Genomic DNA, 72089 nt, shown 5'->3' with positions numbered 1-72089 from the left:
CTCGACAATTTGGTAAGTCAATAGTACATAACTTTAAATAAGGTTGAAAATCCTATTTTACATAGGATGTAGTAAAAATAATGGCAGTGTACACTCTTAGAAGTAAGAATAATAAAACCTATTGTGTGGTAAAGACCCACGAAAGTGTCCATTGAAGCTCGATCTCTAACTCTTAACTCCAATCTCTATCTATTTTTATCTGTTAATTACTACAAAAATTACTTCTACCACTTTACTTCAATAAACAATAACCAATCTAAGTTATTGCTTCAAAACTCGGAGAAGGAATAAAAGTCACCTTCAATAATTTACGACACATAAGATTCACAAGCTTTCGTATATTATTAATAATAATAAAAATCGTTCTTAATATAATTTTCCTTTTCTATTTCTATCGTCATAATTTAACGGAAAGCTTAGTATTCCTTCACTTTTATAACTTTCTTTATGTTTATATAAGAAACAATATTGCTATGTATATCTTATTTAAAATTTAAAAAATATTCATTATTTTTACTATTAATTACATCTATTTATTTTAATATTTTATATACTTGTTACAAACAAGAGAAATGATAGTGAGAGTTATATTAACCATTTAAAAAAAATATAAATTAATATATTGATTTTATTTATTTATTTTTATTTGGGATAAAATGTAGTTTTAGTCTTAATATTTAAAAAAAAATCATTTTTAGTCAATTAATTTAGTATTCTTAGTTGTGATGAATTTACTTTTAAAAATAGTCCACATTATGACTTATTGACAAGGATACCATATAAAAATAGTGTTGATATACAATATTGATATCAATATGATTTGATTATTTTAGTCTACTATCTAATATGTAAATAGTATACTAGCAATAGTATAAAAAAGTTTATATATGTTATTTAATTATGAACTCTTTTTTTATCAGCAATTATGAACTTTGTGTGCATAATTTGTTGATTTATATAATAATTGTCTTAAAAATTATATCAATAATGATTTTTTATTTGTTGATAACGTGTTTTTCTTTTACATTTAATGTGTGTTTTAATTTATAACTTGTATATTGATAAAAATAATTGAAAACAGTAGTATAAAAAAATCTTATAATTATCGAAGAGAAAATAAACTTATAAGAAACTTGTTTATGTTTCTTCATATCTTAAATAAATTGTATATTAACACATTAATTACAACTTAATTTAAAAATATATAAAAATTCATAAAAAACGTTAATAAAAAGTTAATATAGGTAAGAACTATAACTTATATTTCGTATGTGATTTCAATTTTACTATTTAATTATATTAACAATTTATTTATATTTTAATAATCATGTTTCACATTAAAGTGTATGCACAAATCAACTGAAGTTTTAGATATATTTAGATTTTGATTAATATTAATTAGTTTGATTTTCTTAAAAGGAAAATACAATAGAATTTGGATCAACTCAATCATTTAACTTTTGTTTGGACGGAGTAGTTAATTATATTAATAAAGAAAACGCATGAAAAATGAAAAGACGAGAAGGGATAAAAAAGAGAAAGTCGTATTTTTTAATGAAATTAAAGAAGTTGATAAATAGTCTTATTAATCATAATCGTATAACTATAAAATTTATAAATTATATAATAATAAGATTTATTTAATACAAATGTATTTTTTTTTTAAAATGCTGTATAAGTTGAGGTTTATTTAGGTTAAGTTTGAATCTTTCGCATAGATTTCATTATTATTTTATAATTTGGGATAACAAAATTAATAAACCATAACTTATAAAAAGGACTAAACTCTAAATATTATAACTAGAAAACCTAAAAATTAAATCAAGATATTTTTAGTTTATGTATTTTTAGGTGGATAAGGTGATTAGGTAAAAATAAATATGTATTTATTTTTCATTTACATGATCGAACTGAATCCTAAATTAAAAGATTTTGTGTTGATAAAAAAATGAGAAATAAGTAATAGTAAGAAATAAAAGAAGTGATGGTTCTTAAAAAGGATAAAAGAAAAAATGGTGGGGGTGGAACCTGAGTTCTACTAAAGTTACGAAGATGTGTGTTAAAGCAGAATAAAATTCTTTGAGTGATGCAGCAAAATGAGAAGAACCAATTCCATTTTGTTGTGTTGGGTTGAGAAGGTTTAAAGAACCTTAAACAATTGACTCTGTCTCTTTCGGCTATCTTGGATGGAGAGATAAGTATCAATGTTTTTGGAATCCACTGCACCACCCACTACCTTCTCAACTTTTCTTTACCATAAAACCACTCAACTTCCAATTAACTACTTCCATATATATATATATATATATATATATATATTGTCTTATATACATCATTCTTTAGTTTAAACCTTAGGCAAAATATATGTTTGTAGCAGTCGTAGGTGTAGCAACAAAATTAGGAAGAGAATTAATAAAAAATTTGAAAGCACTGTAGAGACCAATCTCTCTTTGGCCTGGACATTCATTCTAACAGATACAGATTTTACAATAAATACTTTGGTACAATATTCATTCATTTTTGGTTGTCAGGTATAGAGGGAAGGACCCTAAGTTTTACTACTTTCTTTATTCACTCTTACCTTTTCTACTTATTAAAAACTAGCGAACACATGCGCTATGTCCGAGTGAATCAGTATTTTTTTATTTTTATTTTTACTATTATTATTATATATATATATATAAATATAAATTTATGTGTTACTGTGTTTCAAGGAATTTGAGAAATGAGAGAGATAAAATAAAAGAGAAAAAATTAAAAAATTGTTTTACATTCAAAATTACTTTTGATAACTAGTTTAAATAGAAGAATCAATCTTTTCGCTTGAAATGTCAGTTAAGTGACACCACAAATAAAATAAAATTAACGAATCTCTCAATTTTCTTGCTAGTTAGTTAAGTGATAACAAATAAAATAAAATAAAATATTAAAATTAAAAAAGTACTTATTTCATAAAGAAGAATATCAGTTTAAAATAGAAAAGTAACAAATTTCTCTACTATCCTACCAGATAGTGACAACAAATAAAATAAAATTTTAAAATTAAAAAACTATTTTATTAACTTCTAAAAATATAAAATGTATAACCAAAATAAACTAATAAAACAAAATATTAAGAAAAATAAAATAGAAAAATAATTTAAAGTAATTAAAAGGATTAAAAAAATAAAAAACAATTTAAAGTAGTTAAAATGGAGAATCCTTTATATAGGTATAAATAATTCAAACTAAAATTCTATATATAGACTTAATTTTACTTATTTTAAATTTTAAAATATTTAAAAAAATATATAATTAACAATGTTTGAATCTCTATTAAAGGATACAATACTAGAGTTACACAAGGATCATAATATTAATTGGGTGTCTTTTTTAATCTAATTATAAGTTATTTCTCTTTATAGAAGGGAATAACCTTTATTTTATTTTATCTTTGTGTGTTATGATTCTAGTATTTAATATTGATTATTTCCTTCTTTAGTTAAACCTATAATGAGTGTACTACTTGTATATATTAGACCATTTGTTTTGATTTGAATAATAAGAAAGAAGAGATATTCATTCTCATATCCTTTGTCTTCAGTTTACTCTTTTGTTCATCTCTGTTCCCTTTTGTTCATCTCTGTTCTATTTTGTAATATGGTATCAGAGCTCTGATCATCAGAGCTCTGCTTGCTACATTTATTCATGGGTGAGGTTGATGATCCCTCACAAGATCTTAGTTCACCTTACCATGTTAGTTCATCAGATAATCCTTCCTTTCTTATTGTCCCTATTATTCTTGAGGGACCAAATTATCATCATTGGTCTCGTTCGTTTCAAATTAGCCTAATTTCAAAGAACAAAATAGGTTTCATTGATGGAACTATACAAGCTCCCAATCGTACCAAATCATTGTTTCCAACATGGCAGAGAGCCAATATGTTGGTTGTTTCGTGGATTCTCAATCCATCGCGTAGAGCATCATCTGTATGAACAATGCCTTTGACATATTGAATGATTTAAAGGAAAGGTTCTCACAAGGAGATATGATTCGTATTTCTGATATCCAGGAGATGATTTCTTCTTTTTAAACAAGGTGAGTTGACTGTTACAAACTATTTCACTCAGTTAAAAATTCTTTGGGATGAACTTGATCTTTTCCGCCCGCTATCCGCTTCTTCATGTGCCTCTAAATGCAATACTCTTGTGAATGTTTCTAAATATAAAACACAAGACCTGATTATCAAATTTCTAAGGGGGCTAAATGATAATTATTCGACTGTGAGAACTCAAATTTTATTGATGGACCCTTTGCCATCCTTGAATAAAGTTTGCTCTCTTGTTACACAACAAGAGAGGCAAATATTTGGTGATCAATCCAAGGCAATGATTGCTACTAGCAAAGGAGGTTATAAAAACAATGCATGCTACAACCTATGGCAGAGGTGCTGGATACGGAAGAGGAAGCAATGGAAGAGGATATACTTCCAAAATTTGTAGTCATTGTGGAAGGACAGGGCATACCATTGATACATGCTATAAAAAGCATGGCTTTCCACCTCATTTCAAGTTCAAAAATCAGAATCATGATCAGAGTCATACTAATGCAGTTTTTCAGAATACAAATTTCAATAATAATGAGCAGAATCATGAAGGTTCAAAGTCAGAAGTGGAGTCTCAACAAATTGGTCTTACTCCTGACCAGTATCAAACATTGTTAGCTCTTTTACAACAGACCAAATCCAGTGGCAATGCTTCTAATCAAGTCTCTATTATTCCCTCCAATCCCTCCAATCAAACATGTAATAATTTTATTTCTTCTTTTTAGTTCTTGGATTATTGATAGTGGTGCTACTGATCACATTTGTTCATCTTTAACTTATTTCACTTCATATCATCAAATTGATCCTATTTATGTCAAATTACCAAATGGAAATCAAGTCATTGCCAATTATTCTGGAAGTGTTTTTCTCAATCAAAATCATGTCATAGACAATGTTTTGTACATTCCTTGCTTCAATTTTAATCTTCTTTCCGTAGCAAAATTGATTGATAAACTATCTTGTATTCTTACCTTTGACTCTAATGGTTGTCACATTCATGACAAAATAACAATGAAGATGATTGGAATCGCTAAGACGCAAGATAGACTTTATATACTCAGGATCCCATCTTACCAGAAATTTCAAATTAAACCCCTTGAATGTACACACACCATCAATACTGTTAATGTCAGTGCTAGTGATCTAGAAACCCTTTGGCATTTTCGATTGTGTCATATTTCAAATAAATGTATTGATGTTATCAAGAATAAATTTTCCTTTGTTAAATATAACAAATCTTTTGTTTGTGATGTTTGTCATTTTGCAAAGCAAAAAAGACTTTCTTTTCCCATTAGTACATCTAAATCAAAAAAAATGTTTTGATTTGATTCATGTAGATGTTTGGGGACCATACTCAATACCATCAATTCATGGTCATAAATATTTTTTGACCATAGTTGATGACTATTCGAGGTACACATGGATTTTTCTTTTGAAACAAAAATCTGAAGTTGTTAAGGTTTTGGAAAATTTTGTTATTTTTGTTCAAACACAGTTTGAGACAACAATAAAAATAATAAGAAGTGATAATGGAACTGAATTTTCCATGACTAATTTTTTTGTCAGTAAAGGAATAATACATCAAACATCATGTGTCTATACTCCACAACAAAATAGTATAGTTGAAAGGAAACATGGTCATTTATTAGATGTAGCAAGAGCTCTTATGATACAATCTCATTTACCCAATATTTATTGGTCATATTCTGTGATACATGTTGCGCATATTATAAACATGCTTCCCACACCTGTTTTAAACTATTCTTCTCCTCATGAAATGCTTTTCAAAACTGATGCAAATTTTAATGGATTAAAGGTGTTTGGTTCTTTATGTTATGCTAGCACCTTGTCAACAAATAGAAGAAAACTTGATCCAAGAGCATCAAAATGTGTTTTTATTGGTTTTCAACGGGGGACAAAAGGATATATTTTGTTGAATATTCAATCAAGAGAAATTTTTGTGTCTAGGGATGTTGTCTTTTATGAACATGTTTTTCCATACCAAAGGGTTCAAGATACTAGCAATGAAACTAACAATCCTGACGTTAATGATCAAATTTTGTTTGTTGAAGATCAATTTGTCTTAAGTTAGCCATCACAAGCCATTCTTGCACCTTGTGATAATACACCTTGTGATAATGTAATGTTGAAAATAGCAGTGATAATAATTGTGAGTCACAAATTGAGGTTTCAGAAGAAGATTATTCCCATATAGACCAAAACCTCAATGAAAATCATGATATAGAACAAAGTTCTGAATTAGATCCATCTGTCCGAATGAGCACAAGAATAAAAAAATCACCTGAGTATTTAAAGGATTATCATTGTAATCTTAATGTTTCCAGTACATCTTCAAGCGTTAAATATCCTTTGAATTTTGTTTTGTCTTATAACAATTTATCACCTTCTTACAAATCTTTTGTTATGTCTCTTTCTTCACATGTTGAGCCAAACACTTATTCTGAAGCTGTGAAACATGACTATTGGAGAAAAGCTATACAATGTGAGATATCTGCTTTAGAGTCAAATCAAACTTGGGAGACTGCTCTTCTGCCTCAGAACAAAGCTGCCATAGGTTGCAAATGGGTATTCAAAATAAAATATAAGGCTGATGGAACAATTGAAAGGTATAAAGCAAGGTTAGTGGCAAAGGGATATACACAAACATAAGGCATTGACTACCTCGATACTTTCTCTCCAGTAGCAAAGATGACCACCATAAGATACATTGCAGCATATCCAGTATTTCACGAGCGTACAAAACATATAGAAATAGATTGTCACGTGGTCAGAGAAAAATTAAAGAAGGGTCTCATCCATTTGCTTCCCATTTCCACCACAAAGCAACTGGCTGATATTTATACCAAAGCTTTAAGTCCTCAATCTTTTAAGAATATTTGTTCCAAGCTGGGTCTCATCAATATTTGCTCTCCAGCTTGTGGTGGGGTATTAAAGGATACAGATACAAGAGTTACAGAAGGATCATAATATTAATTGGGTATCTTTTCTAATTATCAGTTATTTCTCTTTATATAAGGAATAACCTTTATTTTATCTTTGTGTGATATGATTCTAGTATTTAATATTGATTATTTTCTTCTTTAGTTAAACCCTAGAATGAGTGTACTACTTGTATATATTCAGACCATTTGTTTTGATTTGAATAATAAGAAAGAAGAGATATTCATTCTCATATCCTTTGTCTTCAGTTTACTCTTTTGTTCCATTTTGTTCTATCTCTGTTCTATTTTGTAATAATCTCTTCCTTCATTAGTTATTGGTATGACGTTAAAACTTTCAAAAAATATACAAAATACTGAAAATAAGATATTTTTGTATTTTTTCTTTATTTTTTAAATATGAAAATAATGAAAAAAAAATTATGATTAAAAGTGACTTAGTTATCATGCCTATTTACCACATATATAATAATTCATAATAGAAAATAATGTGGTTATCATAAATTATCCTAAAAAATAGCATAAAAGAGATAAAAAAAATCCATAAAATATAATATAATTCGATTTAAGTTTTAATAAACTTCAATATATATTTACGACAAGATTGATTATCAAATAAAGATTATTACTTCAAGTTTTTTTTTAAGTGAAAGATCATTCCATGATAATTAAACACCCTCTCAATTGACAATTATAGGTTCTTATTTATACAAATATAGTTATCCTAACTAATTTCAATAAAAATGTGCATAATAACAAAAGACACATAGATAATGCTTCATGTTTCTTAGCTGAATTGTCAAAAATAACCACAACAAATGTGACTTACTAGGTGCAATTGAGAACTAGATGCAATATTGACACTAAATACCCCTAACATATTTGAACAAATTTTACATCAATCATCAAACTTTCATATGCATCCATTTATTACATCTCCATATAATAACTTCATTCATATTACATACACACATAACTTCATACATATTACATACACACAGCCACATAATATAAATTAAATTTCAACAACAATATCTAATAGAAAACAAATATATTTCGCTTGAATAAAAAACTCTCACTTAAATACTTATATTTACCAAATAGAAAAAGTTCATCACTTAAGCTATGAACTCACTGTTTAAGTAATACTTTATATCACTTCAATGTTAAAGATAATAACTTTAACTCGACAACTTCCTCAAATGAATATCCAACGTTTAAATGTTCAACTTCTAATGAAAAGAGAATCAATGTTGTATCCCATTGTTTGAACAACCAACCATTGCTTGAGTGAAATGATTATGAAGCCACAAAAATTTCATAATTTACTTCAAAATTATAATTATTTATTGATTGAGTGATTTTTTTTTATTGATTGAGTGATATGATTTATAAAGAGAAAAAAATTATCACCTAAAAAAACTTACTTCAAATGACAACTTAAATGATTAACATTATCAATTTTTAGCATTAATTGAGCAACCAACTTAACAAACAGATGAAAATAATAATAATAGTTTTTTTATCAGAAAATAATAATAATAATAATAATAATAATAATAATAATAATAATAATAATAATAATAATAATAGTAACAACAAGATAAATGTTGCACCAATAAAAAAAAACACCAATTTTAATACCTCTAATTTTAACCATCAAACTCAATTTGTTTTCTACTTAAAATGAAACTAGGATAAACCAAGTGGTTTCATCTTCAACAAATATAGTATTTCAAATTTGTAGAGTATTAATTCAACTTCGCAATGTTTAACCAATTTCATACATATTTGAATCAAAGTGATTTAACATAGGTAAGTTATTAGTTCCCTCACTTCGAAGTAGTTTGCATTTTAAGGAAAAAAACTGTAACATTTACAAGCTTTCCAACTTAGGTAGAAAAAACTCCAAAAATTAAGTTTATACCGTCAATATCTACGTTTGTTAAGATCACCTAAATATTATTATCCTTAGTTGACTTAGCTGAAGGGAATATAAAAATCACATAAAAAAAACAAAATAAATTATAGAGAAACAAAAAATTTGCCTAAATCAAAATTTTGATCGATATATTTTTATCTATTTTTCGTTAGATCGTTAACTATGTAATCATAAAAAGGACAACTGATTAGAACCATAACCCAGAGTCTAAGCTTTAAAAAGACATAATTGATAAGAATGGAAACTAAATGATTTTAAATTTATTTATAAATATTTTCAAAATATATTTTTATTATTTATTTAATTTAAACTATATCTTTCAACCTCAACTAAACCGAATTTTAATGTTCCAAAAAAAATAAAATATCTTAGTTTAAAATGTTATTTGTAAAATTAATTATATTAATTAATATTTATATAAGGCGAGACCGATCAATTTGAATACCTTCAAATTTTAATTTTAAAAAATAATACACTTATTTTCATACCTATTTTCATACGACTTATAATACATGGTTGAATTGACTCTCTTTAATGTGTTTACGACTTATAATACATGGTTGAATTGACTCTCTTTAATGTGTTTGATACTATTTTGGTTGAATTGAATGTTAAGATCTTGTAGGAATTTTGTTTTTTATAATTTTGAAGGACTTGATGTATTTGATCAATTCAAATACCTTAAAATTTTAATTTTTAAAAATAATACACTTATTTGCATACCTATTTTTATACGGCTTACAATACATGGTTGAATTGACTCTCTTTAATGTATTTGATGTTATTTTAGTTGAATTGAATGTTAAGATCTTGTAAGAGTTTTGTTTCTTATAATTTTGAAGGACTTGATGCATGTATGAATTATTGGAAAAACTAATTTAAAATAATTCAATTGTTTAACAAGTTTTTTTTATAGTTAATGAGATTTTACATTTATATTTATGATCTATTAAAAATACTTTCATTATGCGGGTTTATTCATATGTCTCTATTCTATCAGCCTATTTTATGAGTCTGGATTGTCATCTCTATATAAAACTATATAAAATGAAAATATATTTTTATTTTTGACAGCTGATAAAAAAAAATTGATAAAAGAATGAAAAGTCTCCTTCATATACATGTTATTGTGCATATATTAGGTCATTGAAAATTCGTTATCATTATAATAAATGTATTTAATGTTGAATGTTAAAGTATTCAATGCTAAAGATTTTCAGCTCGTAAGAAAGTTGCGTGTATAAAATAAACATGTATCCAGAAAAGTGTAATATTTTACATATTAGAATTATTAAATGTGTTTAAACGAACCTATATTTTTAATATATCGTTGTATTGTAATAATTTTTTTAAATCTGTTGATTCTATATTGTATTTATTTCTTAAGAAGGATATTATTATATATTTTTTACTTATTTACATCTCAATTTCGGCTTTACAATGCATTTAATAAGTCGTTTTATTGGTTACATTATCTAGACTCAATTTTTTTTTAAATAAAAGCTTTCATGTTAGGCATCACTATGTCACTTAAGATCTCAGCTAGGTTGACACCTCAAGTAACAATAATCATTTACCATCACATGAAAAAAATATTATTAAACAAAAGAAAAAAAGAAAGAAAATACAAAAATACGGGGGACTAGACCAAAACCCATATGTTAACAAAAACGATACATAGGTAGACTATACCTATTCATAAAGAATTCTAAGAACAGACAAGGTGTAAGCCTATTATACCAAAGAAAAGATTCTCTATGAAAAAATCCTAAATTAGCCAACTTATCAGCACACGCATTTCCTTCACGAAAAATATGAGTAACCGTAAACCTAATTTTCCCACAGTAATTAAGACAAACATTCTATCAATTATGAAGCATCCAAGGAACATTTGTCCTAGCAGTAAACGCAACACAAACCAAAGCAGAATCACATTCCAGCCAGACATTAGTAAGCCCATCTAGGCTCAATTTACTATTTAGCACCATTTACACTTTTATTTCCTAATCTAACACCATTTTGTTTTTATTTTTCTATCTAGCACTCTTTTGTTTTTATTTCCCTATCTAGCACCATTTCAAAAATAAATAAATAAATAATAAATTATTATTTTTTTGATAATTTTAATTTTGAATGCATTAAAAAATATATATTTTTAATGTTTAAAATAGTTAGAAATATAATTAATGAATAAAGAAATGAGTTTTTACAAAATAAAAATAAAAAAGTAATAAATTTAAAATGTTTAGTTTAATTTTTTTTTAAGAATGAAGAAAATAAAAAATTAAACCCTACAACAACATAAAAGTTGAATCTATAAACATAGTATTTATTTTTATTATTATTAATGATGTAATCATGTTAATTTCAAGTAAAAATTACATGACATAATTATAAAAAAACAAAGTCAATTAGTATTAATTAATAGTGGACACACAAATAATATTGAAGTATTTACCTTAAATGCAAAATCCAAAAAAAAAAAACTAATGCAAATGTTATCCTTAATTCTTAAAAATGAGAAGAAAAAAAAATGCAAAAAAAAATAAGTCTAGAAAATAAAAACAACAACAATAAAAAAGAAAAACAGAAATAAATAAAGAATGGCAGAAAAAAAATAATAACTAAAAACATAAAAGATAAAATAAAGGCAAAACAAAATAAGATAAAGATAAAAGATATAAAAAAAAAATCAAATAAGATAAATATAAGAGATATAAGATCATACTAAATAAATATATGTTGATCATAAAAAGAAAAATAAATGAAAGATGGTCATTCATTTAATATTTTCTTCAATGGTACATTAAATAGTTTGTACGAAATGAAACATAATTAATGATGAGAAGTGCATAATCCAGAAATGTTGGAACAAGTTCTTTATGTGTGTCCTAGTGTTTGACAATATGAATATTTTTTTGTTCGATTATGTTGTTCTCTTATGTCCATATCAGTCCCTATTCAACTTTGTTTTTTTATAATTATGTGCTGTATTTTTTACTTGAAATTAACATGATTACATCATCAATAATAATAAAAATAAATACTAATTTATGTTTATAGATTCAACTTTTATATTGTTGTAGAGTTTAATTTTTTATTTTTTTCATTCTTAAAAAAATAATTTTTAAACTAAACATTTTAAATTTATTATTATTATTTTTTTATTTTGTAAAAACTCATTTATTTATTCATTAATTATATTTCTAACTATTTTAAACATTAAAAATATTTTTTTTAATGCATTCAAAATTAATTATTTTTTTTTAATTTTTAATTTATTTTTGAAATGATGCTAGATAGAAAAATTAAAAATAAAAGAGTGTTATATAGAGAAATAAAAAAAATGTTATATAGAGAAATAAAAACAAAAAGATGTTATAGGTAAATAAAAGTGAAAATAATGTAGATAAAAAATTAATACTATGTAATGTGGTTGGAAGTATAAACAGATTTCAACAGGGTTATAGAAGAATGTAAGAAAGAGTTAACTGCTATGTAGTACTAAAACACGACATATAGGAAATGGAATATAAATTTATATATTAAAATTATGAATTATATAAATTGATAATAAATATTTATATGTATTAATATGTTTTAATTTTTTTAATGAAAAAATATTTTTTTTATGATTGTCGATTAAAAATGTTTATTTTTTATTTTTATAATTATAATAAAAATTTATATAATAATATTTATTTTAAAAATTGTGTTAGATACATGAGAATCCTAAAGAAGTGCGATAGCTTGAAACGTTAATTGTAGTATGATTGAAAAGAATGGATGCGAAAGAGCGTAATTAAGAGGGGTGTTTAAGAATAAAAGCGAGTTAAGAAATAGGAAGGGACCCACTAGAAATAAAAGCTCCCACACCTCTCTTCTTCTTCTCTGCGATAGTGTTCCTGTTTGCATGTGACCTCACTGACACTCTCTACTTTCACTGTCGGCGCTTTCAACGCACACATACCCTTCCTCTTCCCTCCAAACTTTGCTTTCAACTCTCACCCCGTGAATCCGCATTATAAATAACATCCATCTTTGACGGTTAACCACCATCGCACACTACAATGGCATTTTCCACTCCCAACCTTTTTCCACCTCTTCTGCTCCTTCTTCTCTCTCTCTCCGTTAATTCTGGCACCGCTCACGATTACCAGGACGCATTGTCCAAGGCAATCCTCTTCTTCGAGGGGCAACGATCCGGATTCTTGCCGCAGGACCAGAGAATGCAGTGGCGCGCCAATTCGGGTCTCGGCGACGGCTGGACCTACAACCTCGACCTCACCGGCGGCTACTACGACGCCGGCGACAACGTCAAGTTCGGGTTTCCGATGGCCTTCACCACCACAATGCTCTCCTGGAGTGTTATCGAATTTGGAGACATGATGCCTCCCAACGAGCACAGAAACGCGCTGGTGGCAATCCGTTGGGCTACCGATTATTTGCTCAAAACCGTTTCTCAGCCCAACCGCATTTTCGTTCAGGTAACTAACTAAATCAACAACTCACATAACCAACATTACTCTTCACTTCATTTCCCCCAACATTTTATGCCAATGGCTGTTTCGTAAATTCTCCTACCTCATAATGGGTCCATGGATCACGGGCTCAAGTTATGAATGGATGCCCTTTCCATCTCCTTGTTTTTACATATATTTTACTTACTTCATATAATCCATATTTTATTTTAGCAAGTGTCAGTTTTTGTTATTTCTTGCTACACTAGCTTGAATGGTAAATCAATGACCTCTTCAAATTTACATTTCTCTTAATTTATTGAATAATATATGTATAATAAAACTTACATGAGAAAAATATTTTTATTTCTATCTGCTTATTTCAGTTGATTCTGTAATCATGGACGATGGCTTGGCTTTTTGTTTTGTTTGTTTACTTATAATCGAAGAATGAATCAAATCTACCACCCGCTATGGTCCTCTGAAGTGGAAAAAACTATTTTACTATAAATTTTTTGAATAGTTAGTTTTCTATTTTAACAGTTATGAATACACCGCGTCTCTAGATAAAATTAGTAAAGTTCAGCACTACGATTCAAAATGTGTTGTTTTCATCATACATAAAAGACATTGTTTTACATGAAGTAAAATTTATGTTGATTTTTCGTAATCTAATGGTGTGTTTGGGTGGGTGTGGGTGAAGTTAATGTAAGAACTTTTCGTGGTGTCTGTATCGTTTTTATTTTCTCACGTAGAATACGCGAGTGTAGGTGGCATAAAATGAAATTGAATAACTAAAATTAAAAAGTAGGTGTATTATTTTCTAATTATTTGTTTGTCTTTTTGGTGATGCACGAGTGGACCGTTTTTCGAAGTCCGTGAGTTTCACGGCTTACGGCTTATCAACTGTCCTCTACTGATTTCATAACGCCAAATTTAATTTATTTATTAATTTTCCCCCGAAAGAATATGCATTACCAACGCGCCAAGGATGGCAGTGTGTTCAATTCCCTGTGAATTTAACGAGTAACTAAAATTAAAGAATAACTAATGATAATTAACAATGTATGAATGTATGGTGTAGGTGGGTGATCCAATCTCTGACCACAGCTGTTGGGAAAGACCCGAGGACATGGACACAAGCAGGACTGTGTATGCTGTTGATGCACCGAACCCAGCTTCAGATGTGGCTGGTGAAACTGCTGCGGCACTGGCTGCTTCATCCATGGCTTTTCGTTCATCGGATCCTGCTTATTCAGAGACTTTGCTACGAAATGCTGTCAAGGCTTTTCAACTTGCAGATAACTATAGGGGTGCCTACAGTGACAATGCTAATGTTAGGGATGGTGTCTGCCCATATTATTGTGACTTCGATGGATATCAGGTAATTAATTCACTTGTGACTTTCAACAGGGGATTGCCTTTTCCTTTTAGATGCAATGAACCATAATAATAGTATTGTTTGCAAGTTTCAGTCCACGAGACATTGAAAAGGATTAATGGACAATTCACATATATTTATCTACACAGCACTGGCAAAAATATCGAGACAAATAAATACGATGCCATCCTGCAAAATTCAACAATTTCATGTTCATTCATGGGTCTTAGCGTTAGGGGAAAAACTATACTAACTTAAAAACTAAAATCTGTTTAAACTTTATTTAATAACAAAATTACTTGTTTGCTTTGATCTAATTTATTCGCATAACATGGGTCACGAGAATCTTTGGGACGACCTCAAAGGGACATGTGACCAATTTTTAGCCAGCATCAAACTATATTGGACAAATATTATACCATTTGTAAGCAATATGTACTATGTAATTACTATATATATGTATGTGTTTGATAGAATTGACATTGTGACAATTTGAGTGATTGGAATCACTTGGATTTTGACATGTCAGTTGTGATTTACTTAACACGAACAGGACGAATTGCTATGGGGAGCCGCATGGCTAAGGAGGGCCACTGAAGACGACAATTTCCTGAACTACATTCAAAGCAATGGCAAAACGCTAGGTGCTGAAGAAAATATAAATGAGTTCGGTTGGGACAACAAGCATGCTGGCCTTAATGTTCTTGTCTCCAAGGTTAGTCAGTCTCCCATTTACCCTTGCAATGAATACAATCAGTCTTTGAATGACACAAGTTATAAATTGTGACAAGTACTCGTATATATACCATTCACATAATTCTCTCATGCAAATAGTTAAAGGGGCTATGCATATATCTCTTCACTAACAAAACTTCCCATTTTTAGGAAGTTCTAGAAGGCAAGGTGTTATCTCTTGATTCCTACAAGACTTCGGCAGAGAGCTTTCTGTGCACACTGATACCCGAAACTTCAAGCTCACATATAGAGTACACTCCCGGTGGACTCATATACAGGCCAGGGGGTAGCAACTTGCAGCATGCAACTTCAATTGCTTTCCTTGAATTGGTTTACGCTAATTACCTATCACGCACTTCACAAACCATCAATTGTGGGAACATCTATGTTAATGCACAAACACTTCGCCAGCGTGCTAAGAAGCAAGTTGATTACATTTTGGGTGATAACCCAATGGGTATGTCGTACATGGTTGGCTATGGCAACAAATATCCACAGCGTATTCACCATCGTGGCTCCTCTTTACCCTCCATCAAGGACCATCCTCAAGTCATTGCCTGCAAAGAAGGCTCAATCTACTTCAACTCGTCCAATCCTAATCCTAATGTTCTCGTGGGAGCCATTGTGGGAGGACCCGGAGAAGATGATTTGTATGGGGATGATAGGGCTGATTTTAGGAAGTCCGAACCAACCACATACATTAATGCACCATTTGTTGGGATTTTAGCATACTTTGTTGCTAATCCCAATCCTTGATTGGGTACATATCCAACTTACTTACCTTTTGTAAATAAAAAAAATATATACAGAAAAGATGTCTCTCATCTTGAGAAAAAAGAGTGAAGAGGCTTGCTTTGTGTTGGATACATAGGAGGAATGTTACACAATTTCAAGTCCCAGAAGGTGTTCGTGACTTTTTCACTGGGAAGGATGAAGAGCAACAAGCTCAATTACTACAACGTGTTTTTTTTTCTTATTTCTTGCTTTTGCCAAGAAATATGAGTGATATTGTCATACTGTGGATTTTTCTTTCTTTTCTTTTTTTTCTCAGCACATCACAGTGTATGGGTTTATGATTCCTGATCATGATTATTTGGAAAATCATGTGTCTGCTGCATTTACAGTGATGCGTGACTTGATTTTTGATTGACTTATATTTCTTTTTTGGGGGTAGATATCCCAATTAATTACAGTAGATACATTTATACCAATAATTACTTTTAATATAATATTTAAGATATATAAATGGGATCATAATTTTTATCATAAATTATTCGATTATAAAATCTATTTATATTTTATAATAATTATTTAATGTTTTAATAAAAAAATTTATAAATAGGTGATATTCTTCCCAAACTACAAGCAAAACCATATATTATTATTATCTTATACTTCAAATATTCTTACTACTCAGAAACCCTTAATAAAAACCTCTCCACTAAAAATCATAATAAGAGGCTAAATTCGAGGACTTTCATACCTTCACGGTCAACTTAATGGGACCAACTTCCCAAAAATAGAAATGACCAAATTTAAAGAAGTACAATAATGAAAATAAATTTGGAGAAGTACAATGAAAATGGAAGACGTGATGAGAACCAACACCAAGTTTGATAAAAACAATTACAGAGATTAAAAATATATTTTAAAAAACTATAAATACATTAAATATGGTTGCAGGTCTAAAACAAGAGTTTGAAGCGTGGACATGACCAAGAATGAAGTCCAATATTTTATATTTAGGGTCGTATATTCATATATATGTATTTAGATTTAGAAAATAACTTTTAGGATATATAATTTGGAATATATTAATGTATTTTAGATTGTGGATGGTAAAATTTGGTAATATATTTTGGAATGTATATTTTGAAATATATTTTTGAATTAAAAATACATATTTCCAAATATACAATTGGAATGTATTAACATATTTTCAAATGTTTATTTTAGATTGTATTTTCATACATTCTGAATCTATAATCAAAGATATAATTTATTTTTAAATATATATTTTTAAATATTTTTTTAATTTTGAAAATACATTTCAGCATGTGTTAATATATTAGAAATATGTTCTAAAATGCATAATTCAAGAATATATACTTTTGAAAAATAAAATTGAAAATTTAATTTATGTATAGGATTAAAGAATACAATACTCATAATAAATTAGTGATATTATCCAAGTATCAGTTTGAGTCATTTATGTATTTGGGAAAATAAAGGAGTAAAGTTAGATTGTTTTAGTGGGCCTATCTTACCTCAAAGGAAGTATTTGACGGACTTTTTTTAACAGTGATATTGATAATCAATAATAGTTATATGAGCCATCGCTTACTTAATTATTATTATTACGTTAGTACAAAAACGTTGTTAAGTGAAAAAAACAAGTTCTGAATTTATTATTTATGATTTTGGTATGGAGAGAAAAAAAAACCGAAGAAGCACCTTGGACCATGAAAGAAGGGAGGGGCATAGCACGAACTTCTAAGCTTTCTCAGCGCCACACAGCTCTTTCTTGTATTCTTGTCTTCTTCAAAACTTTATGACAAATTAGGATGGATCCTCTGTAGCACATCCATAACTCCCTACTCAAGAAACGTCTTCTTCCAAGATGAAAAGCCTTGAAATGGAGGCGTTCAGTTTAATGGAAATGTTTGGTTACCAGTGATTGAAAAGTTCCCTTTCTTATTTAACATTTTTATAATTACTGGTAAACAAAAAAGAAGAAGAAGAAGAGGTGGTGTCATTGAATGTGCACCAATGCATAGGAAGAGGACAAGATGAGAAAAGAAAACATGCATTTGAACCACGAAGGGGGTGCAATGTGAGCAGAGATTATCATCCACGTGTCAAGCCTCAGGTGAAAGAAAGAAGAGTTGGAGAGTTATTAAAGCAGAGAGAGGGATTGCATGTGTGGTAGAAAGGTTGGTAGTGGCTGAGATAAGATTGTAGCATACATTCAACAATGGCCTCTGCTTCTGCCACTCTTCTCAACTCATCTTCTGTTCTTGAAAAGTGCGAATGGGTCAAAGCACAGACCCTTCGCCACCCTACACTATCTGTTCTCAGATGCAACCCCGCTTCAGCATCACCTCTCACCATCAGAGCTTCTTCCTATGCCGATGAGCTCGTCAAAACCGCGGTATATTACATACTACCTTACCAGCTTCTAACTTGTTATTGGTAGTGAGTAATGTAATGGTTTCATCGATGATGTGATGTAGAAAACAGTGGCCTCACCGGGGCGTGGTATTTTGGCCATGGATGAGTCAAATGCAACCTGCGGGAAGCGTTTGGCATCAATTGGGTTAGAGAACACTGAAGCTAACCGCCAGGCATACCGTACACTACTTGTCACAGCACCTGATCTCGGCCATTACATCTCTGGTGCCATTCTCTTCGAAGAAACTCTCTACCAATCCACACTTGATGGAAGGAAGATCGTAGACGTACTTCTTCAACAGAGAATTGTTCCCGGTATTAAGGTCGATAAGGTAACAAACATATCATCCCAATGCTATACTTTTCTCTGCCTTGTTATCAACGTTGTTTGTAGTTGAGATGTGCTGAAATTTTCGCACTCAACTACAACAAAAACACAACATTTTCCAAGCTATTTTTTAAAATAATTTGGTCCCTTCAACTGTGAACATCAGACACCCAATTTATTACAATATGTATATAAATTTTGTACCCTATACCTAGTAAAATCTTTCTCTGTTTTAATGATGGAAAGTGAGCTTTGGTGGCTGCGTGTGTATGAATGTTAATATATAAGGTGGTTTCATGAACTGTAAACTAGGGTCTGGTGCCGCTGGCTGGTTCCAACGATGAGTCGTGGTGCCAAGGTCTGGATGGTCTTGCGTCTCGCTCAGCTGCATACTACCAGCAAGGTGCTCGTTTTGCCAAATGGTGAGTGTCTATCCACCAATGCTTGCTTCCCACAAACATCAATGTATCGTCTCGTCCATAACTATTTTCACATTCACCAAACTTGAACTTGTGTTGAATCTTTTACATTATAGGCGTACAGTTGTGAGCATCCCCAATGGCCCCTCGGCTTTGGCAGTCAAGGAAGCTGCCTGGGGTCTAGCTCGCTATGCTGCCATTTCACAGGTAAGAAACAGAATCATTCAAATATCATTAGCGAGCTATACTATTTCAGTAGCTTTTGGTATACATCTACTTAGAATAACAGCTCTAATGCTTAAAGGGGTTATTGAATTATTTATTATGTAATGCAATGATTTAGGAGAACGGGTTGGTCCCAATTGTGGAGCCAGAGATCTTGCTTGATGGTGAGCATGGCATTGACAGGACATTCGAAGTAGCACAAAAGGTGTGGGCTGAGGTTTTCTTCTACCTTGCTGAGAACAATGTCCTGTTCGAGGGTATTCTCCTCAAGCCTAGCATGGTTACTCCAGGAGCTGAGTCCAAGGATAAGGCCACTCCTCAGCAAGTTTCTGACTACACCCTCAAGCTCCTTCACAGGAGAATCCCACCTGCAGTCCCTGGAATCATGGTAAGTGCTTAAAAAAGGCACTCTTCCAACCTCCATGAATGTTTATGTTATGTCACTGCAAACCTCACCTCATTAAGTCAGTTTTATAGGATTGAGTTAGACTTAAAGTACACTTCGTAATATGGTATCAGAGGAGTCATTTCGAGTTTATCATAGCGAGTGTTTGTGTTAGGTCTATAGTGCCATCTGCTATTGGCCGCTATCGGATCACCCATAATATATAGTCTCATGCACGAGTTGGTAGTCTCGGCGTGAGGGGTGTGTTGAAGATCACACATTAACTATAGATTATAGTTTTTTATAATATATAAGTGGGTGCAATCCTCACCTCATTGAGCCGGTTTTATAGGATTAAGTTAGGTTTAAAGTTCATTCGTAACGGTGACTCAAAACAAAAAGTTGTGTTGCCTTGAATTGTGCAGTTTTTGTCCGGTGGACAGTCTGAGGTTGAAGCAACCTTGAACTTGAATGCGATGAACCAGTCTCCAAATCCATGGCACGTGTCCTTCTCCTATGCCAGAGCCCTTCAAAACACCTGCTTGAAGACATGGGAAGGGCGGCCAGAGAACGTGAAAGCAGCACAAGACGCGCTTCTTTTCCGTGCCAAGTCCAACTCTCTCGCTCAGCTTGGAAAGTACACTGGAGAGGGTGAATCTGAGGAAGCCACAGAGGGGATGTTCGTCAAAGGCTACTCCTACTAAGATGTTGTCTGCACTCAATTCAATCCATGTGATACACATGTTCCAGTAACCCAAGGTGTTTGTTGGAGGATGGAACATTAATCTCTCTAAACTGTGCTGTAGTTTTTATGGTCTTGGACACTATTTTTATTCATAATCATTACTTGAACCTTTTCAACTTAATGAATGAACTTCTTGCCGACTAAACTCGAATCTTGTACTTCAACCCGTATATGTAGAACAAGAGTTTTCTTTCTCCAACTCTGTAGCTTCTTCTTGCAACTTTGTTGAAAAGTCACATTTACTCTTAATCAAACTAAAATTAAGCCTGACTCTATCACCCTCCATTATTTTGACAATATTTTAAATTCTTACAGTTAAAAAGTTATTTCTAAATCTAAATCACATTCCAATTATATTTTAAAGTAATTTTTAAAATTAGAAAATGAATTTTGAATTTTGAATTTTATAATTTAAAAATTATTTATGAATTTAGAAATCAATTTTTTTTATTGTGAATTCTATAATATAATTTGAAAATATTTTCAAATTTATAAAGTGGATTCAAAATTGTAGAATTTGATTTCAATTATACAATTTAAATATTATTTTTAAATTAAAAAATAACTTTTGAATTATAAAATTCAGAATTATTTTTAAATTCTACAATTTAAATGTCATTTTATATTCTAAATTTTATTATTCCAGAACGGATCCTACATTTTGGAAAAAAAAAACAAACGCTGTAGCTCACCTTCTCACCACAAAACCAACAACACAAACCACCATGATTTACTGCAAACAACTCTTATAGTGTGTTTGGATTGGGAAGAAATTAAGATTTGAGAGAGTGAATTTTGAGTCATTTGAGATAAAAGTGAGATTGTTTGGATTGGGATAGATTAGAGTAAATTTGTGAAGAAAGTTTATTGAATTTTGCGAGTGATGTGATAGTTGTGTGAAAATTTTTAAATTTTTAAAAGGTGTAAAATGTATATTATAAATTAATTTTATTTTTATTATTATTTATTTTTATCATTATTAATTATTATTTTTAATTATATTTATTATTTCATAAATTAATTATTAATATTTTTATTTTAATTATCATTTTATATATTTATTAATATTTTAATTATTATTATTATTATTATTATTATTTATATTATGTGAAGAAAGAACCTGATTCGTGAGTTCAAAAGCACATTCTTTGCAATTCTTGGCATATATGTAAAAAAAAGAACATTAATACAATTCTGTCTCAATTTTTATATTTTTTTATTTCTTGATTCGTGTGTTTTTAGTACATTCTTTCGCCTTCTAAAATTTCGTTGTTAGATACAAACAAACCATTAATGAAACTATCAAATACTACAACCTTCCTTGTAAAACACCACTAACCATATTCACCTTCAACAAACCTAAAAATATTTGAAGAATAGTACTTTTGGAATTACCTTAATTATGAAGGTGTAGAAAGAAATTATACTCTTGACCAATAATCTTCGAGCGAAATTAAACTCGGTAACCCAAACACAACTTAAAAAAAAAAATTATTAAATGTGCTACAAGATTGACTTGAACATAATTGAGAAAAAAATCACACAATTAAAAAAAACAAAATTAAAAACATCTTTGTAACACAACTTAAAAAAAAATCAAATCACATTTCGTGCGCACGACTATGAAATAAAAAAAATATTGATATGAAGTGATTATTTCATTTTAAAGTAATTTTTGCAAACAAAATTTATCCAATTGTATAATCTCTTAAAAATTTACTCATATGTGGAAATTACGGTAGTTATATAAAAGAAACTGAATCAGAAGGGATCAATGTACCCCTCTTATGTACTGTACTAGATTTTTAACTCGGGCACTGCTCAATTGGTATAGATTTTGGAAAAAATAAGTAATAACTAATCATAAACATTTATGTTAAAAAATATTCATCATAAAAGTTCAGTAACTTGATTATAAATGATGAATAAAAATGCAGGTTTCGACACAGAAAAAAATTTGGGTGAAGAAAACATTAAATCATGCTACCACGCAGGTTTATCATATAATTCTATTGCTTTTAAATATTGTAAAAAATTTCAGTGTAAACAACATTTTTTGTCCTGTTTGTTACATTTTCATCTTCACCAAGAATAAGAATTTTTAATCTTTTTTTCGTTGTAATTCTAGAAATAGCAACATACAACTGTCCATGAGTGAAAACTAGACGTGGAAGATATAAACCAACTTTGCTCAATGATTGACCTTGACTTTTATTGATTGTCATTGCAAAACATAAAGCTACTGAAAATTGTCTTCTCTAGAATTTAAATGGTATACCGGTATCTAAAGGAATCAATTTCCTGTAGATCTAACTGCAACAGACAATGTTCTCCACATGAAAGTTTTGCCAGTTCCACCATAACCATATAAAAAGAAGAAACCACTTTTTTCATAAACAACTGATGAAATGATCTCTTCATAAACATTTAATTGCTCAATAGTGAGACATTTCAACAATGACAAATACTCTCTTTCCATTTCATCTTTGTTATAGTTAAGTTCATCCATAATAAACTTATTTTGAAACAAACATGAAACAAAAGGACCAAGTTGAGGCAAACAAACAAACTCTTGTAATGAGCGCCCATTAATAACTCTTGTATTTTTAATAGGCAAAGATCATGTAGTTGCTTCTCCTCGAACTGAAGACCAAACATTATTTTTCAAAATATGCATCACTTTCATAATTTATAATGAAAATATGTAATTAATTATAGCATTTTAGAAATTCAATAACTACCAACCGTAAGTCTTTTCTTTTTTGGTATAAGATTTCGTCTAACATTAATTTCCAAGAAGCTTTCCAAACCACTTTCAGTTTGGACATTATGTTAATGAACAATAATGAAACAAACAGTCGCCTGAGTTCATGACTAGAAGCTAATTCACTTGCTTCTTTTATTGCATTAATGAATTCTTTGTCATCTTTCAATACTTCTAGTGCATAGCAAGCTTCTTCATATGTATTGAATGTTTGCTTGTTTACTGTCCTTATGCTAGCATAGTCAACACAACCCTTCTGAATATTCAACAATATCCTCATGTAATAATGTTCTCCACATCCAGGTGGTACATGGGTTAGTCTACCAATGTTGTAACCTTGCATCCTCAGTTTCCATTGTCTCTGTTGAGCAATCCATACAAACTTGCTTGAAAATTCAGCATATGTCAAGTTCCTTTCATCAACATATTTTTTGTTTACCTCAAACCAAGCTAGAAACATGGTCTACATAGATTCATTATTTTGCAACAATTCATGAAGATTATCATCATCTTTAAAAAAAATTGGTTGTTTCTTTGGCAAATGAAATGATAACCTTTGTACAGCTGGCCATCTATGATGTATATCAAAACCAAAAGTTCGCCAAACAGCTTGACCAATCATAATAATCCTTGATTTTGTGAACATTCGTTTTTTCTCTATCTTTTGTAGTACCATTGCTAATTTTCACCGTAGCCCTATGAAGACCTTTATTGACATATTTGAAAAGATATTTGATAGAATTTGACTTATTGCAATATTATGTATTCACATGTGCTTCATACCTCATAAGAAGATGGGGACTATATGGAACAACATTTTTGTTATCCATTTGGATACCATTTTTTTCCACAAAAAATCCAGTATTGCGACGTTTATATATTGGATATCCATCTTCATCAATAGTAGTTACAATTGTAAACTTTTTCGCAAAGAATTTTGAACATTTACCTTGTTTCATGCATGATGAATTCAATTTAGCGACTCCACATGGTCCATGTATCATGTAACTTGTAACAACTTTGAACAATTTCGGATACAGATTTGGGTGAGGTAATTCAGCAGATATGACATTGTCAATGTCTGTTGCATTATGCATCTTGTTTGATCCATCCAACCATAATAGTATACAAGCATGTGGTAAACCTCTTTTTTGAAATTCTATGGTGTACATGCCTGAAACAAAGGAAGAGAATGTGCCAAATTAATTATGGGAGTTTCATACTGTTAACACTTAACTATAAATATATAATGTAATGACCTACAATTGTTTGACCAAAAAAGTTATTCTTCTTGAAATTTGTCGTCATTTCATCAAGTTTGACTTTGAAGACTCTGCAAACAATATCAAGTCTATCTGACCTAAATCCTTTTGGACCAAGAACATCACGAACTTCAGGCCAATTGACATTGCATGTTATTGTTATGAACAAATCAGGATAACTAAATCTTTTACAAATGGCCATAGCATCTTGACAATTGTTGAACATGTAACGCATTCCACCAGTAAAAGATGAAGGCAAAACAATCCTTCTACCAACACAAGAAGGACCAGTTTCTCACCTATTAATTGCTTCTTGTAGGCCATTCAAAATTTCAGACCGAATTAATTTCTGATTTGACCTGATGAAAGACAAACGTTGTGCTTCAATCATGGTATAACAATCCACCACAAATTGTTGAAACAACCTACGTGCATAAACAGATGAACAGTGAATAGAATGAGATGAACGGATAAACACAAAACAACATAAGAAAATGAAAGTAAAAACAAAAAACAAAAAAACATATAGTAGATGAAAGGAAAAATGAAAGTTTGTGCTACGAAACCCAGACACAGGAAAAAAATAGATAGCAAATGAAAGGAAAAATGAAACCTTGTGGTACGAAACCAAGACACAGAGAACACAAGAAAACAAAAACGAATAAACATTTGCAGAAAAAAAAAACAACAGAAGAAAACCCAACAAATAGAAGAAAACGAAAGAAAAAACGAAAAAAAAGGCAAAAAATGGAAGTGAAATGCAAAATTAAAACTCAATATAAAACCTAGACACCGAGAAAAAAAATGAACAAGAGAATAAAACGAAGAAGAAAACGAAAACGAAAAGAAGAAGAACAGAAAGAAGATAACGATAGCCATATCAAACCCAGGAAACCCTAATTTTTGCAGGAAGAAAATGAGTACATTGGGCATGTGTGGATTGCTTCACTCTGAGCCAACTTGAATGCATATGACTGCACGACACATGTCCAACTTTTCTCTGAAAGGCTAATTGCATGACACGTGTCCAAATTTCAGTTTTAAGTAAAATTGAATTTTGAATTTTTTTTTGTAAAAAAACGTGAGTGCAACACGTGGCCAAACTTTTTGGTTGTGCTACCTAAAAATGTTTTAGATTTAGATATACAAAATTCAAATTTTTTTTAAATATAAGCTGCAACTTAGGCAAATTAATATCTTGTATTTAATTTTTCATTTCTTTTAAACAAATCAATTTAATCAGTCATTTGTTTCCAAATTTTTGAAACATATCATCGAATTAGTAAACATAAATGCTTTATTTCACAATCTTTCATGTCGCTGATATCATACAAGGCACAAAGGAAGGAAGTTGTACATGTAAGGACTGTACGATTGATGTCATGTCTCGGTCCCCATTACTGGGTCGATCAAGATCGTTGTCCACATCAATGGACTGATCGAACAAACCCAATTACGCTCAAGCAGAATTAATCAAGCTAACCCATGATTAAGAACTACGTAATGCATTCTTAAACGGCCCAATAAAGAAAGTCCATACCTTTTTTTAAACATTTTCACACTTGGAGCAAAATCGCAAAAGTGGAAGCACAGATTAATGCAGTGGTACGAAACCCAGCACCGAGCAAAGAAGAAAACGAAAATGAACACATACCACAGAAGAAAACGTAAAAAGGAAAAAAAAAATTGAGCAAAAAAGTGTTATGAAACCCAACAACAAGTAAAGAAGAAAATGAAGAAACTTTTGTACAAAAAAATAAAATAAGAAAAAACAGTGAACAAAATGAGATGAACAGATGAACAAAAAAAAACAGAAGAAAACGAAAGTAAAAACAAAAAAAAAAAACATATAGCAGATGAAAGGAAAAAATGAAAGCTTGTGCTACGAAACCTAGACACAGAAAAAAAACAGATAGCAAATGAAAGGAAAAATGAAACCTTGTTGTACGAAACCAAGACACAAAGAACACAAGAAAACAAAAACGAATAAACATTTGCAGAAAATATTAAAATAAACCAAAACAACAGAAGAAAACAAAAAAGAAAACCCAAAAAGACAAAAGAAAAAGAAAAAAAAAGCAAAAAATGGAAGATGAAACGCAAAAATCAAACTCAATCTAAAACCCAGACAACGAGAAAAAAACGAACAACAGAATAAAATGAAGAAGAAAACGAAAAGAAGAAGAAAAAAAAGAAGATAGCGGCAACCATAAGCAAAACGAAAAAATAAAAGAGGAAGAGAAAGAAGATAGCGACAGTCATAGCAAACCCAGGAAACCCTAATTTTTGCAGGAAGTAGAAGTTGAATACATTCGGCCTGTGTGGGCCGTTTCACTCTGGGCCAGCTTGAATGCATGACCACATGATAATTCATAATTTCAGTAATATTTCATATTAAAATATAACCACTTATGAGGATTTATTGCTAATTTACATATAAAATAATCCCTAATTTATGATTTTATACCATTTTACATTTTTATGAGCTTTATTGGAATAAAAGCATTTTATTCCCAAATTTGGTGTTAATTGCAGATTTCTATGGAAGATTGAAGATTTGGAATAAAAGAGAATAATTTGAGCTAAAAAGATAAAGTCGGAAAGTCCCAGAATGAAAAAAGATGCAAAAAAAGATTGGACCTTTTTTATGTTTTATCATTTAGCCCATTAGCACGACACATGAAGCAACCTAACCCTAGAAAACTAGGATAAATAGAGGGTTAAAGGCTCAACCCTAGTGTGCCAGATTGAGAGGAGAACACCATAGAGTGAATTGTAACCCAATTGGGAGAATGAAATGTGCTAGAAGTATGCGTGACTAATTCTACCCTTTGGGATTGAGAATAATCTGCTCAAACTCTTATGTATTGAGGTGATATTTTATATATTAATATTCGATTCTTGATTGATTATTGGTATTGTTGTTTTACTTTTAACTTTCCGTGACAAATTGAGAATCTTAAATCTGACCGAGAGGTATTTTTAGGGTTCAGACCTAAACATCAATACATAGCATATTTGAGTGCTAGAGATAGACTTGAAATGTTAATTGCCATTAACGTTTGAGTGTGATTTCTAAGTTGTTTTTATAAGTATGCGAGAGATCGATATTTAGGAAAAATTCTTAAGAATTTTATATGCGAGGGATCGATATAAATGAATTTTCTACAGACATCAATTTCAATCAAAGAACTTAATATTAGCATGTTAATAAAAAATACATGAGAGCGAAAAAGATGAAACCTAATCCCTATTTTTCCAATTGAAGCAACTAATTCTTTGTTTGTTTTCTTATTGATCAGTGTCAACATCATCACTTGAAACTCTTTTTATTGTTCTGTTGTTATATTTAGTTAATATTGTACTCGATAATTCACTGTTCCTTGTGGGATCGATATCCGTCCTTAGGGACAATTATTACTTCTGACAAACGCGATGCACTTGCCGTAAAAAGTCATCACCACACGACACGTGTCCAACTTTTTCTCTGAAAGGCTAATTGCATGTCACGTGTCCAACTTTTTCTCTAAAAGGCTAATTGCATGACACGTGTCCAAATTTCTATTTTAAGTAAAATTGAATTTTGAATTGTTTTTTGCAAAAAAACGTGAGTGCAACACGTGGCAAAATTTTCTGGTTGTGCTACCTAGAAATGTTTTAGATTTAGATATACAAAAATTCAATTTTTTTTTAAATATAAGTTGCAACTTAGGCAAATTAATATCTTGCATTTAATTTTTCATTTCTTTTAAACAAATCAATTTAATTAGTCATTTGTTTCCAAATTTTTGAAACTTAACATCGAATTAGTAAACATAAATGCTTTATTTCAGAATCTTTCATGTCGCTAATATCATACTAGGCACCAAAGAAGGAAGTTGTACCAATAAGGACCGTACAACTGATGTCATGTCTCGGTCCCCATTATTGGGTCGACCGAGTGATCCACATCAATGGACTGACCAAACCAACCCAATTACGCTCAAGCAGGATTATCAAGCTAACCCGCAATTAAGAACTAAGTAATGCATTTTTAAACGACTCAATAAAGAAAGTCCACCAAAGGTAATATAAATAACACACATTTCAAGGTTCAGGTACATCATCATCTATAGTGCTCTGACAACTGAGCGTCGAACACCTTCACTGACTTAACGTCAAAGTGCCTTCTGCAGGTACTCTCCGAGTCTGGACTACGAAAGTGAGACGAGTGAGGAAGAGCTAGGTGCTTGCGAGGAAGGAAGCTGAACTACGATCTGACCGATCGAAGGTAAATGAAGAATTATCTCAATAGTTCTTTAAGCTCCAACCCCAATTGAGAACATAAGCAAAATAAAACAAATGTACCAATTAATTTATCTATTAATTATTTGATAATGGCCCAAAATAAAATACAGTTACTTGATTTACGCAATAACACATGCAATGGAATGAAAGTGGACCTTTTCAAATTCTCTTCGGATTAAGTCTTACTTTATCATCTTAGACCTTGACAATTTTGCATGTGGTGCAGAAAAGAATGTTAATTATGGATTCATCAACAAGCTACACCCATACTTAATTAGTAATTAAACTTCCTCCTCATTTAATCTCTTCAAACACCTTAACTGCAACAGGTAGATACAAGGTCAATTTCTTTTTGTTATTGTCCCAACCAAATGGACTATTACTGCAAAGCAACTAGCCACCTAACCATACACACACACAAATTATTACCTAAAATTATATGAATGTTTTCATTTAATCATATGTAACTATATATAATAAATTTATTAAATTTTGATGAAAAATATTATAATTCACTATCCGTTAATATACTCGAGTTTTTAAATTAGTCAAGGAGATAAGATAAATATATAAATATTTATGTTTGTACTCATCTTCAATGTAAACTATTGGAACGTTATTAATTTAAAAATTTATAATTTATTTTTAAAGAAAATAAAATATATATCTCCATGCATCAATATTATCTTATAATACTAAAATATATTATTATTTAATTTTTCTTGCAACATATAAATAATTATTTGATGTCGTATAATAATATAGATTAAAATTAGTAATTTTTATTTTGGAAAGATAAAAGTAAAGAAATTTTAACTCATTTATTTTAAATGAGTTAAAAACGTATTTAAGTATGTGTACAGTTATATTTTTCTCTTCTTATAAAGCAGTTTCAAAATATTTTAGTGAAATCGATCATATAGTATTATTTAATAGATTGTTTTCTCCTTTTATTATTATATTTAAAGGTGTACTATAAACTTGGGTAATCTATGGCATTCATATAGGATTATCAGCAATTTATTGATTTCATAGATCATGAATGAATTTAAGACTCCATAAAAGAAGTTTCATAAACTTTTGGTGGGTCTGTCAGTATTGGAGAAAACATTTTTCCATTCTCTCTACACATTTTAAGTCATGATCTTAATTAGAGTAAAGACCTTTTTTTCTTCTTCTTTCTTATACAATAATTACTACCTATTAAAAAAAACCCAGCATATTATTTTTGGAAATAATACTAAACACTAAACAAAATCATATATGACTTAAAATTCATTTAGCCCAAAATCATATATAGTGTAAAATACAATATTGAATTCATACACGCCACATATCACATATCAGTTCCATCAACTTGAAAATCAATTCATGTACTTAAATTTCACAAACCAACTAAAGGATAAACTCTAACTCAACATGCACCAAAGCCTTGGCTAAAATATTCTAAGAGTTCAAACTTTAATCATACCAACATATAACTATCTCCCTAAAACCCTTTCCACTAAAAAAAATATTTTTTTCCAATATAATTTCAACAATAAAAGATAATTAAAGATAAATTACATGAAAAAACGCGTACTTCCAAGAAAAATTCAACTTAGAGCGAGAAATTGGTTTGTATGAAAAATAAATAAATGGGAGAGATATAGAAGGGTTTTACATAAACTCGTTTTAGCAATTATTCTTACAAGTTCTTAGGTTTTGTTGTCAAGCCCTAAATTTATTTATTTATTTTCTTTTCAATAATTTTTAAATGCACACTTTTTGGATGACTCAGTGCACTCTATTATATTAAAATTAAATTTTAACGGTGTCGAAAAAGTGGCGTGAATGATGGAACATGGGTGTAGTGTAAGTTTGGTAGTTAGATAGAAAAAGTGAAGATGTGAAGGAAACACGCATCTCTTCTTTTCACTCTCTACTTTCCAGTGAGTGAGGAAATGAGTTCACGATATAACACCGCCATTGAAGTTGGATCCTTTCTTTTGATGTATGTAGCTATGGAGTTTTTTTAAAAAAAAATTTACCACACCTTTCCTGCAGTTTTGGATAGAACAAAAATAGAAGAAAGCATTTTTTTTAAAATACTTTTACTTATCTCACTTTTCAATTTTTTACTTAAGATATTTAGGTTATAATCTTTAATTTCAGTTTTCGTAACCTTGTTTTTTTTTTTTTTGTCTATTTCTATTTTTTTAGTCCGCATCATTAATATCAATTTGTTAGAGTGAATAAAAAGAGCTTCACATTCTCTGTAATACTATAAATGAAAAGTAAGATAATGTGGTGATTGAACTGTCAATATATTGATTTATATAGAAACAAATTTAAAAAATGATTACTAATGAGAAAACTATAAAATAAGAATATGATTTATTTTGAAATGAATTAAAATATTAAAATTGCAATTAATTTGCGACAGAAAAGTAATATAAATGTATGTATGGTAAATATCTGCAGCTACGAAGAATGTTTGGTCGTTAAAATGGTTGTTAAAGATGAGGGTGTAAGAGGAGTAAAATAAATGTGTATATGGTACGAGTGAAAATAGGAGAGAAAGAAGATGTAATAAGGTTGACATGGAAATTAAAGCTCAGTGGCCAGTAAGTGGTTTAGTCTGCTCCCAAGTTTAAGGTGAGTTAGAGACAGACACAACATATGCTGTGTCAAGCCAAACCAAACCAATAAAAAAAACCGACAACATTTGCACATGTTCATTTTTCAGGTCGTGGGTCGTTAAACATTTACACAAAGGATCGAACTTTGAACTCTGAAGCAGCTAATTGCGTTGAGTAAGTGGCATTGGGGTCCCATGTAGCGAAATCTGAAGAGAGAGATCAATGCTGCGTTGATCTTAGTTTGTTTTACTCTTGGGCTGTTCCCTTACGTTGTTGTGACTTGTCGATTCGCATTTGTGGTTAAGCTTTCAGTTGCGGTTCGCTCAGCATCAGAAGAAGACGTTAAAGGACAGAAAAAAAGTTGGAATATAGACCGTACGTGTTTGTTGGAAAGAAGAAAAAGAGGGGTGAGTGAAAGGGATGCTCTTGTTTGTTGGGACGAGTGCTCCGTGTAACAAACGAAACGATTCATGGTCTTGTCTTGTTGAACTTCGTTCTCAGGTCTCAGACATTAAGTGGTTGCCACGATCAAAGTTTTTTTATTCTTTCACTGCAATTGGTTTGGTGAAGGAAGGATTAAAATATTTTTTATTTCCTCTTCTTTCTCTAGATGATGGTTCATCATCTATCTTTGTTGTTGAAGAGAAGTTCTGGTGATATAATATAAGGCCTACAAGCGAAGTGAGCAGTGAGAATTTATTGATGATTAAATAGTAATTAGTTAGTATTCTGTTTATCTTGGTCTTTCTAAAGTTAGCTTCTTGTTGCTGTAATTGCCTATTTATTTATGAGCTTAAGTTAATGGGTTGTTGTCTTCTCATTCATGGTTTGCTTCCCGTGGATAATGCTCATATTTAAGGGCTTGGTATTTTTGTGAACTGCCAGCTGTTTTCCTATAACTATCTTGCATTTTTTGGCAAGAAATACTAATCTTCATAATCAACCACATCACTTGTTTTCACTTTTAAAGGTGAGAAATGGGAGCTGTTACTGGAGAGGAGTTAGTTAAATGGGAGAAGATGGGAGGAGTGGGAGGCCATGAGGAGAAGATTCTGGTGTTAGTGAGGCTGAGGCCTCTGAATGAGAAGGAAGTTGAAGTGAATGAAGTAGCAGATTGGGAATGCATCAATGACACTACTATCTTATACCGGAACACCCTTCGGGAAGGTTCCACATTCCCAAGCGCCTACACCTTTGGTAAGCAAACGAGTATCTATGTTGCTATTCTATTCCCAAATATGCCAATTCTTTATATTTCCTTTCTCTTTAATTTTAAAAATGCTGCAATTTGCTGTCTTCGAAACACATTTTGCCTAGTTTTTTTGTAATGATTGTGTTTGGAAGCATTGTCGAGGAAGTTTAAGACACAGTATATGAGAGTATGGACAAAATGTTCTTAATTTTTACTATGATTTGGTTGTAGACAGAGTATTTCGGGGTGACTGTTCCACAAAGCAGGTATATGAAGAAGGGGCAAAAGCAATTGCTCTTTCAGTTGTTGGCGGAATCAACTGTAAGCATTTAACTTTTTCTCATGACTCAATTCTACTCATACTCCTTACTTGGACTCAAATACCTATTTATACATTCTTTCAGCAAGTATTTTTGCCTATGGGCAAACAAGTAGTGGAAAGACATACACGATGATTGGAATAACTGAATATGCTGTTGCAGATATTTTTGATTATATAAGAAAGGTAGTTGGAGAGCAAATTTATTGATCTAGCTGTTTAACTCTTCATTGTCATTTTTCACGGTAACTCTTGTTTGTGATAATACAAGATTACTGTGACCTTTTTAGCATGAAGAAAGAGCATTTGTATTGAAGTTCTCAGCAATTGAAATCTACAACGAAATTATTAGGGACCTCCTCAGCAGTGAGAACACACCACTAAGGCTGCGTGATGATCCTGAGGTGAATGCGTATGTTATTGAATTGAAATAAATGGCATTGTTTATTTATCTGTTTCTTGATTTTTCAGAGAGGACCTATTGTAGAGAAACTTATAGAAGAGACTCTACGGGACTGGATGCATTTGAAAGAGCTTCTATCATTCTGTGAAGGTAAAATAAATTTTCACAACTTTCTTGATATGCAAGTTGGTTTATAACATTACATTTCCCACTATATTCTTGCAGCACAGAGACAAGTAGGAGAGACATACCTCAATGACAAGAGTTCTCGATCTCACCAAATTATCAGACTGGTGTGTGTGCCTCCCCCCTTGCTGTTTAGAACTTTTGTTTTATATATTGCACATGTAGACTTTTATTGTTGGAATTGTAACCGTGTAGACCATTGAAAGTTCTGCCAGAGAATTCATGGGTAAAAGCAGCTCAACCACCCTAGCTGCTAGTTTGGTATGTTTGAATTTTTAAATTCTTCGTTTAATTCAACATAAAATGTTTAGGAGATTTTACCGTTATTTTGTTTCTTTTCTCTGCAGAATTTTGTTGATTTGGCAGGAAGTGAGCGTGCATCTCAGGCATTATCTGCTGGGTCCAGATTGAAAGAAGGCTGTCATATAAACCGGAGTTTACTCACTCTTGGAACAGTCATTCGTAAACTTAGGTTGTCCCCTTCTTTCTAAGCCTATGTTGTGTACCTTTTTATTCAGCTTCTAATATTGTTAGCAAACCTACATTTGGAGTGTGTAATTCAGCTGTGGGATTGTTTAATTGAACTGTAAGTCCTATGGATGCTTGCCTCTTATTTCATTGTTGATTAATAATCATATCTTTGTTGTTTGACTTCATGATGACCTATCAGGTTTCAAGGTGAACTTTATATTTTGTATGCAAGAACTGACTGTGAAACCATTGATATCATCATTGGCTCATAGCAGTAAATATCCTTTCTTTCAGAAAAGAGAAGAGCATTAAGATAGACATTTTATTAATCACAAGATACTGAGCTCCGTTTATAGACTTGAATATTAGTTAATGTTAACTTATCCAGTAAATAAAAATTTGTGTGAAGAAGCAAGACACGTGTTTTGTACCTTGTGTTGTGACTAAATAGAGAGAGCTTCTCACTGGAAAACATGCATGTTCAAAACTTATCTGATGGACTACACATTATATGAAGCTGTTCAAATATTAAATTTAGTAGTTTCTGTTGGCTGATATCATGTGCTTGAATGCAGTAAGGGACGACACGGACACATTAATTACAGAGATTCTAAGCTGACACGCATATTACAGCCTTCCTTAGGTGGCAATTCTAGAACAGCCATCATTTGCACTTTGAGCCCTGCCCGGTGTCACGTTGAGCAAACTAGAAACACTCTTCTTTTTGCTTGTTGTGCAAAACAAGTGACCACTAAAGCACAGGTTAATGTAGTGATGTCTGATAAGGTATTGGTCAAGCAGCTGCAGAAAGAGGTAGCTAGATTAGAGAGTGAGTTGAGAACTCCTTGTCCACCTTCAACCAATTGTGATTGTGCATCAATGTTGAGAAAGAAAAATCTCCGAATAGAAAAGGTCATAATTATTTTTTAATTCATACGATATTCATTTTGTGTTAATTGTTGATATCTCTAGACAAGGAACTTTGAATATATTGATTCAGAACTTCTTTTCTGTTAGCCTCTTTTTTCTGGTCAATTGTCTATTTGTCTTACTGAACAATACTTGTGTCCTCATATCTAAAATTCGTCTCATCGACTTAGGCTCTAGATTCCACATACATCTTTTACCCTTATGCATGTTACGTTTTTGTTACTCTTTGGATGGTGATAACGTGGGTTTCAAACTTTCAATTATTCAGATGGAGAGGGAGATTCAGGAGCTAATTAAGCAACGTGATCTTGCTCAATCTCAAGTTGAGGATTTGCTGGGCATGGTTGGAAATAATCAGAAAACTAAAAAAGTAATTTCATTCTTCTAATTAGTAAACTGATATAAGAAATTAGACCTCTGAATTTGGTTTCTTCCCTTGTTATTATTCAGCCTAGCATCAACAATTGTTTTAATATGTAGGAAAGGGTCGACACCTGGGAATATGACGATTCAATATCAGAGTCATCAAGCATCTATCCTTCTGATTTACGCATTAGAGAATTCAACAATTCTCACTATAACAATGGAAACAGTGAAAGTAGTCCTGATAGTAAGTTGTTTCTTCCCTTTGTCAATAGGAAGTAATCTATTAGAAGTTCATTGTTTATATAACCTTTTAAAAGTAGAACAGAACCGCACCATATGTAAACAGTTGATAACTTTTGTTTGTACAGAACATCCTGATGAATATTGCAATGAAATTCAAAGTGTTGGATTATTGGAATCGAGTAAAGATGGCTTGGAGTATCCTGATCCACCAGTAAGTGACAGCGGGATGTTGGCATTAACATGGTATGCAGAGGAAAATGTAACAAGCCAGGAGATACTGACTCCTGTGAGTGAAGATGCGGAAGAGAGACTGAACCAAGACGAAGCAACATATGATGTTTTGGAGCAGAGACTCGATGATGCACAGTCGAGTAATGGTTCTCCTCTGTCTATGTCAGGATCAGTGTCAGATTGTAGGAATCTTAAATTAACAAGGAGCTGGAGTTGTAGGGAATTCTATTCGACTGGCTCTCCTGGGAATGTGGGAGAAATTGTGAGGACTCCGGGCAGTAGTTTTGAAAAATGCTTTCATGGAAGACCAGATGGATTGCCCAGAAAGTTCCTTCCATTAACTTATGGTGCTTCCACAAAATTGTCAATGAATGGCTCTACGCCTTCTATTGGAACTCCGTCTACGGATGAGTTAAGAACCAACAGCACAAGAACATTCACCAATGAAGATATTACTAGCCTCCAAACTTTTGTTTCTGGGATGAAGGAAATGGTCAAAATTGAGTACGAGAAGCACCTTGCTGATGATGATCAGGTGCAAATGAGTAATTTCAAATCCTTTCTAATTTCTTAAAACTTAAGAAGAAAAGTTTACACCATTTATTAATTTTCTTTGAAATAACTGAATTGTTCCATTTTTCTTTTCTGAAAAGGCATTGATAATGCAATATTGGCCAGTTGCCGATACAACTGTGAATTATGTATTAATTGGAGTTCTTCATTATCGTTAGCAAATATTGTAAAAATCTTGAACTTCTACTTTATCTAGACATTCATATTGACACTTGCAGCAGCCATGCATAATAAGTTCACACAACCATATCTGCTACTACTGTTATCTTTTGATTGGTGTGAATCTGATCTGGAAAGTGAATATTAATGTTGTCGGCCCTTGATGTTGTTTGTTCGGGTTTCTGAATTGTAGGATAAGAAGGCAGAGACAACATATTTTAGATTTGAAAAGAATATGAAAGATGTAGGAGTGGATTCAATGTTAGAGGCACCTGGTTCTCCTATGGAATGGCCTCTACAATTCAAGCAGCAGCAGACAGAAATATTAGAACTGTGGGAAGCCTGCAATGTATCATTGTTCCACAGGACTTACTTCTTTCTTTTGTTCAGAGGTGATCCGACAGACTCAATTTACATGGAGGTGGAGCGTAGAAGATTATGTTTCCTGAAAGGAACATTTGGTGGTGGAAATCAGTGGGCGAAGGATGCTCCCACAGTGGCGTTAGCTTCAAGGTTGTCTCTCTGGGCATCTAATATACATGTTAGTCGTGATGATTGCTTAATGTTGAGTTTGACTGACATAAATGTGTTTGTTTGGGAAACAGTGGAAAGGGTGTGGAGAGGGAGAGAGAAACGCTGGTGAAGCTGATGAAGAGAAGGCTGTCAGAGGAAGAGAAGAGGAAGCTGTTAAGGAAGTGGGGCATTGCATTGGATTCAAAGCGCAGGAGGAGGCAGCTGGTGAATCGCATATGGAGGAACACCGATACGAAGCATGTGATGGAGAGTGCTGCAGTTGTTGCAATGTTAATGAGGTTTACTTGGCAGGGTGATAATGGCCTCAAGGAGATGTTCGCCCTTAGCTTCTCACCACATCGAATGTCATAAACACCACCAGTTTTATTACTATCAACATTTTTTTACAATTTACACCATAATTAATATTTTATTTGGTTTTGGTAGAAACATGTTTTCAATATACATTTTGTGTTTATGATTTCAAAATCTTAAATTTTATGTTCCAATAGCAAGGTCTTATAAAACCAGACTAATGGAAAGATCTTATAAATTTATGATGTTTATGACTTCAATGGAGATACCTTATCTTTCACCTTAAAAGATGAAATAACCAATGTATCTTAAACACTCCATTTCCATCTTAAAATGTTGAAAGTAATAATTTTACCATTTCAAATAAGTTTGCTTATATTGAAAAGGATTAAAGTATATATGAACAATTTTACTCAGTTATATGTTATTACTTTTAGAGTTATAACGAAAAAAAGTTGAAAATTTTGATTCTTATAAAAATGAAAATGTAATAAAGAGGACAAAAAAATATTGTTTACGTTGAAATTTTTGACAATATTTAAAAGTAATAGAACTATATGATAAATCCGCGTGGTAGCATGATTTAATGTGTTATTTACCCAAATTTTTTTTTTTAGAAAAGTGCATTTTTAATCATTATTTATAATCAAGTTATTGATCTATGAATTTTTTTTAACATAATTAGTTATTAGTTATTACTTATTTTTTCTCAAATTTATACCAATTGCTTTATACTCGAACAATTTATTTATTTATATTAGGTTATATTATGTTCATGTGTTATTTATATTAATTTTTTGTTTATATATACTAATTATATTTTTATATATTAATATTTACATTGTAATTTATTTATTTATTAATATATTAATAATATATCTTTACCCCGTGTAGTGCACGAGTTATAAATCTATTACTCTACATTTTAAAATAAAAATAGAAAAGTATAGTTTTTATCATTTTAGTGTACTTTTTTATGGTGGATTTAGCCTGGATTTTTAATGCTTAAGACTTTTGTTTTCTTGCACTCCCATGATTACTACCTGCGCTTCCAAACTAACAGCAAAAAAATTAAAATACCCTTCCTTACTGCCTGCACTCCCATGATTACTATCACTTTTTTGAGAAGAAGAAAGAGAGAGAAAAAACTTTTCTAAAAAGTAATTCGTTTTGAGAAGTTCATTTCAAAAAGACATTTCTGTCAGAAAATCTTGTTTCAAAAATTATGTTCTAGAAAACATATTATATGTTCCAAAAATCTTATTTTAAAAAATTTGTTTTGAAAAGCTCATTTTAAAATGTATTTTATATGTTTCAAAAATTTTGTTCTGAAAATTGTGCTCCAAAAATTTTGTACTTAAAGTTTTATTCTAAAAATCATGTTATGAAAATTTAAAAAAAAATGTTACAGGTAATTCGAAAGTCATCTTTATAAAAATAAAATTGTCATTTTAAAAATTATGAGTTATAAAAGATAAAGCCAAATAGAAATTGGACCCAACCATGAAAAACGAGAAGGCCCAATGCTGGTATGGTCTGGTCCAATTGGGATACGACGTGGTGCAGCGATTGAGTTGTTTGCCATTTTGTCAATCCCTGGGCAAAAACTAACTGAGAAGAAGTGAAGTAAAAAAAAAACAGAGAGGAGAAGAGAAGGGAAATTCGCATGGCATCGACGGCGGCGTACCTTGCTCGGCGCGCGGCGCAGAAGGAGAGGGTTCGGATCCTGTACCGCCGCGCCCTCAAAGACACTCTTAATTGGGCCGTACATCGCCACCTATTCTACGACGACGTATGTTAATTATTCATTCACTCCTTTCCCATTTTCCCCATTTTTCACTTCTAATCTCGTTTTTTACCCTTTCTCCAGGCTTCAATCCTCCGCGATAGATTCGAGGAAAACAAACGCGTGGTTCGTTTTCCCCTTCTTCCCTCAATCTCTCCCTGCCATGAATTCTATAATTTTTACTTCCACTTACCATTCATTGGCTACATTTTCTTTGTTTATTGGTAGGAGCTGTTTCTGATCCGCACATACCTTAATTCCTTGCTATTTGCTGTTTGGTCTATTATCTTGTGATTAGGGATTTGTGTAACAATTTAATCCTTGCATTCGATTTCTTGTCTATTGTCATATGCTGTTGAGCTTGCTTTGTGTTGATTCGATGTCATATACAGGAAGATCCTGATACAATTGATAGGCTCATAGCGGATGCTGAAGCCACCTACAACAATTTTCGTCATCCAGATCCTTACATAGGTAAACATGTCACTCATCTCCTTGCCAACACTGTTCCTACGATAATATTACATCCACCACAAAATATTATTTCTGTGAATGTTTTACTATTTCGTAGTGTTTCGAAGGATCGGTAAAGAGATATAATTGATAATGTTTTGTTGATGTCTATAATTGTAAATAATCATTGCTTTAAACATAGCTTCACGATTGAAAGTATCTCCATTTAGTTTGGTGAGGGGCATACTGAAAGAGCGCTCATGTGAGTTGAGATAGAGGGGACTGCCATCATAACATTTTTAGCTATATTCTTCGTGATTGGTATCTTTGCTTGTCACTGCAATCAAACTGTTAAACTTGTAGGAAAAAAAAAAGGGCGTTATTTTGAATGATTAATTAACCCTAAGCTACAGTATACCTTGGAGCTTAGGCAAAGAGGCAGACATTGCCCATATTTTAGTTATTCTAGTGTTGGATAGTAGATTTATCTGCATGTTGCTCCTCTCATTGGTCCTTCTCTTTCCTGTTTTGTTATTTAGTCCACTTCAGATATTGACCCATTTTACACCTATTTTCTGTTTATAATAGTTCCTTGGGCTCCCGGTGGTTCCAAATTTACTCGCAACCCAGCTCCACCTCAAGGGGTAAGTTGTTATGGTTATACAATAGGTCTATCTTTTCCATTATTTTGGTGGACCACTTATTTACTTTGCTACTTTCATGGACATCACTGAATTTTTTTTTTTATCTTCAGTTAATACTTTTAAAACAAATCGTATATATGTAGTTATGTGTGGTGGAATTCAGGACAGGTTCCTTTGATGATAGATATACACATTGTCCGGTGCAACAGGACTAAAATACATGCATAACGCCCCCACACTTTTCTTTTATCATGGGACATTGTGTCCATACCTCTCATAATAGTCATCAGATGATCCAGTTGGCTCATCTTCCCTGTTGTGTGAGGATATCACAATGTTTCAAATGTGTATATGAATGTATTTAATCACTTTATACACTTTGTGGTCTTTTTGTTTGGAAAAGGCGCTGAACTCATGATCAGTAGGTGATTTATCGTGTCAATGCTCGTAGTTGGGAATGAATGTATCTCATCTCTGCATTATATATTCAATGTGTGTATATGATGATTTTAGAAGTTAACAATGCATCTTCCCCCCTCCTTTATTTCTGCTATGATTAAATTTGGTGGATTTGTAATTTTCACTTGAGTAAGTGATGAAATAGAATGTTCAAGACTGGATAATTGAGATCTCAGGTGGTCGTAATAATCTTATCGTGAAGATGAAGAATAAATTCTGCTATGAATTTCATTTCTTGTGCATGGCCAGCTTCCATAGTTAGGCTTTTGAAATAATTCATTCTATCGTTGTATAATCTACTGTTGGATATTCACTCCCCCTGTGCAAGAATATCAAGGTCTTTCATTTATCGGTGAAGTGGTATGAGATAGGGTAATATGCTTAAAATGTGATGAGGGATAGGACGAGGAAGTTCACCATTTGTGGGTAGAGGGTATCCTTCCTAGGCTTGTTTTTTCATGTTCCTCATTCGCTTACTTCTGTATGATATCCCCAAAGTTGTTCCAATTTATTGATGCGGAATATGCTTATTTCTGACTGACTTGGTATAATGTTTTCGATGCAGATTGAGATCGTTTATGATTATGGCCGTGAAGATAATAACTGAAATTTGAATTTGTTAGCACACTTGCAATGAATAAAGGTCTCTGCAATCAAACTGTTCTGTATTCTGAATTGTAGATTAAAATCACCCTAATTTACCCTTATGTGATGAGGCATATGTTGATACAGATTGAGTCCATCCATGCTTTATGATGTTGAAAAATTTGACCACCTCTGAAACAGATGGTACTTGGATCATTGAATGTTTTAAGATTCTGTCATTTATTCATGTTAGTGCGAGTTTGGAGTTTTCATATTGCACAACCCTCTATCAAAATCTGAATTTTGGTCTCTTCCAGGTATCATTGCAACCATATTATAACTGCTGTGCTGCACTATCAGTGGTTAAAGAAAGCTAGTTTACTTCAAACGAGACTTGGAAACATTATTTTGATTGAAAGGTTTTTATTATTGAAACGAGAACGATATAATGCATATAATATATGGAAGGAAATTTATTAGATAATAAAATTCTGGCTCCGTAGCAAGTGAAGCAGTATCACGTACGAGTAGAATCTTAGAATTGATCAATTGATATCTACCAGGAACGAGAGTATATTCAGTTGTCTTTAATCGAACTGGTGGGAGTGTCATTGGTTTTATTAAGATGTGACCACAAAAAGGGAAGTTTTTAATTTGGCTTGTGGTGGTAGAATCGGGATGGTGATATTGGATTGCAGCTAGGATCCGCAATTGAATGTTCTAATCGTTTCTACTGCATATTTCTCATTTACGATGTTTTAATTATTTTTCATTTCTGTTAGTGTATAATTTTCAACAAAACACTTTTTACAATGCTCTATAATTCTTTTTCATTCTGTTTATGTACATTTTCTAAATCACCAGGTCAATTTCAGAAAAAAATTGTTATAAATAAGTAAACAATTATTTTATTAAAGCATTAAAAAATTACTTAAAAATATTTTAAAAGGTTAATATATTAAAGCACTTTTCTTTTTATTATACACATTATATGTTGGACTCAAAAAATATTCTTATTATAGTCTCGTTTACCATTCCAAAGTATATGATTTTGGTATAATAAGCATTTTCGTATTATTATATTTAATCACGTAATTCAGTATTCAATTTTGGTAGTATCATTTTAAGTATGAAATAAACCATATTAAAAGAGATACTTCTTTATGTATGTTCAAGATTCCTAACAGTATTAATTATAATTTGAGTATGAAAAATTTGTATGTTTTGCAGTGGTTATCTATGTTGAATATGTATCCTATGGCGAATAGATGCCTGCATATTGGACATCTCGAATACACCGTCGCAATACGATGTTCCAAATCATTTTGGTTTGGTGTTAAACGCGTATAGGTTACTAATTTCCTTTAAATTAGCATACATCTTTTTCAGTGAGAAGCACCAACAAAAGAAACCTCTGCATCCCAGAGTTGTATGACTTTACTTCAGTATATAAATATAATTGATAGGCATCCACCAAACACATTATATATCGTTCAGACAATTTGTGTTCATTTGTGTCTCGACAGAATTCTTACGAGCAAGGACTCGCAGTTAAGCATAACTAGGACGACGAAGATGTCCCCTAACACCACTTCTTCAGGTGCCCGTGCAACAACATTGTATGTAACTGTGGCTCTCATAGCCATGGCCTTACTGTTATGGACTATCCACTATGGATATCAAACCACAACTGCACTACAAAAACACCCTCTACATACCCAATGGATTTCGTGCGTAGGAGCATTGATTATAATTTCAGGTTTTCTGCTTCTGGCTCTAGGGTTTCCCATAGTTGCTGATTTGTTTCTTAGGTTGTTAGAGGAGCTACAATACCCGAAGGAAACTGATATTCATCAGAAACTGAAATTAAAAGTTGACCAGTTTTTTTACAATTGAACGTCATTTGCTGAATAAATCCAGGTCTGCATACCGCAGGGTCTTTTCTTTTCTCTATTTGGTCCTTGTTGGAATAGTTATTTTCATCAGTAGATGTAGATCAGACTTCACTGCTTACACTTACACAGACAAATGGCAGCTCTTTATTTCTAACCTTCTATAAACAAAGATGTTACTCAGTTCCACTATTCTTGACCAAGAATTACCATAGAGGAATGGTTGGTGTAACGTCAAGTGTCAAGAATTGAGAGGCTTAGTAGAAGAAAAGACATTGCTTTTCAAAATTTTATTGCAAGAAAACAGGGATGACAAGATATTACATATTTTCTGTTGGAATTACAATATTTGATTATAACAACTTTTTTTACTGTTTCAGTTTCTTAACGGTAGTCTTTCTTCAAGTGAATCGTCAAAACAAAGGGAAGCATCAACAAAAATGATGAACTAAATTTCTTTTTGTTTAAATAAGATCAGAATATGCTGCTTATGTGATGAACTAAATTTCTTTATGTTTAAATAAGATCACAATATCCTACTTATGTGGTTATTTACACTGGAATTAATAATAAGCTGTGAGCAAATCCTGCTATTAAAATAAAATGTTAAAACACTTATTGACAGGATTCTTGATTCATAATTTATGATAAAATGGAATCCAACTACGGTTCAGTCAGACTCTCGTATGTTCAAAAACAGGAAAGAAATCACTCATTTGGTATAAAACTAGAAAGAAAACTAAATGGTTGTGCTACTTCAAATCAACACCATACGAATGTGTTATTCCTATTCTCTGAAGGCTGAGCAAAGGTGTGAATGACAATTTATCACATAACATACATGGGCTAATAGCTCGGTTAACAAACATGTTGGGTGTGACAGCATTTGCAATGGAGTTTTGTGTAGCATTTATACTATACAATAGCCAGGATTCTCGAAGTAATACAAATGAACCTAACAAATGTATAATGAGCAGTTTGCAAACATGATTTGTGTGATAATATTTATTCTTCTCACTCTCAACAAAGACGACCCCGCCCCTCTCTCTCACACGTATATAAACCTATGCCTAGCATAGAATTGATTTTATATGAAAGGAAGAGAATTAAAATCTACTCCACACTTCTTCCATAAAAGAGTCCTCCATAACCGAGTGAAGTAGCATGCATTCTAATCTCTCAGGAAAAGCTGCAACTCAGAAATCAACCATCTAAGCTCAAATATCTGTGTTTTCTAACGAAATCAAATCCAAAAAGAAGATTTCCTCCACAATCTTCTGACAATATCTGCATCTACAAAGAGTCATATGTCTCTCAGCAAATCCTAAATAAGATTAGTGAAGCGTCCAATATAGACCTGTCCACTCACTCATACAGCTGACAACCTCTTATTCAAGACTTCTTTTACTATATTTATTTTGACTATTTGCATAATTAACTGGAAGAACATTATATGTATTACAAATCAACAAGCATTAGAATTAATTTTCCTTTGTGAAGAATTTTTAGGTAAAAACTAGTATGAAAGTGAAGCATTGAATAGAAAATGATAGTGAAAGTACATGAGTTGTAAACCCTAGAATGAGGAGTATCAGATGAGCTTGAAAGGAAGAGGCCAAGGAGTAGACCTGGGAACTTCCACCTTGTCCTTTATGCGCTCTATCATCTTCTCCTTTTTCGGCCGAGCGTTACCGTACGATCCCTTGAATCTCTTCCCTTTCTTCGTCTTCTTGTCCCCGCGCCCACACAATTGGGGAGGCGCCGCCGCCCTCTCCGCCTTCATGAACCACCGCGCAGCCACGCTGCACCGCTGCATCACGCTCACACCACTTGAAGCCATACTACCTCCTCTGAACCCGCATTGGTTTTCCAATGACAACACTTGCAATGGAATGCCAAATCATGTGGGCCGGGCTACGTTTCAATATTCATGGGCCTTACCCAACTTCGACCTCATTAGGCCTGTTTTGTCCTGCATTTCTAAAAGCTTCTTGCGCACCCCTCTTAAAATACCAGAAATATCTTTTATTTTATTGATGTTTTCATGATGCGAAGAAACTTCGAATTATAATTTTCGTTCCAGATTTTATAATTCAAAATAAATTTATTTAAAATAATATATTTTAATTATAAAATCCGAAAGATATTTGTAGATTACAAAATTCAGAAGGTATTTTCAATACCTTTCAAATTCTAAAATTTAAGAGATATAAATAGAAAATATAGATTATAGAATCCATAATCTATTTTCTTAAGAAAAAAATGGTAATTTTGCCTAACATTGTCTTCCTCATTTAACAATTTTTTTATGCTTTTATTTTCGTGTTTTACACCATTAACTTCTTTTATTGTATTAAGATAATATGACTATCTTCTTTTAAAAAAAATTAAGTACATTTTAAAAATATAACAGCAAATTTAATTAAAACCAAAATAAATATAAATAAGTAGTTATTATTAATAACAAAATCAACAACAGGTTATGATTACATGAGAATGTGAAAATAATTTAAATTGTATCTAAATTGAACCATAATATAACAGATAAATTCAAAATATAAATTGAAAAAAAAGTAGAAATGGCAAGTGTGCATGATGGATTGAGTTTAGTCTAATTTTCAATTTGAATCAAATAATTTTTATTGGTACCAGATTTATATTTTTATTTCCACTCAAATAAATTTCATTTGAATGAGTGAACTAGATGAGCTCTATTATAATTGACTTGGAAGGTTAAATTATTAAAAACACATTTCAACATTTTTAACTTTTAACAAAAAATATATCTTAAAAATAATATTTCAAATATTGTTCAATATTTATAAAATAGAAACAGTATGTAAATATAAACAGTAGTTCTTACAATATTGAAATATTAAAATAATAAAATTTATTTCACAACTTGTTGAATATAGCCCAGAAAAATATGTGTGGAGTTAGATATTTATTAATAATATTCATAGAACAATATTCATAATCAAGTGTAAATTATTTTCTTTATATAGTAACATGTTGGAAATATTTTAATTATTGAGTAAATTATATCGGCACTCATTTTAAAACCATACATTGTTATTTTTAATTTTAAAAGTATTACATTACAACTCTTTAAGTTTTAAAATGATTATATTCGATCGAATCCTCTCACAATTTTACAAATTTTACAATTTACCCTAGTCTAGTCTGGAACAACTTTAACACATTTTCATCAATCTACTCTAACTCAAACCATACAAAAACAGGATAGTTGTAAATATTATGATCAGTTACTTAGGCTATGCTACATGCATAACTGCGTAAGTATCACATATATTCTTGTACATAATAGTTTAGAAATGAACTAGCATAACTGTGTAAGTTGAAAACTAAATACTATACATTTTTTACAATTATCTTTCCCATATAACTAAAATATCGTAATATATTATATGAAAAATGATACATTAACAACCTTATTCTATATAGGTTGTAAATATATCATTTTTTATATTATATTATATAGTAGGTTATCATGTGAACACATTAGTCATGCCTCACAAAGAAATATGACCACATTACTAACATTAATTCAATAACACATTATTTAGGGAGGAAAAGAAGCCAAGATTATGAGTAGCAATGGACATTAAAACTAGTACACAACACGGTAAGTATCATTATTGGTTAATAAAAGTGGCATGCGCCTGATATTTGAATGTAGCATTCTTCTATTTCCTTTACTTTTGATTACCAAAGGCAACTTCGATACTCAGTTTGTTCTTTTATTTGATTCATATCATAATCTAATACTTTGATTTTATATCACTCAACCCCTTAGGGAATACTTCTTCCCTACGAAAGGCTGAAATCTTAGTTGCTTCTGACGGGGTGGCTCTGGTTTTGGCTCCATCTCTTCCTACAATAAATAGGACAACGATGTCATCTAATGGGAAAACTGAAGAAGGCATTGAGGAGAAGCAGCAGAATTACCTTTCCTGTTTCTTTTGTACGGTAAAAGTTTGATCCAAATACTACTTTTCTCTCAGATGGACGAGCAAAATTTGGTGAACTAGATGTTGCAGAAGACACAGCATTCACATTTGGAACATCAGCTCCTTTGTATTTATGCCCTGATGAATAAACAGGAGGAATTGGTTTTCCATTCAAGCGTCTGCCAGTCCCAACAAATGGATTGAACTTACCTGTGAGGAGATAAAAGTCAAGTAAGATTCTCAGGGAAAATAACTTAGATCATAAGCAAAAAGACACCAACTAAAGAACATGAATCCACCTTCCTTTTGTGTTTTGTCTGTAATAGTAGGCTTTCCAAGATTCTTGTAATCCAAGGAAGGAGCAAAGTCCACCTCACAGTCTGTCTCGATGATGCTTATAGCATTAGCAGGCTTTGTTTCTATAATATCCAAGTAATACCTTTTGTTGTTGTATGTCACCATGATAGTATCTCCAGTAGTCAAGCATGAAAATTTTCTCAAACTGGTCTCTAAGCTGCATCGTATAATAAGATCAAAGTCTAAAAGGTTGATACTTCTATTTATCTGGTGAATAACATAGAGAAGGTGTCTAATAAATATATACAGAAGATGTAACAATGTCTATAGAATGAACAATACACTAATGACCATATTGGTTCTATGCCATATATCTAAGCAAATATTGAAATACGCATAATACTTCCATTGATACTTGATGGCCATAAGCCCTGAATTGACACTGCTACAAGGATATGTGTTGAAGAAATATTAGTTTATAATGTTTAATATGTATTAATTCGATCATCGACAACTCACATAGCTTTTGGATTGGAGATATCAAAAAAGTCCTTTGTGTGGGGTTGTAATTTAACGTATGTTCCCTTTGGAAGTGATGCATATTTCACTCGTACAGTGTCTCCCTCTTGCAAAAGCATATTCTGCATCATCTGTATAGAACATCTCGTTAAAAACAATGCATTAAGAAACTAGAGAGCTGGAGATCCATTCAACTTGTAACAAGCACATTCACAAAGTTTCAGTTCTTAAGGACTAAAGTCCTACCCAGTATGGCATATATATAGTTCCTTCATCTGCGATGAACTCCAGAACCCCACAATGAGAAACCCGCTCAGAAGCACCATTTGTGAGTTTAAACATCATAGGATAATCAATACGTAAAAATGCTGCAAGATTACACTCGATATCAGTCATGTTATTTTTCAGTTGGACATCAACATGTAAGTTTAGACTTGAAAAACTAACCTAGATGATCAAGGGCTGAAGGAGGCATTATAACTGAAGCAGCAACAATCATAGCATATTCAGTTCATTAGAAGTAACAAAGAGTATACAGTATTAAACCAAACATGGCTAGATGTGGAAACTTACTTTTATCACCATTTTCAATTTCGGGCTGCAGAATTCATGAAGAAAAGAACTGACAGTTAGAATAATTTTCTGTAAGATACATTTCTGGGTCATTCATACAATCAATTTATTGAAAAGGATGAAGTTATCTGCAGTTTACATTGAATGTTTTGTAAAATAATCATTATTTATTCTTTCAACTCATATCTAAATAACACGTATTTAAATTTTTAAATTTAATACAAAACAATTAATAACATTTTATGATATATCTTATAACGGTTAATTGAACGATGAACAAATGATAATTCAATATCACTCAATAATTTTTCTATCACATTCACTCGTGAAAAGTGGCAGATTGAGCAAAGTTTTATAACCATGCATATTATTTTCCCATTCTCTAAACTCAACTAAACTTAAAAAAAGAAAGGAAAACTCGTAACATTTTCATGCGTTGCAAAGGTCTACGCTAGAAGCGGGGTACTAAACTTTTGAAACTCAAAATAACCACGTAACTTAGATTCACAAACAAATCCATGCAAGTAAGTTTTAGTTTATCCTAATCATAAACAAGGTAGTATTTAGCATGAACAGTAATTAATAAAAGTGATGAGGTAATTAAGAAATGGTGACCTTTTCAACAAATGAAGCAGAGTAACATGTATATGTCTGCTCAAATGATGATGTCCCGTGATATCCGTCAATAAACTGCAATACCAAAACTTCATCACGGTTCTATTTCACTGTCTGTGTAAACTAGAGAGTTAATACGGGTTAAAGCATGCTTCTTAATTAAACTGTAAAAAAACGTGTAGACGCCGAAATAGATTAAAGAATGTTGAAAAAAAATACGAAGTACACAGAAATTTCGTTAGAAGTAACGTAGCTGAAATGAATAATTTAGATAATGTTCAACGGGTTGAAATAAATAGTATTTATGCAGAGAATACCATTTTCTTTCCTCCTCTCACACGTATCAAGAGTTGAATATATAAAGTAGACGACTAAACTTCCAAATCCCAAGCTTAGAAATTGGGCTATTCTATGAAAGATACGAAATTCAATGCAGTTGGGTGGAAACTTGAAAGTGGGAGGGAGCTTGCAGAAGTAGAAAACTAGAAAAACTGATGTTTACTGTTGTTTTTGAAGGTATAAGATAACCATGTGATTGATTTTTGGTGTGAGTTTAGATAGCTAGATCTATCTATCTACATCGTATATGTTCTTAGCGTGCTTAACAAGTACGCAAGATGAAGCGTAGAATCGGATCTTCTATCACCACAGAACAAATTTTAATTTTTTTTATAACCAAAATTTGCATGGTAAAAATATATTTTCAGAAATCATTTTTTTTACCTGAATAAATAAGATATATTGTAACTTATAATTAAAATTTTGCGTGGAATGTTTGTGATATGTAATAATTTTTTTTATGCATAAGAATGTTTGGTAATGAGATTATGGTTTAAAGTTTAAGGTTTAGAATTTAGGGTTATTTTTTCAGAAATTTCTAAAAAAAACTAAATCCACATAGCTAAGAATTCTGTTCCAATCAAACATCGGTTTTATACCAAAAATAATATTTAGAGATGCAAAATTAATGAAGGAGAGTTGCTCCTACCTAACCCACACTTGCTTAGCCTTCTCATCCTTATCGTTATTTTTTCATATTTTTTTAAATATTTCATCAAAATTTTGTTTAAATATATTTTGTGCTTACGGGTCGACATGGGTACTTGGATTATTACGTTTAAACTCCAAAACAGAGGCTAAAATTTTAGCTTTTAAAGAGCAGAAAGTAATGCATCTATATCTTCTATTTCCAAAGAAGGTTTATAAACATTTTTTTATAATTATAGAATCGCTTCTTATTTAATTGAAATGTTAATATAGGGGTCCCCAATAACTGGAAAAAATATTCTAAATATTACAATTATGACGGATTAACAACTTGATTGTGCAACGTAAGAATTTAAATACTAACATTAATTACTTTTTCTAAGTATAAATCTTAAGCGTCACTACAAAAATTTATAATTTTAAGTCCATGTACTTGAACTTATTCAAATATTTTTTTTCTCGTAATATTATTTATATTTTTATTTCTTCATATAGTATCTTTATTTTTCTATTTAGCATTGTTTATTAATTTTTTCCCTCAGTAACACTATTTCCATTTTCAAACATTTATAAAATTTTAGTTAATTTAAATATTTATAAAAATGAAATAGAAAAAAATTTAAAATTTTAAAAATTTAAAATTAAATATATAAAAGTTTATGAAAAAAATATCAATACAAAAAGAATGAAATAAAATATTTTGTATATATTTTGATGTAAGGAAATATTATGGGTAAAATTTATAATTTTAGTAGGGGTTTATTAGTGAAGGTTGTATATTAGAAGTTTAGGGTTAAAAGATTTTTTTTCTAAATAACACTATTTAAACTTTTATTTTTTCATTAAACACGGTTTTGTTTTTAATTCTTTATCTAGCACTGTTTCTGACTTTTTTCTTCAGATAACACTATTTCTACTATTAAATATTTATACACTGAAAATATTTAATATTATCTACAGATTTGTACTCACAAACCTAAATCCGTAGATAAATTTAACATTACCTATGCATATTACTCACAGATCTGGATCCGTAGGTAAATTCAACATTATTTACCAACTATTACTCATGGATTTCTATTACCTACCAACTATTACCCACAGATATCTAAAGTAATAATATTAACACTATTTATAATATTTAACAATATTAATAATACTAATAATATTTAATAATATTAATAATATTTAATAATACCGAATGCTATTACCGTTTCGGTGTAAAACTACACCAATACAGTAACCCTAATATCTAATTTTAAATAATTATAATAAACATTCTTCTCTAAATGACTTATCATTTAATTTATCTAATATAACAAAATAAATATAGACTAAAAAAATTATAATTTAATCAATCGACAAATAAATATATCTTCTCTTAATTTTTTTGGTTTAGGATTTTAGTACAATAATATTTATAATATTTTAAATTAAATTTACATTCCGTAACAATAAAAAATTGTATAACATTATTAATTATTTTAATTACATTTCCATTATGTAACAATAAAACTTTTTATAACATTATTAATTTCTATAAAAACTTATGTAACATTAACATTTACAATTTATAACATGTCAAATTTGCATTTGTAACATCCCTAGATTTTCTCACATCTAAAAACTAAAATCTGTATAAAATATTAAAAAGAAAATATAAACATAATACAAATATGTCCACCACTCTTTCTTAAAATGTTGCAAAACATATTTCTCTTCATAAAACTTTAATATCTACATAAAATTAAAACAAATATTCAAATTTCAACTAAAATAATTTCATCATCCAGCTTCTCACTGAGGAGGAGCTCAATCACCTGTAACATCATCTGCTCCCGTGTAAATACACGATCATCACATATAAGAAACAACACAAACAAATAACAGGGTAAGCTAGCCATATCAAATAAAATTCTATAAAATTTCTCTTTGAAATTAATAAAACATAAATCATCAAGCTTCATACAAATTCTCAAATCATCAAGTGTCTATTAAAATTTAATATTCCTCTTTCACATGTCAGACTTCCACGGACTCATCTCACATAGACACTTGACCCTACTTCCGGAAGACTCGTGCGTTGACTTAGACTCAGAGATCGGCACCTGTCATACTAAATCACTGTGAAATCCACACAGCTATGCGCATAAATAATCTCATTATCATCTCTCTCCTAGTATGACAGGGTTAACTCATATAACAGGTCAAGTTAGTTATCTTTCAAACAACTTACCCATCCATATGAACCTCCTTCGACTCTCACCACCTGAATAACTTCATCTATATGATTCCATTATCTCAGTAGAGTCAGGATATCTCCTTCTAGACGAATCCCTAGTCAATACACATCCTAAACAATCCTAACACGGTATTTTCTTTCCTGAAAATACTATGTCTTGATCTTACTTTCACATCATTGCACACTTCTTTTAACACATCAATACATCATACAATCATAACATATAATTTAACTTTCTAATAATCTAAATATATCCAAAAAGTTATCAACAATAGTAATCTAAAATAAACTATGATAAAATAATAAAAATAGCAATATTCATATATGTATACAAAATTTTGGTTTGAACGAAAATATTTTAGGTTGATCGAAATCACACCAGAGAGCACCCAGAAATTTTGGTTTGAACGAAAATATTTTAGGTTGATTGAAATCACACCAGAGAGCATCTAGAAATTTTGGTTTGAACAAAAATATTTTAGGTTGGTCGAAATCACACCAGAGAGCACCCAGAAATTTTGGTTTGAACGAAAATATTTTAGGTTGATCGAAATCACACTAGAGAGCATCCAGAAATTTTGGTTTGAACGAAAATATTTTAGATTGATCGAAATCACACCAGATAGCACCCAAATTAACAAAGTCCCTGTTATAGCTAAAATTACTCTAATCAACATCAACAACCAATACTCAACAACATTAAGTTGTATAACAGCAATCATATATCCAATTTCACCTTCAAATCTTCTAGCCTAGTGTTCTATTGGAAATTAAGGCTAGCTTCCCTTACCTGAAAATCAGCAGATATTCGCTAAGAGCTCCAAAACCACCAAGAACCCAAAGGTAACTTAACCTGTAACACAGAGTCCTAATAAAAAAATCTAACTATATCACTAAGACCCTGAGCTAACAGAGATTAACCCTGAAGCTAAAAGGGTCACATGCAAGCAAGGAAGAAAACAACCTAACAAGTTCCAAATTTGACTCAAAGAGAAGAGCAAAAATGAACTTACTCTATCAGAGATTCTGATCGGGCAGTCTTGTAGTACTCACTGCCAGGAGTATGATGGTGGACTCTGATCGTCGAACAGATGAACGAGGAAGTCAGAATTGTAGAGAGAAAGAGAGAAGGGAGAGGAAAGGAAAAGAACTTTATAGAGAGATGATGGTTCTTTTTAAAATGAAATCTGAATAACTGAATTTCTATTTATATGCCCTTTTCATTTAAAATTATTCAGGAGTCATTTAACATATACCACTTCTACTCTAATGTAATTTTGTCTAGATCCTTACAGCATTCATGCATTATGTCAAAATATTAACTATAAATAAACAAATGTATTATTTATAAAAACTAAATTTTAAAAAATATAAAAATAGCATTCCAAATTTCTATTTCTATTCTGTAAAAATAATAATTTCAAATAAATAAATCTATTTTTATAAACAATTTCATGTTCAAAAAATATTAACTAAGTAACCATATTATTAAAAATTCTAATTTATTATGTAACCTTTTTTCTGTTTTTTTTTTAAATTACTACAATATTTGATTTAATTTTTAAATAATAATATTAACAATTTATGTAAATTATGAGAAATAAATTATATATATTTCATATGTTTATGTAAAATAAAAAAATATATAAAAAAATATAACATTAAAAATTTGTATTTCTATTCTATAAAAATAATAATTTCAAATAAATAAATGATTTTTTTATAAAGCATTAAATGTTCAAAAAATATTAACTATCTACACATATTATTAAAACATCGAATTTATTATGTAATTTTTTCTGTTCTTTTTAATTACTACAATATTTGTTTTAATTTTTTCATAATAACATTAACAAATTTATGTAAACTATGATAAATAAATTATATGTATTTCATATAATTATGGTATGTATATGTAAAATGTCCAAAAATATAAAATATAGCATTCAAAATTTCTATTTCCATTATGTAAAAATAATCATTTCAAATAAATAAATTTATTTTTTCATAAAGAATTAAATGTTCAAAAATAGTAACTATGTAAGCATCTTATTAAAAAAATTAACTTATTATGTAATATTTTTCTGTTTTTTTAATTAATATTTGTTTTAAAAAATAACATTAAAAAATTATATTTACATTCTGTAAAAATAATAATTTCAAAAAAATAATCTATTCTGTAAATTTAAATCAAAAAATTTATTTATTAACAGCTTCAAAGTTAAACAAAAATAATTACTATGTACACATTCATAAATTTATTTATTAACATTGTTAAATGTTAAAAAAATCTTCTGTATATTTGGTTTTTCTGTTTTTTTAAATTACTGTAATAATTTTTATAATCTTTTTAATAAATATATTTTAAAAAAATAGATTCAGATCTTTAATTTCAATCTGTAAATTCAATTTATATCACAAAAATAACATATTCAAATTTCATGAAATTTTTCCATTATACAATTTTAGATAATAACTTAACACAATATTTAATTTACTAATATAACTATTTTAGTTTTTTTAAACATTCACATCTAAAATTAAAAACTAATTAACAAGTATTTTAAAATAATTTAAACAAATTAAATTTAAAATAAAAATAAACATCCAAACACAATTTAAAAAAAAAAACCCACACTACCTCAAAAGAGCATAACAAAACCACAATACAATGCAAGTCTAAGAAGATGAAACTATGTCTGAAAAAAAAATCATTCAAAAATTAGTTCAAAAAACACAAAATCAAAAATCTGAAAAATTAAGAAACATAATCGATTATCACTTCTGTTCAAAACAGCACATAATCGATTATCCAAAAGTTTATGTCACATAATCGATTATGCATGTAGTTCAAAAATCACCATAATCGATTCTCTCACGAAAATATTTACAGGTAATCGATTATGTCATGAGCATAATCGATTATCAATTATTTTTCTTTACATAATCGATTATATGATACGTTCATTTTCAGTGTTAATCGGTTATGCATGAAACAAAATTCACACAAAGCTCACCTGAGGTCAGAGACGAAAAACCAAGCGCACTCTCCTACCACTATGCTTACTCACAACCCTCTCCAAGCTCTCTATAATGTTGTTTGTGCTTTGTGAAGAACTCTTTGTGCTTTGTGAAGAACTGCATATGCCAGATATATAGTGTTGCACCACTCTCTTTATTACGGTCATCCTCTCTCTCACCAACTTAGTTATGCATTCATTGAGCATTGAAGTTGGTTAAAGAGATTCATGAACCATGGTTAGGAATCTCATGCGCTTGCTGAAAAGCTTCCTCACCTACCACTGTGCATGCATGCTTCCACGTTGCTGAAAAGTCATCTCATATACGTCCAAAATTCACACACAATACTGAAGGCACAAATGACTTTGCACTCATCCTACCTGGCATTCACTCACTCACCCTCTCCTTTCTCTTCACTTCTGAAAGGTCCCTCATTTTGGCCAACTTTCCCCTAACTCTCACCCTCACCCTCCACCATCAACAAATTCAAACGGGGTGGCACCCCACATCCATCTGTGGCTACAGTGTCACCCCCTCAATCCAAACACAGGCTTAGTGTGTCCAGCTTGTGTGGAGAACATCTCCCTAATCCCTAATCATTATTCAATTATCTTAATAAAAAATTATAATGACGTCTCTTTTGTGTCATTCCCGTTACCGAAAAATAAGCACGCACATTTTCTTTGAATCTATACCCTTGCAAGCAAACATGAACCCATTTCCCTCAAATAAAATCTGCACCAACAAAGACAAGTCAAACAAAAACGCAAGATATAAAAAAAAAAAACTGATCAAATAGGCAACTTCCCAAAATTGAAACATACCATCAATTCCATGGATAAAGACTCAACCTTGAATTCAGAAATGGAATCGTATAGGTGAGGGGTTTTGAGGATTCCAATGAAACCAACACCGTGGTTAACCAAATTCAAAGGCAACATCACAAACACTTATTGAAATCCTCGCATTCTCGTGATGTCCCTTCGCACTCTTCCTAGTATGCAACATTGTCATTCTCTTTTTCCCGAGATCGGTGCAACAGCATTCTGCCTCAGCTACTTGTTCCCCGAGCTTCGTGATTGTGTCCTCCCCTTAACCTTCTGAGTCTTCTTCTTCTCCATTCTCTTGCTCCCCACACTCAACCCAACCAAAAAAATAAAGGAAAAAAATTGAAAAAGAAAGATTAAGAAGAAGAGAAAGAGTATGCTCGATACATGATGGTGGTGGTGAGGTGGAAGGAGAAAATAAAAGGCAAAACAGAGAGGGAAAGAAGATAATGAGGCCATTGAATTTTGAAAGAAGGCATACCTGTTAAAAATCAAGACGAAAAATAATGCTCTGAGTTGGAAGGAAATGAAAACCTAGGATATACATTACATAGTATAATTAAAAAGAAGGAGAAGCAAGAGCAAATTGAAAGGAACATAATTACAATTCTTTACTTCTGCTTATTTTTATTAAAAAAATACTTGATGGTTACCAGAAATTTAATAAAAACCTCTAAAAAGTGTGTAATTTATTAGAAATTTGAATAACCTCTATTAAGTGTCTTCCTTCACTAATAAACCTCTACTAAAATTATAAATTTTTGTAATGGTTATATAAGGAAAATAATAATAAACCTCTACTAAAATTATAAATTTTTGTAGTGGTTATATAAGGAAAATAATAAGCATAAATATTCTAATACAATCAATCACACGAAATTTTGACTAGAATATATTCTTAAAAATATATTTGATTGCCTCTTGTTATTTTTATGAATTCCATTACTAAAATAATTTTTCTCATTCCTTCATCATAAAAGTGAAAAGGATGTAAAACATGAAAAGTATATTAGTTTATGAGAATAAATGTTGTAAATCTGAGCCGAATTTCTATTGATGAAAAAAAATCTAAGAATAGCATCAAACATGAAAATAAATATATTATTTTCTTATTTTGAAAAAGAATAAAAAGATGAGACGAAACCATGCCTAGTAAATTATTCCTTTTGACTATTCTGTCACTAAGGTTTACAAAAATGAAGAGTAACATAGCAACATTTGAAAATTGTTAACCAATTGAAACTGTAGAAAGTGGAATATGATACCCGTGCAGTGTTTCAGTTAAAATTGGGCACTTTCAAAGCTTTGATCTGTTCCTCCTGGAGAAGGTGCAGTAGTTGGAAAGTGGCTAAAGTGAAAGTATTATTACTATTAATGAAGATGGACCATACATAATATACAGAGAATATACAGAGAGCAATTTAAGGGAAATTAATTCACCGCCATAAACAGCATAACAGATTAAAAGATGCTTTTGGGTTTAACTTTAATTCTGTCAACTCAATGAATGGTCCCATAAAGTGGTTATTCACCTTCGAAGCACCATGCATAATGGTAAAGATAACAACACACTATATGCCTATTCCTGTGGTGTATTATGCTGAGCATGGAACTTGTTCATTCCGCATTCCTATCTATTCCATTCATATTCCAAAAACCCTATTCTTATTCCTCTAAAATGTTCAACTTACATGCCTAACTAAAAACTATGTGATTCTAAAATTCAAAAGGGCAAGTGATTTTTTTATCTACTAAAGGAATTATTGGCTTCGTCTGTTGTGCTTTAAGAAAAAAAAAAGTGTATGTGTTTAGTTTAAAATATGTTTAAGAACTTTTTATAATTCTAGAATACATTTAGACACACAACAGAGTAAAAACATCTAAAGAACTTACCTTGGTACTTTTGAGAAGCAAAAGTGATACTTCCACCAACCATATAAACTATATAAATTTATGTTCATTTATATGAATTAGAAAAACAAAATTAATAATTTTATGAATTACCTTTTATGAAAACATTCCACAAACTCACATGCTTTTAACATCAACTAAATCATTAAATTTAACTTCTTCTTTTTTTCAATCTATTATTTTAAATGCTTTCAATTCTATCTTAACTTCCAATATTTTTAAAAAATAATTTAAATAATAATAATAATAATATATCACAGTATTATAATTGTAAATTTAAAAATATAATTTATATGTTAAAAATTATTTATATAAATTTTAAGTATAATATAAATTATTTATTTAAGTGTTTATTTATTATAAAATCGTTGTATAAAATGAACATGTGTTCTTATAATGCAGTGACAAAAATACTAATTATTCATTGTGATCGAAACTTAATGCGTCAACAAAAAATAATATGTAAATAAATAAATAAAGACAGTGTTAATGTTTATTTGATTTGAATACATTTTTCCTTTTTGCAAATATCATAAATTGATTTTTATTTAAATTTTGAAAATTAAAAATCTAAGATTATATTGCGAGTCAGAAAAAAAACTTGAGTGTGTTAAATATGTGGAAGAAAAGTAGTGAATAAAAAACCCTTTAATCTCTAACAAAAATTTAAATTTGTAGGGATTAAATAATAAATATATTAATTAAAAAGAAGTTAATAAAAAGTAAAATCCGAAGAAAAACCTCATCAATGTATCACGTTCTATGGAGCTTCTTTCTTATCTTTTGATGGTAATCTCTTTTGTCTTGTGATGGAGATATTTAGTGAGCTGTTACTTTTGCAAAGATTAAAGATAATGTACAACACCAAATTGTACATGAGACAGGAGTGTTGAAGCAAGTATATTTTAAAATTGAAGTCCATTGCATGAACCCGAAAGAACAAAATAAACAACACAAAACACGTGGACAAAACAAAGGACTAAGCGTGACCACAACCTTAAACTGTAGATAAGCATGCAGAGTGTACATCACAGCCTTTCATTCTTAACCAATATACATGCGCAATGCATAACTAAATAATCAAGAAACAAACAACAGTAGCTCCAGCATATGTAAATCTTACCCGACAACAAAAATTTAATCACATGGGAACATTCGTGCCACAGCAGTTAAAGAAAAAGCTGTTACTAGGATTCATGTAATTGAGTTTTTAATTTTCATTTCAAAAGTATTCTATCTTTTTAAACTTTTTTTTAATATTATAAATCTTGTAGGGAACGTATGCAATGCAAGATTAACATGTGATTTGTGTCCGAAGCCTGGTCAAGATTTTTGAACCTAATATTTAATTCTATGTTCAGAGAAAATGATAAATGTTAAATAAGATAAACATTTTGTACACATTCATTTTTGGGTAAATTTCGACAACACTTGGAGGGTGTGGTGGGTCATGTATGTATATTATAATTATTGTGTATGAAAGAATAAATAATCTCATTTTTCAAGTGAATTATGATTCTTGTAATAGCATTAGTGAGATTCAATGTCACACTGAGAGCCACAATCAACGGAAGTATAATTATTGGCTATACGGCCATAATTTATGAAAGGACTGTTCTCTCTCCTTTATCTTTTGACACTCATAGCCATAATCAACTTAAGTATAATTATTGGCTAGTATATGTGTACGGCCCTAATTTATGAAACAATCATTTTTTATTACTTTGTCGCAGTGAAAGACTGAAATTTGGGTTGTTTCTAATGGATTGTTTCTTGTTTTCACTCAGTTTTTTCATACAATAAATGTAAAAATGATATATAGTTGATAGTCAGCTAATAATTATCTAAGAAAGTAAATACTACTAAGGGCATCGAGATGAAACAGTAGAATTACCTCTATGTCACTAGTTTCCCAAAGATGGATGAATGAAACTTGGTGAACTAGATGTTGTAGAAGACTCTGCATCGACATTTCTGAACAACATCTCCTTTCTCTAGCCATGTGAGGGAAACGAAAAGATAAGATTTTGATGCTCAGATCAGATATAACCTTTGACGAAATTATCTTAGATCTTGTACAAAGGAAACAAATTCAGAGGGGAAATTATAAGTTTATTAGTATTGTGGTGGTAGGTCAGCATCATGATATTATAACCGGTAGTCAAGTGGGGGGAAATCTTTCAAAGTGGTAACTAAACAACAATGTAAATATCTGGCATTGGGTTAGTGTATGGTAACTTGCCTACACAACTTACTTATACGACTGAATCTCTTCATGTTTCAACACTTAAGACTTGGAGATTATATGTCCTCTTAGTAGTTTCTCAACCAAACATATACAATCGACACTCTTCCACCTCAATGCTAAAAATTGTGGGATATCTTCTGGTCAACTGTGGGCCAAGTTGAAGTGGTCAAGAATTCAACCTACATTCTATTCTTTTATTTGACACATCTAGATATAACAAGTCATTAAAATCTTAATAGTATAAGTATAATTTTTAAGGAAATCATATAACTAAAATATTAAATCAATACGAAACTTATTTTTTGTTCAACCAAAACTTAGTATTGGGCGTACATACAAAATCCGAGCATGCATGTTCCTAACAGGCTACCTGTTTGAATTACCACCACCATGTTAGTGCATACAAAATCTAAAAAAATTAATTGCTATTGATGTTTTCATGAGGGCTTCCATCCTAGAGAGAAGTCTGATTGAGGTCAACCTTCCATATATATAAATGTTTTTAATGAAGTAAAAATTAAGCGGGCAAGCAGGCTTCTTGGTTTAAAAACTTGTTGTCTTATTGTGACAACAGAGATTGGAACCTTTTTTTATCAAACAGTAAATTATATTAATATGCTACAGAAGCATATGTAATGTAACAGTAACATGTTTGTGAAAGTTATAGAGAATAGAATTCTTTTTTATAAAAACATCCCTTCATAGAACTCGCGTGTCTTGCATGATTGGGCTACGCCAAGCATCCAATCAACCCCACACGCAAAGAAATCAACAAATGCAGCACGGCATCCCAATCTTGAACAAACAAGATAACAAGCAAATTAGTTTCTCTATTACTACCTGCCAATGCCAATGCCAATTCTGAAGTTGTTGTAACTAGGAATAAGAAGACCACGACCCACATGCATCATATACTTTACCTACCGCATTTTAAACATCCATTGAGGTTCAGTAACGACACAACGCCAAAAATCTTCAGAAGGCCCCCCCACCAACAATAATGGCATCACTATCAGAATAAACCCTTTAAACCTTTTTCTTCTACTACGCTATCTCCATGCCTCACCACACAGCACTCAATACACACACACACGATGAAGCCAGTTCAATTTTGAGCCACAAAACACAAACAAGCCAAAAAAAGTGCGAAAAAAAAAATGAATGTCCATAACAGAACATTTTTATTCTAAGTATAACAAGCAAGGCAACAATAAAATTTGTTACTCTAGAACTTGACGAAAGTAATAGACATTTGATTCGAAACAAAATGCAGAAAACAATAACTGACTGAACCTGTCCTTGTCCTGCATCCTGTGCTAAACTAAAAACAGCGAAAGCTGAAAAAGAAAAATTGAAGAGTTCGACGACCACGACGAACGACAACAAACAAGCAACACGAACAGACAGAAATGGAATGAGAATGCGAAACCCATTTCAAGCAAACACGAGCCCTAATAAGACCACGGCACGCCCTCGTCCTCGGGAGCGGCAGCGGCGTCAGCATCACCAAAGGAAGACAGGGGAACCAGATAAGGCATCCTGTCAAAAGTGCGAGCAAGCCCAGAGGCCAGAACCGCAGCATTGTCGTGGCTGACATACTCGTATGCACGGTGCTTGAGAGTCTCGAACATGAGCTCGGGCTGGTGCTGCATCACTCGAAGAACATCTCCACAGGATGGACCCGGCACGGCCCTCGTGACTGCGAAGCTGTGAGGGCCATCACTCTGCGACACCCTCACAACGCTGGGACCGCCGAACAAGTTGTGGAATCCACCGAGCGCCTCCTCGTAGGCCCCACCCAAGAACATTCCCAAATAGTAACTACCTCCTTCAACTTCATGCAGCGGCAGGCTGGACTCCCCGTTGATGAATTTGTCAATCTTGCCATCGCTGTCGCAAGTCAAATCCGAGAGAATACCCCTAACGGAAGGCTTCTCGTCCAACCGATGAATGGGGATGATCGGAAACACCTGTTCAATGCCCCACGCATCAGGAATGGAAGTGAAAACAGACAGGTTCACATGGTATCTCCGAACAGGTTCCCCAGCCCCAACTGCCTTCCTAACCAACTCACACAACCCATCCACCGCTGCCAGCTGTTCCATACACACCGCCCCCTGTTTGAACTGCTCCACACACCGCTCCTTCAGCTCCTCCGTGTACGCCAAACAGCTTTCATAGTCCCCTCCAAACGCCGCCTCCGACAGAAAACGATAGTCCTCCGACAAATCCCCCGCCACATATGGGGCAGAAAATGCCGAAGAGACTCCGCCGACGGTAGTGCTCGTTCCGACCGCCTCAAAAACCAAGATCGACTGATGAGACACAATGGCCCTTCCACTCTCGCTACAGATAACAGGGTTCTTAACGGACTTTCGATCGCACACACACTGAATCGCGTGAACAACCGCGGAAGCATACTCCTCCAGACTATAACCGACTGATATATCAGAGTCACACGACTTGGAACCGTCGTAATCAATGCCCAGTCCACCTCCAATATCGATGACCCGCATGTTCGCCCCGAGCCGAACCAGTTCACAATAAATCTGTGCAGCCTCTCCCACGCCATCTGCAAGCAACGCTGTCGAGGGAATCTGAGAACCAATATGAAAATGCAGCAGTTGCAAGCAATCCAGCATGCCAGCGAGGTCCAGCTTTTTCACAACCCTCAGAATCTGAGCGGTGGTCAGACCAAACTTGCCTTTCTCGCCTGAAGTCCCACCAAAATGGCCAGAATGCTTGGTTCGGAGCTTCGCACGCAGCCCAATCACAGGCTTAATGCAAAGCTTCTTACTCAATTCAATGATTAAATCAACCTCCTCCTCTTGCTCCAGAACAATCACGGTGTTGAGGGCGAGCTTGTTGGCGACCAGGGCAAGAGAAATGTACTCCGCGTCTTTGAAGCCGTTACATATCAACAACGCGTCAGGGTTGCCTTTGCACAAACAGCTCATAGCCAGAAGGAGTTCCGGTTTGGAACCTGCCTCCAGACCGAACCGGAAGGGCGAACCGAATTTGACGATGTCCTCTACTACGAATCGGTCCTGGTTGCATTTCACTGGGTAAACTCCTTGGTAATGGGAGCCGTAACCCTCAGACTGGATTGCGTAATCAAACGCCGACTGCAGGCACTCCAAGCGGTTCTTGAGAACGTCCGGGAAGCGGACAATGAGGGGAAGCTGAAGGCCGAGGCCGCCGATAGATTTAGGATCGGAGGCCTTCTTGACAATCTTCAGCAAATCGATCTCCTGGTGCGGCAGGGTGGCAGACCCGTGGGAGCGCACGGAGATGTTCCCGGCTGCGTTGACGGCAAAGTAGGGGCCGCCCCATCCGTCGACGTTATAGAGAGCGGCGGAGAGGGACGGCGACCAATGGCTAGTGTTGTCGTCTGTCGTAGGCAGAGGAACGTCGGTAAAGGCGACCGGCGCCGGAAAAGAGATGTCACCGGCAAATGCATAGCCGGGAGGTGGTGCAGCATCCACGCAACAAGCCAGGGCAGGCATCTCTTGAGGCGGCGACGATCAAAATGAATTAGAAAATGAATAAAAATAGAGGGAAAAAAGAAAAGAATACGGTTAGGGTTTTGTTGATAGGGTTGTGAAGGTGGGGGCTTTGAAAGCCGCCGAGGCCGAGGCCCCGGCTTCCCCCTCAAAAGAAGACAGTGGAAGATCTATTGAAAACGGAGAGTCCCCTCTCTTCCTTCCCGAAAAGACTCTGGTATCCCCACGCCTACCCCTCAGGAGCAAGACTCACACAATTGTTGAACCCAACCCAACCCACTCCCTGCACCAGATCTGGTGCTGGAGAGAGATCTAAAACTAAAATGCAGAAAATACGGAAGTGAATACCGCAAACGAGGGAAGGACACAGAGTACAAGGCTGGAACAGTATTTGAAGGAGTTACAGATTAGGAACGAGAGAGAAAATTAAGGCTTCTACGAAGGTGCGACTGGGCGAGAATTGCATGAACGTAAAAGCCAATTTATAGAGGCTGTGAACGAGGGAAGCAACTAGGAAGACGGGTGGGTTGGTTAGGGAAGCAACGTAATGGGCTTTTGGGCCCTGGGCCTCAACATTATTATTCACATTTCCGTGTCTATCACGCTCCCACACCACCCTTCACTTAAATAAAAAAATTATCCATTTTCCTTTCAACTATGCTTAAATTAAATGTAGTTACAATGTTTTTGGAGTTTAGAAGGATTCTGCATCATTATTGCGATTAATCAGCGTCGAGTTGCCGCGTGGCTTCTGCACTGTGGGACCTCTCTCCTAAACCCTTTTCTTTCTAGCCATTTCCAGCTATTACTTGTCCTGCATTTCATCTTCTCCTATTATTCTCCTACAACTCTTATCTTCAAATAATTTAACTTCTTTCACTATTATTTAATTTTAGTACTCTAATCTTTCCACAAAAATATCAAATACAATAACATAATTAATATTACATTAATTAATTAATTAAACACTTTTAAAATAAATTATTTTGGAGAATATTCTTCAATCCTACTGAAGTTATTAAAAGCTATATATACGATATTAAATGTCTTAAAAGATGAAATTTAATACTCTTTTAGAGCAGAAAATTATATTTATAGAATTTTAGATCAAATGAAATATCCAATGGTTATCAAATATTTGAATGAATAATCTATTATCAAATATGTAGCTAATCTATGTTGTAATAGAAAATAGTTTTAAAGTGAATCTAAATTATTTGAATTTGGAAGTGGTTTTGCTTATTTCGAGTGGTACTATATTCTCAAAGTTCCACAAGTTCCAGAATCTAAGTAATCGGGTTTTTATTTAAATTCTAAGTTTTATTCATATTTTTTTATGAGTTCTGGAAAAAAAAATGGATCGCATTTTTATGACTAGCTTTTTTAGGACGGATTTTGTGACCATTTATATAGTTTTGGTTTAACCTAACTCAATGATCTGAGCTTAATATAATTAAAGTTTAATTAAAACAATATTTATTAATATAAAACGATAATGTTAAGTTTTGTTTTTAGGGTAATCGAATTTTTATTTTGAGTTTTAGGATAATGGAACTTTTATTTTGAATTTTAAGCTCTAGTAATTTTTATCATATGTTTTTGAAAAATGGATTGTATTTTCACAAGTAACCTTAGGTTGGACTTTGCAATCATTCATATAACTCTCGTTTGAGAATATCTAGCTTAAAGATCCAATTTTAGTGTAATTAAAACAATAATTATTACCATGAAACGATAATACTAAGTTTTGTTTTCGATTTTACTATAATCGAGTTTTTATTTTGAATTTTAAGCTTTGGTCATAGTTTTTGCCAAGTAATTATTACCATGTAATGATAATACTAAGTTTTGTTGTGGTCAAATGACTTTTGATTTGACCATTTTTATTTTTTAACTAACTTAATCAAATTATACTTTTATTAAGAGTATCGAATTGTTTTGCAATGTATTAACGAACTTACCTTGATCCAATTAGTTTAGATAATTTGATTACTTTGACCTCGTGCTATGAAACAATCTCGAATTTTTATGGTCAATCATTGCATCCAAGCTGCTTTGGAGCTTGGAATTATATTATGGTTCAAAGTTTAAATGGCTTCAAACCAAAACATTTAAGTTGAGTCTCATTACTCGTAATGAGAGATGTATCTTATAGGACGTAGTTAGTTGCTTATTATCCTCTTAATCTAATTTTTAAAGTTTTTATATTCTCAATGATTTCAAGTACTATATTGTTAATAATTAATAGTTCTCATAACCAATTTTAGATAAGTTACATTCCATGTTAATAGTAGATCAATCCAATTATCAATACAACCCTCAACCTCAAGTCGAGTAAATGAGGCAAAGATGTTTATCCAGTGAAAACTAAGAAATAAATTACGATGTAAGTTGTGTCTAATACGATCATATTCTTCCTTATCGTTTTGTCCTGATCTGGATCTTTCTGCCATTAACCCTTATAAGACATTGTGAATGGACAACTGGTGGAAGAAGAATAGTTCTTTTTTGTTACAAGTTACATTACGTGCTTTTAAGTCTTAAGCTTAATAGTATTTGTTTCATGCTTATACTCTATGTTGCCTTATTACTATGTTTTTATTTCATCGTTTAAAGTATCACACTATTTTTACTTAGAAGATGAAAATATTAAATATGCACAATATTAAGTATGCACGTCTAAAGGCACAACATTTGAAAAACTATAAAATAAAGTCTGAAAAATACTAAACATTATATTAGCGTACAAAAATATTAATTTTGGAAAATACAAAAATTTAAAAAGTGCTAAGTTTCCTCTACACATGTTAAAATATAGAAATTTGACATATCAACATTTATTTCTTGCATAGTTCATTTTAATCATTCAGTTGTTTTACGTTCATTGTTTTGTTGCTTCTATTGTCAGATACTAAACAATTTACTCAGTTAGTGGTCAACCTTAGTTTAATCTATGGTTGGAATTTAATCGAGTTAGACTCGTTTAGTCGATGGTCAACATTAGTTTATTCTAAGGTTGAAATCTAACCAATGTAGATTCATTCATGCAATGGTCAACCTTAGTTTATTATAAGGCTAAAATCTAACCGAGCTACACCCGTTAAGTTGATGGTCAACCTCAACTTATTCTAAGGTTAGAATACAATTTTATACATGTATAAAGATACCAATATAGATATATAAGTGTATACAATTTAACTCGTGAACACAAACGCTCTCGCACCTGTGTATCCGCATTTTTTATTTATCTATATTTATGTTTGATATTAAAATTCTAATAAAAAAATGTTATTATTTGCACACTTATATTAACAATATAAATTTATAGTACATTATGAAAAAAAAGTCATTATCATCGTCATTATGTAAAATCATTATACCTTAGTGTCAATTGGTTTAACCAATGCGAGTTATTGATCATCCTTCTATATATGCAATTGTGCAATGTTCCTGAGCAAGTCTCACTTTGTAAATTTAGCTTTATCTGTTATGATAGTCTCCCTTTAAGATATAAACTAAAATTAAATTTTTTCATAAAATAAAATTAAAATAAAATTGCTCATAAAATAAAAGAAAAATAGAAAAAATAAAATGATAGTTAAAGTAAGAAACTGTAAAATACAAAATATCAATTATTATATTCTATTAATATTGCCTAAATATTAATCAATTACTCGGTGTGATTTTACATCAATATTCTTACTTATTTTTTATCATGAGATATAGAAAACTCAACAACACGCATTTTTTCTCTCTTTAAATTTACATGTATCTTTTACAAAAGACAATCCATATTGAGTTTTATAAAACAAAAACTTTCTTATTAAAAGAAGAAGAATGGGATATGAAAATTGTGGCTAAAAAAATAATAAGAAAAACCTTTAACTAAAAAGTCGTGTTTCACAAAAATTTACCAAAGCAAATGTGTTCTTTTAGTTATATACTACTATTCATTGTTTAAAATATTGGTCCATAAAATAAAATAATACTCAAAAGATTATAGTTTTAAAAATGTTTTTACCCAATAACTTCACCCAATCAATGAAGACATTACAATCATCTCTCAGTTGATCCAAAGAACCCATGAATGCATTCTTTTTGCCTGATTGTTGCATTGGGGTCATTTTCCAACCACGGGAGATTTATAAACTCAAAGGCAATCAAACGAGAAATCTAATAATTACATATTGTTGAAACAACCCAACACGAAAACTGCTAACAGAACAAAACATGTAGTTCTCTTGTTCCTTTTTGTTTATTTCAACCGATAAACTATGTCACTTTTTAAACATACCATTCCAACACGTGTTTAACAAAAACTAAGTACAACAACTACAACAACAATCTAATATAAAGATCATACATTAAGTAATTACAATAAAAGTAGACTTTACCATTACAATTGATAATATAAAAAAATTATTTTAAGTACATTTTAGATATAATGCAGTGTGGTGGATAAGGGGATTCGGGTTTGTCGGGTTGATGGCAATCAAGGAAAGCAAAAATTGGTCATTTTGAAAAGTCTCACATATTCCTTCACCAAATGAGAGATTCACTCATATGATATTATAAAAAAAAGAAAAAAAAATAATAATTAATTAGACAACAAGTAAGTACATAAAAAAATGTCGACGAAACTGAAAATGTAGAATTGTTGTTTATGGAATGGTTTTGCCAATTATTATAAGAAACAAAAAAAATAATAATTATATACATACTTACAAATTTGTCAATGTCAACGATGCAGAACGATGCAGAAGTCATTGAGAAACCGTACTTACTAGTTGATTTCGTGGTTCTTGGAATGAAACTACGACTTTTGATATTTTGAATACGAAAATAGAAAACGAAAAAAAAGTTGGATGGGTTTATAAAACATTCAGTTTAGTTTTAAATTTAAAAAATATTTAAAAATTTAAAAATTATGAAAATTTAAAAATTATGAAAATTTAAAATTTGAAAATTTGAAGTATTTCCAAAAGTTTAAAAAATTTGAAAATTTTTAAATTTTAAAGTGTTTCGAAAAGGTTTAAGATTTGAAATTTTGAAAAATCTAAAATTTAAAAGTTATGAAAATTTAAGATTTTAAAAATTTAAAAAAATAAAAAATTACGCAATACTCATAATAATAAAATAAAATAAAATATTAATATAATAATAAAATCAAATCAAATATTAATATAATAATAAAATCAAATCAAATATTAATATAAGAATAAAATAAAATAAAAATTGAAAAAAATTAAAGAAGGGAATGTATAGATTAAGTTTATTAAATTAAACTTAAGATTTTATCCAGTCTAATTCAATATTTGAATATTTCAAGTTTTTTTTATATTATTTGATTTTCAGTTAAGGTATCGCCAATAGATTCGTACAGTGAACGCATTTAAATCAACGGCAAGATTTAGTTATTTACTACCACTAACTTATAATTAAAGTGACGGTTACGGCCTAGATCGACGCACGTAACCATGTTTTATATTTTACTTTCTATTCACATGTGATACTTATAATATCACGTAGGCGTATTTTGTTTACTACTTCACATTCAAGTATTAGAAGCTCGTAAGTTCGTACTAAAAAAACAATTTCAAATTTGTTTTGTTTAATTTTGGTGGTTATCCATGGAAATTGCCCTTTAATTGTTATTGTGTGATATCTTCCACAGTAAATAAAAATTGATAAAGTATGATTTTGGCTCATCTACAAGTTGAATGTCATTTGTGCAATATGTCATACGACATATCTAGTATGTTTCTTCTTTTCCAATTATTTAAGACGTGGTAATATTGGTCCACAATTTTCTGACTTTTAATAGTTTATAAATTCGTTCTAAACTTTTTCAATATCCAATTATAAAATGATTTATCAATCTCAATATATGTTAATTATATATATAGGTGTATTAAAATCAGACAAATTTATTGGAAAAAAATATATACAACTTCAAAATAAAACAAGTTTTGAATATTGTGAGATACACGTAAATAATAAGATAAGAAGACCATTATTGTTTCCATCATTAAGAGATTACTATGAACATTCAAAATGCACAGATATATCACAGAAATTTAAAAATGACTGCTTAAAGTTTCTTTATTGATAAGATGGTTAAGTAGTTACTTATACAAATAATAACAATATTTGTATAAAAAATGGCACACCAAATCTAGTACTGATAATTTGTTGAATAACATTTTATTTTTAAAAATTTCACAAAAATAATTTTTTGGTAAATACTTTGAAAGGTTAACAAACTTTTTTTTTCTAGAAAAGAGTTGAAAATCTTCATCGTTAATCAGAAGATATTTCGCTATATTCATAGTTATTCAATATCTCACCTTTTATTTTAATCTCCAAAAAGTATTTAATTTCAATTATTGTTAAAAAATACAATTTAAGATTAAAAACATAAAAATTTATTATATATGAATTTAAAATTAAATTAAAAAAATAACTGAAAATGTTGCATTTAATATTTGTCAAAAATCAACTCTCAAAAGTAAAATTTGACGATAAATAATAAATAATGTTGAATTTGTGTTGAGAATTGAGTCCACTCTATTTTAGATAATTTTGTTTCTTAGAGGGAATCCAATTTAGGTCCCATTAGTAAATATAAAATTTATAAATACTAGACAAATTTTGTTACCAAATTATAAATATTATTATGATTATTATTATTACACTTATTAATATTGATATTATTATTCTTATTGATAATAATAATATTTATTATTATTATTATTATTATAATAGTGATTCATAAGTCAATTTTTTAAAAATATTATCTTTTTTACTTCTAGACCATATTTATAGGTTTGCGATCACTTTTATAATTAGAGTTTTAGGGCCTGTTTGTTTCAAGGGATGTATTGTTCATGAGGATGGAGGTGCAGTGATATTCCTTGTTTGGATCTATGGTTGTGTGAGGAAGGGAGGGAGAGGATATACCTGTGAACAGTAAATATCCTCTCCTCTCAAAATGAAGAGATGTAGAGGGAAAATCATGTCAGTATCCCTTATTTCCAAATTTACCCTCATTTAAATGCGTCACAGTGCTTCATTGGAATGTATTAGTATTTAAATTTTTTTATTGTACAATGTTTAAAATATATATATATATATATATATATATATAATACTTAAAAAAAACAAATCATCATAAATTTTAAGGAAGTTTTAAGTTTGTTTATTATTTTATAAAATATAAATTATGTAAATAATGATAAACCAGTGTAAAAAAAAATTATAGTTAAATAAAATCTTCCATTTATATATTAGTTATTGGAGTAAATCATGTTATACATATTTTTCAAGTTCTAATAAGATATTTTATTAAATGTGGTTGAATTTAGTTTTGTTTAAAGAAAATAATATATTATATCTAATTAACATTGAAAATATTACCTGGGTTGGATCATGGGCATCACCAATACTAAACATTTTTCATTTTATTTTATCTTTATTTTTTATTATAATTTTTTATGAAATCATTTTCTATGGTTAATTAAGGTATATTTTTGTTGTGGTAGTATTCTTTAGATTGCTTGTGAGGTTTTTTAATATTAAAAAATAGTAACTTTCTATTTATATAAAATGTGATTTATTTTCTAATTTTATAGTATATGTTTAATATTTAAAAAAATTATTTGAAGTTATATTTTTATTTAATTTGTTGTTGTATTTATATTAATATATTTCTATGTATAGTTATTATGTTTATGAGTTATAATTTTTTATGATTTTTTTTCTATTGTTAATTACGTTATATTTTTTTTAGTATTTTTTATTTTTCATTACTATAGGATTTATAATTTTAAAAAATAATATTTTTTATTTATATAAGATTTGATTTATTTTTCAATTGTGTAGCACA

The 72089-nt window shown here is 31.0% G+C and overlaps 8 protein-coding genes across 16 annotated transcripts; 4 read left to right on the top strand and 4 right to left on the bottom strand.

The window, feature by feature from the left end:
• The first annotated feature begins 12791 nt into the window (after positions 1–12791).
• Positions 12792–16717, top strand: LOC137822071 (endoglucanase 24). Its single transcript, XM_068626974.2, has 4 exons — positions 12792–13474; positions 14532–14831; positions 15382–15543; positions 15714–16717. Exons 1-4 carry the CDS (start codon positions 13058–13060, stop codon positions 16317–16319), a joined length of 1485 nt encoding a protein of 494 aa, XP_068483075.2. The 5' UTR covers positions 12792–13057; the 3' UTR covers positions 16320–16717.
• A 1289-nt stretch (positions 16718–18006) lies between these two features.
• LOC137821982 (fructose-bisphosphate aldolase 1, chloroplastic) lies at positions 18007–20981 on the top strand. Its single transcript, XM_090295284.1, has 6 exons — positions 18007–18714; positions 18797–19066; positions 19375–19484; positions 19598–19688; positions 19825–20094; positions 20517–20981. Exons 1-6 carry the CDS (start codon positions 18538–18540, stop codon positions 20793–20795), a joined length of 1197 nt encoding a protein of 398 aa, XP_090151410.1. The 5' UTR covers positions 18007–18537; the 3' UTR covers positions 20796–20981.
• Positions 20982–23129: 2148 nt separating this feature from the next.
• On the bottom strand, positions 23130–25097 carry LOC137820554 (uncharacterized). Its single transcript, XM_090295086.1, has 5 exons — positions 24860–25097; positions 24384–24774; positions 24163–24172; positions 23647–24063; positions 23130–23351 (listed from the first exon to the last, which is right to left on the bottom strand). Exons 1-5 carry the CDS (start codon positions 25095–25097, stop codon positions 23130–23132), a joined length of 1278 nt encoding a protein of 425 aa, XP_090151212.1.
• Positions 25098–31660: 6563 nt separating this feature from the next.
• Positions 31661–37821, top strand: LOC137821854 (kinesin-like protein KIN-7E). 5 transcript variants are annotated; one of them, XM_090295378.1, is made up of 17 exons: positions 31694–31786; positions 31878–31944; positions 32076–32177; positions 32741–32967; positions 33194–33283; positions 33367–33467; positions 33572–33685; positions 33753–33834; positions 33910–33977; positions 34066–34131; positions 34218–34342; positions 34917–35253; positions 35540–35641; positions 35752–35881; positions 36006–36646; positions 37037–37356; positions 37449–37821. In XM_090295378.1, exons 4-17 carry the CDS (start codon positions 32748–32750, stop codon positions 37726–37728), a joined length of 2676 nt encoding a protein of 891 aa, XP_090151504.1. In that variant the 5' UTR covers positions 31694–31786; positions 31878–31944; positions 32076–32177; positions 32741–32747; the 3' UTR covers positions 37729–37821. The 5 variants fall into 5 exon arrangements, with proteins under 5 accessions (XP_068482732.2, XP_090151504.1, XP_068482734.2 ...); XM_090295377.1 differs by lacking the exon at positions 31694–31786 and having other exon boundaries at positions 31820–31944; XM_068626631.2 differs by having other exon boundaries at positions 31661–32451.
• A 1511-nt stretch (positions 37822–39332) lies between these two features.
• CIB22 (LYR family of Fe/S cluster biogenesis protein) lies at positions 39333–41870 on the top strand. Its single transcript, XM_068626635.2, has 5 exons — positions 39333–39463; positions 39542–39583; positions 39850–39931; positions 40499–40554; positions 41579–41870. The coding sequence occupies exons 1-5, from the start codon at positions 39338–39340 to the stop codon at positions 41618–41620; spliced, it is 348 nt and encodes a 115-aa protein (XP_068482736.2). The 5' UTR covers positions 39333–39337; the 3' UTR covers positions 41621–41870.
• A 3074-nt stretch (positions 41871–44944) lies between these two features.
• Positions 44945–45330, bottom strand: LOC137821776 (30S ribosomal protein S31). Its single transcript, XM_068626529.2, has one exon. It carries the CDS (start codon positions 45328–45330, stop codon positions 45082–45084), a length of 249 nt encoding a protein of 82 aa, XP_068482630.2. The 3' UTR covers positions 44945–45081.
• On the bottom strand, positions 44945–50013 carry LOC137822626 (ubiquitin fusion degradation protein 1 B). Of its 5 annotated transcripts, none has more exons than XM_068627542.2 (9): positions 49783–50013; positions 49466–49540; positions 48851–48899; positions 48725–48757; positions 48524–48645; positions 48278–48408; positions 47761–47975; positions 47460–47671; positions 44945–47385 (listed from the first exon to the last, which is right to left on the bottom strand). In XM_068627542.2, exons 4-9 carry the CDS (start codon positions 48750–48752, stop codon positions 47296–47298), a joined length of 798 nt encoding a protein of 265 aa, XP_068483643.2. In that variant the 5' UTR covers positions 48753–48757; positions 48851–48899; positions 49466–49540; positions 49783–50013; the 3' UTR covers positions 44945–47295. The 5 variants fall into 5 exon arrangements, with proteins under 5 accessions (XP_068483643.2, XP_068483640.2, XP_090151545.1 ...); XM_068627539.2 differs by having other exon boundaries at positions 48851–48875; positions 49783–50012; XM_090295419.1 differs by having other exon boundaries at positions 48851–48875; positions 49466–49579; positions 49783–49923.
• Positions 50014–61865: 11852 nt separating this feature from the next.
• Positions 61866–64824, bottom strand: ADC2 (arginine decarboxylase 2). Its single transcript, XM_068624485.2, has one exon. The coding sequence runs from the start codon at positions 64205–64207 to the stop codon at positions 62153–62155; it is 2055 nt and encodes a 684-aa protein (XP_068480586.2). The 5' UTR covers positions 64208–64824; the 3' UTR covers positions 61866–62152.
• Positions 64825–72089: the final 7265 nt, after the last annotated feature.

The sequence above is a fragment of the Phaseolus vulgaris genome, chromosome 9, assembly GCF_051622355.1.
Source record: "Phaseolus vulgaris cultivar YP4 chromosome 9, ASM5162235v1, whole genome shotgun sequence".
Lineage (NCBI taxonomy): Eukaryota > Viridiplantae > Streptophyta > Magnoliopsida > Fabales > Fabaceae > Phaseolus > Phaseolus vulgaris.
This window is presented reverse-complemented; position numbering and strand designations above follow the sequence as displayed.

Excerpts from the sequence above, each read along its gene's own strand:
- LOC137821854 (XM_068626631.2), top strand. The coding sequence starts at position 32,748 with ATGGGAGCTGTTACTGGAGAGGAGTTAGTTAAATGGGAGAAGATGGGA. Across the intron at positions 32,968-33,193 it reads CCCAAGCGCCTACACCTTTG|ACAGAGTATTTCGGGGTGAC; the intron begins GTAAGCAAACGA and ends ATTTGGTTGTAG. Across the intron at positions 35,882-36,005 it reads CAGTGAAAGTAGTCCTGATA|AACATCCTGATGAATATTGC; the intron begins GTAAGTTGTTTC and ends TTGTTTGTACAG.
- CIB22 (XM_068626635.2), top strand. The coding sequence starts at position 39,338 with ATGGCATCGACGGCGGCGTACCTTGCTCGGCGCGCGGCGCAGAAGGAG. Across the intron at positions 39,932-40,498 it reads TCATCCAGATCCTTACATAG|TTCCTTGGGCTCCCGGTGGT; the intron begins GTAAACATGTCA and ends TGTTTATAATAG. Across the intron at positions 40,555-41,578 it reads ACCCAGCTCCACCTCAAGGG|ATTGAGATCGTTTATGATTA; the intron begins GTAAGTTGTTAT and ends TTTTCGATGCAG.
- LOC137822626 (XM_068627539.2), bottom strand. Across the intron at positions 48,758-48,850 it reads AATTGAAAATGGTGATAAAA|TTATAATGCCTCCTTCAGCC; the intron begins GTAAGTTTCCAC and ends TTGCTGCTTCAG. Across the intron at positions 48,646-48,724 it reads TTCAGCCCTTGATCATCTAG|CATTTTTACGTATTGATTAT; the intron begins GTTAGTTTTTCA and ends GTAATCTTGCAG.
- LOC137821982 (XM_090295284.1), top strand. The coding sequence starts at position 18,538 with ATGGCCTCTGCTTCTGCCACTCTTCTCAACTCATCTTCTGTTCTTGAA. Across the intron at positions 19,067-19,374 it reads CCGGTATTAAGGTCGATAAG|GGTCTGGTGCCGCTGGCTGG; the intron begins GTAACAAACATA and ends ACTGTAAACTAG. Across the intron at positions 19,485-19,597 it reads GGTGCTCGTTTTGCCAAATG|GCGTACAGTTGTGAGCATCC; the intron begins GTGAGTGTCTAT and ends TTTACATTATAG.
- ADC2 (XM_068624485.2), bottom strand. The coding sequence starts at position 64,207 with ATGCCTGCCCTGGCTTGTTGCGTGGATGCTGCACCACCTCCCGGCTAT.
- LOC137822071 (XM_068626974.2), top strand. The coding sequence starts at position 13,058 with ATGGCATTTTCCACTCCCAACCTTTTTCCACCTCTTCTGCTCCTTCTT. Across the intron at positions 13,475-14,531 it reads CCAACCGCATTTTCGTTCAG|GTGGGTGATCCAATCTCTGA; the intron begins GTAACTAACTAA and ends TGTATGGTGTAG. Across the intron at positions 14,832-15,381 it reads GTGACTTCGATGGATATCAG|GACGAATTGCTATGGGGAGC; the intron begins GTAATTAATTCA and ends TAACACGAACAG.
- LOC137820554 (XM_090295086.1), bottom strand. The coding sequence starts at position 25,097 with ATGCGTTACATGTTCAACAATTGTCAAGATGCTATGGCCATTTGTAAA. Across the intron at positions 24,775-24,859 it reads TTTTGGTCAAACAATTGTAG|GCATGTACACCATAGAATTT; the intron begins GTCATTACATTA and ends CCTTTGTTTCAG. Across the intron at positions 23,352-23,646 it reads TAATGTCCAAACTGAAAGTG|TTTATTATGGATGAACTTAA; the intron begins GTTTGGAAAGCT and ends TTTCAAAATAAG.
- LOC137821776 (XM_068626529.2), bottom strand. The coding sequence starts at position 45,330 with ATGGCTTCAAGTGGTGTGAGCGTGATGCAGCGGTGCAGCGTGGCTGCG.